Below are 72,089 nucleotides of genomic sequence, written 5' to 3' on the forward strand. Positions count from 1 at the left end.
CATCCCAAGATTGGTCCCCCAGGTCCTATCTGCATTTTGGGATTCCAAATCCCCCCGATGTTCACGTTTGGTGAGATGAATTAATCTTTTGAGAAATGTATAAAATGGGAGTTGGTCCTCTCATTTACATATAGAGAATATATATGAAATACACGATAGGTGAAGTTCAAGCATTCAAGTCTTGAATCATCCATCAAGTCTTCTTCTTCATGTGTCTTCTTTATTCATCCATTGGAGCAACATTTACAACATTCATTTGCAAGCATATGTATGTTAGGGTTTTCTCATGTTACATGCCATTTCATGGAACATTTCTGATTACATTCAAGAAGAAAAGCAACCATAATCAACAAATTATAGATCTACAAAGTATACATTTCCATTATTTACACTCAAGCATTTGCAATTACTTTCTTTCAAGGCTGATTCCTCAATCGGGTTTTGACTGAGGCAAACCCCTATCTACAAACCCTCTTCCCTTCTTTTATGTCTATAGGTTAAAGGTGTGTAGCTTTATTTTCATATCCAGACTCCATTTATAGAGGCAGAAGAACCCTTTTCATTTTGCAGATTTTGTGGAAGACTGTGTGCACTTTCAACACGGTCTTGATGAATTTTCTCCAAATTTGTAGGGCAGATCCATATTAGTCTAAATATATCAGATCTAAAGTTACAATGCGATCCAGAACCCGTAGCCCCTCATTTCACTCATTTTATCTCTCTCTCCTACATAGTCAACAAGTCAACTTTGTCATTTACAAAAGAGGGTAAATTACACTTCAACCCTTGCAATCCACTTGAAATTCACATCTCTGGATTTGGATCTAGTGGATTCAAGCCCCTCTTTTGAATGTAAAGTTCCTCCAAGGAAAAATTATCTTAGTGACTTCCTTTCTCTCTCCTAGGTGGGAAGTCACTAGGATCCAAGTTTCCACTTTACAGGACGTTTATTTGGTAGTGATATGGTGAATAAGTATATGATTGAATGGTTGTGAATATTCTTGGTAAACCTCTATGATATTGTAATAAGGTTCTTTCAAGAATACGTGGATATGATAGAATGAGTGTGCCAAACTTTTGTATGGATATATTGTGTATAGATGATTGCATGAATATATGGAATTTATCAAGAGTTATTATGGATGGGAAATATAGTTGGTATGGTATATTTTTGAAGGATTGATGGCCTTCTATTTGGTCTGAAAAATAGTATAACTACTTTTGGTCATTTCTCTGGTATCTGTCGTTACAAGCTAGGGTTGTTGTTGCACCAAAAGATTGACATGTCAATGCTTGATACAACCACTAGGCTTATACAATCCATAGGAGGCTATTAAATCATGTCATGAATCCCCATGAGGAACACTAGTCCATTGCCAACAATCACCTCCCAGCGTCACTCGTCGTAGCCTATGTGATTCAAACCTGTGGCCAACCTCTGATACCACTTGTTACAAGCTAGGGTTGTTGTTTCACCAAAAGATTGATATTTCAATGCTCGATACAACCACTAGACTTATAGAATCCGCAGGAGGCTGTTAAACCATGTAGCGAGTCATCACGAGGGATGCTAGACCACTGCTAACATATGTATCATGCTTTGGTAGTTGGTGATTGTAATGGATACATATTAGAAGAATTAATGTATTGTAGAGGAATTGAATTGAAAGAATGATAGTTTTATTTCTTCAAGTGGAAAGATGATTTTGTTGCAAGAGATATTCAATGTCTATATTCATGGATAATATTGTTTCAGGATGTTGAAGAGGAATGCATTACATTCCTCATCTTTCTAGTACTATATGATATTATGGATTTATGTTTCTTGATCCTTGACACTTTATTTTTCTTCCGTGATGGTTCACAAGTTCTATTTTTTGGTCCAAATTGAATGGTTGAGTAAAACAGATTGGTATAAACTAACTTATGTGTTTTTTGGTCTAAGAAGTTTTGTATAGACCTTTTTTGTAGATGTTTGGAAGGTGTTTAGACATGGTGTGAACTATACAATGTTTCCTTTAACTTCTCCATGTGTTGTATAGATTTATTTGTAGGTCAGTATTTGATGCAAAGGTGGGATTAACATTAATCAACATACAAGTAATACTTAAATGAACTCAAGGTACATTTCAATTACACCACTTGGATACATTTCTTATTTGGTCTATTTCACACGTGTCATCTAAAATTCAGCAAGGAAATATAATATTGGCCTGATCATGGACTCTCACTATGGATTTTTATGGTACACAATTCATCATTACATCAAACAACTCAACAACGTATTATTTTATTAAACCCTCATGACAACATTTATTGGTATTTTTTATGTTTATGCTGTGATTGTCATTGATGGACACACACTTGCATTGAGATCACTTTTATATGTATGAGTTAAAGCTCAACTGGCATGTGTTGCAACCGGTATGTTGTATTACAGTCTTTAGACTATTGGTGTTTTGCAGAATGTGTTTACCGGTCTGAAGCGGTATGTCGACCCCAAGAAGTTCATGGATCTCAAGTGGTACAAGGGATCAAAGCGGCAAAACACATTTTTACCAATCTTCATTTTTGTCAAACTGGCAACTGGTATTTTGTGTAAAATGGTAATACTCTGATGAGTTACCAATCGACATTCTGTAAAGAGCCATCAACCGACATTTTGTGATGAGTTACCATCCACTGATTGTTTGATGGTGCCCACACTTTGGCAGTGCTTTTTGTGTCGTGTTACCGAGTACGTCCAGGTTCATTGAACCTAGGGAATTGGATTGTAAACCTATTGGACCGACATGAAATCAGATTCCTTTATAAGGACATCATGTCTAAAGTTTTATGAAGTTGTTAGGGTTTTATGTTGTTGCTAGGGTTTAAGGTGGTTGATAAGTTTTTGTAAGGAAAAATACAAAAGAGAAGTTCAAGTCTAAAAACAGAGATAGAGAGTGAATGTGTTGAAGACTGAAATAATGCTAGAATGCATTAGCTATGAGCCATAGTGGATCTAACCAAACAATCTGTGCTATTTTCTGGATCAATCTCTTGTTGATTACTCACATCTTCGACAAGTCTGAAGCCCTTAACCGGGTAGGCTCAGAATAGCCTTTGTAAAATTCTCTAACAAGATGGTTCACATCTATGGATCTGAAATCCTCTAGCAAGGTCATCTTTGATCAGAGTTATCTCCTAATAGAGATGAGATTCCTAACAAGATCTGTTTTGGTAAAGAACATTGTATGACCTTAACCAATCTGACCTTAACCGGTCTGGTTCCTATCCTGCAGCTAGTTACTTGTGAGTTCCATCTCACCGTGGTTTTTCCCATTTGGGTTTCCATGTCAAAATCTCGTGTTATGGTGTTTGTACTTCTATGGGTGAATGCATTAGTTTCTATTTGGTTTACATGTGTGCTAATCGGTTTGTCTGCTAAACTATTTTATCAGTTTACTAGTAGTCTAGTAAAGTGTTTAAGTATAGTGATTTTTGGTATACAAATTCACCCCCCCTCTTAGTATTCATCAATTGGTGTCAGAGCCAACCTTTCTATAAGTCTAACCACTTGGAAAGAGATATGGGGGAATACACTATGAGGGAACTTACTCATTGGCTCACTCAGTCTGAGAAAGCCTATAATGAACTCATGGTAAAATATAAGGCCTCTCAGGCAAAAAGGAGAGAACATGCTGAAAAATTGATGGAGCTATCTGAAAATAGTTCTTCTGATGAAGCAGACATGGAAGCCCTAATTCATGAAGTTGAAAAGATGAATGAATCCAATTCCAACCTAAGAAAAGAGTTGGAAGGACCGACTATTCGAATGTGCTAAGAGTGTGAGAATCGGAGGAAAACTGAATATCTGGTAAAAGATAAAGAACATGAAATCTCTAAGATGAAGCAAGAGATCAGTGCCCTAACTGCTCAACTCCATGCGAGAAAAGTGGAAAAGGAAGACATGCAAGAAGAACTGAACATTGCCATCTTTGAGAATGAAAACCTGATGGAAACAAATGTTGCTATTTCCAAAGAACTCTCTGAGTCAAAGGAAATACTTGCTAAGTTCAACAAGAGTACTATTAAGGTAGAGCAAAAGCTTAAATCTACCAAACCTATCAAGAGTACTGATGGACTTGGTTTTTCTGGTCATGAGGAAGGTGAGGCCTCTGGTGCAAATGTTGAAGCATCAAAGAGGCAACTGACATTCAAAGGTAAAGGTAAGCAAAAGTTCAAACATGTTTTCTTTAACTGTCTTAAAGAGGGACATACTGCCAATGTATGTAGGAGTAAGGCTTACAATAATTTGCTTATTTTTTAAATGATAAGCCTAGATCCTAAAGATTCAATGGTAATTGTTATGCATGCAACAAGTTTGGGCATAGAGCAACTGAATGTAGGTCTATTATGAACAACACTGGAAGATACCCTTAAAGGACTCAAGGAGTTGGTCCGGAATCTTTTGTGAACTGAAACCCCAACTAGTCTAATACCTATAATCATTAGTCAGGTAGTAGTGGCTATCAACCGGCAATCAGATGGAGAGAAAACTATTAGATTTGTCATGGTCATGGTCACATAGCTGCAACATTCAGAAGAATGAATAGAAAAATGAACAATGGACATTGGAGAACACCTGGAATGATTTTCTATCACTGCAATAAACCAGGTCATTCAGCAAGATTCTGCAGAAATAGAAAGAGTATATTAGATGATACATTGGTCACTCCAGAAGGAAAAATTGATGTTGAAATTGTTCAAGCGGATATGGAAAAAACCTGGAAAAAGAAACCAGCAATGTTGCAAGAGGAACCGGTTTCTGCACCTAGTGTGGAAATCACGGAACCGAAAAACTAAGCTAGAGAAAAGCTTAGGGAGAGAAAATGGAGAAATGTTTCAAACCCCTGGTTTACACCGGTAAAAGACCTTAAGCGGTATGTGATACCTGTCATTTGGTGGAAGATCAAAAATGGTAAAAGGTAAATTAGGGTTTATGCCCTAATGATGGAGCATTAATGATGGTAGGTGAGGAATATGCTTAAAAGGAATTTTCAAATCATTTCTCACTATCATTTTTTGAGTGAAGAAGTTTTTCAAATGCAGAGCGTTGAAAAAGTGATTTGAGCTGTGATTCTGAGAAATTTGGAAACCTTGAAAGAGATTCAAAAGCAAATTGCAAACAGTCAAGAGAAGAAAGCAAAGCAGTGATTCTACAACCGATGGAGTGTGAGGTGAAGTAGAATCTGAAAGCCCTAAATTCACAATTTCTGAAAGGTATTTCTTGAGTTTTTAGTTTTAATCATGGCTTCCGCATCTCATACTAGCTCTAGTGCATCTGTCGATTCAGTAAGCTTCATTCAACACAAGTCTAAATACAATGCCCTGTCACAAGTTCCTGCTGGAGTAATAGTACAAGAGGGAATCTCCGATTATATAGATTGTAAGATTGAAGACCTAGGGTCTCTAGAAATCCACTGACAACTAGGTTTATATTATAGAAAAGATAAGAAGATCAAACCGGAGTACAACATCTTGGAGAAGAAGAAACTTCATAATGTGGTTTACATCCTAGAGGATTTCATAGATGATCATATTAGGATCATCCTGAGTAGAGTTCACGGTGAAAAGATGTACCTAGAGAGAATGCATGATATAACACCACAAGTTGTTCATGTCGTCATCAGTTTCTGCAACATCGGTGAAGTGCCAACTCTGAGGAAGATCATCAAAACTGAAATGACCAAGCTCATCAGTTTAGTGAGCGACTCATGAGGAATGACGGTTAATACCATCAAGGACAACCTTATGAAATATGTGTGCATGGTGATTGGATACTAGATGTTTCATGCCAACAGAATTAACTTTGTATCTGTTGCAATGGTAAATGCCTCTTATCGGATGATCAAGGAAGATGCCTCATTTGACCTATGCACCGGTATGCAAAGGCAATGCCTATTGAATCTTAAATCAATCAAATAGGATAATGCATTGAAGTTTAAGTTTGGTCAGCTATTGGTTGGATTATTTTTCTATTTTCAAAGTTACTTCCCAGGAGTGGGATATATTCGGTGTTCTGTGGACCAACCGGTTACCAAGCAAGTAGTTGGAACCGGCTACCCTAAAGTTTTGAACAGGTACTTTGATGAGTTCAGAGGCAAGATGAGCCTGAGGATGAGGATATCTGGTGACATAGTCAAGAAATATGAAGAGGACATCTGTTTTATCATCAAAGTGGATCAATGCATAATGGAGGCCATTGAGCCTAGAGAGGAAGAAGTGGAGCCTATGGGCTATGAGGTGATGAATGATATGCTAGATGGGTATGCCTCTACCCTTATTGCCTCACCTCTTAATCTGAAGAAGAAGAGAACCGACACCTATTTTGAAAGGGTTACACCGGTCACAGAACCAGTGACAAAGAAAGGAAAGGAAGTGCCTTTAGCATCGGCACTAGTTACTACAGCCAGTCACCAAGCAGTCATCAGCCAAGAAGAAGCTGGAAGCGGCACTCGCTAAAGTCTTTGAGAGGAAGGGGAAGACTAAAAACAACTCATAGGACTCAGAAGAAACAGTGTCTGAGGAACAACCCAAGAAGGTGAAATAGACAAGGAAAAAGACAGAATGAACCAGCATCCTCTGCACCAGTAAATATTGATATTTCCTCCTACAAACCTTTGACACATTGTCAAAGAACAATTAAAAATATTAGGAGAAAATTGTTAAATGATTTGGTAGACCATTTTGATGACTTTAATGATGGTGAGAAGGAAGAAGTAGAGCTAGAAATAATAAAGTACTTATGTGCTAATGACCGGTCACCCTCAGAAATTAGATCTAAGACACCAAATTCTTTGTATAAGTCCCTAGATAATAAATGGTGCATTTCCATAGAGAAAGAACAGGAAATCAGGGAGAAAGTTTTTGCTGAATACTTTCCCGACCTATCCAATTCAGAGTTATTTGATGTCCTCAACCAAAATAAAGAACACTTCTTCACCAGAAGAAGAAGACTCTGGTTGTTGGAAGGAAGAATTGATGATGTCAAAAAGGACACTCATCTGCATATGACAATAGTGGTTCATACGCATAAAGTGCTTCAAGCTAGCAAGAAGGCTGAGCAAGAACCGGCAATGATAGAACTGAATGAAGTGTTTGATGATGAAGGAAATCTAGTTGTTGAACCTATCAACACCATTTATGTCGATGCTCTGGAGGTAGAAGATGTTGCTTAGGGCACTCCATCTGAAGCAACAGGACAAGAGAAATAGGCTGAATAGGTTGAAAAGCAAGCAGAGGACAAATAGGAGGCAGCAAAGGAACATGCAGAGAAGAAGAAAAAGGAAGAAGATGAGGAAAAATGGAAAGAGGAGGAGAAGAGAAAAGAGGATGAGAAGAAAAGAAGAGAAGAGGATGAAGAGAAAAAGAAACAAGAAGATGAAAAGAAGAAGAAAGAAGAAGAGGATAAGGAAGAAGAGAAGAGAAAGGAAGTTGAGAAGAGAAAGGAAGTAGAGAAAAAGAAGGAAGAGGAAGAGAAGGAAGAGGAAAAGTGGAAGGAAGCAGAGAAAAGGAAGAAGGAAGATGAAGAGAAGGAAGAGGAAAAGAAGAAGGAAGCAGAGAAAAGGAAGAAGGAAGAGGAAGAGAAAGAAGAGGAGAAGTGGAAGGAAGTAGAAAAGAAGAAGGCAGAAGAGGATAAGGAAGAGAAAAAGAGAAGAGAAGTGGTGAAGAAGAAAATAGAGGAGGACAAGGAAGGAGAAGCAGAAAAGAGCATGCAGATGGAGACACCTAAGGCAACCAGTAGTCAAGCCAAACTGGCTGACCTCACTAGTCCTATTGACCTCCAATCTACAAGTGAAATGGAGCTACTGTAGAGCATCAAGGTTTCTCAAGAATGCCTTGAAGTGATACAGAGGAAAAAGGAGAAAGATGTGATCCAAGTGGCAGTGGACACTCTTACCAGTTTGATACCCGATACAAACCTTCTGAATACTGATTCATCACTGGCTCAACTAAAGCTCCTATGCACAATAGTGGATGATCAGGTGCAGAGCCTAGAAGAGGCAGCAGAGGAAAATGCCAAGAAAGAGCATCAAAAAGCTCTAAATATTTATCTGGTAAAGGACTTAAACGAGCTCCGGTCTGATCTACAAAAAGATCAAAAGGATATAAGGGATGCTCTAAATGAGGGGAATCTTCTACTCAGCAAGATTTTCCAACCCCATCTGTTCCGTGATGATGTGCTTGCACAGAAGAAAAAGATTCAATCTAATTTGCAATCATACATGAGGACCTTCAAGTCGCCATATGACTCCTTTACAGCTTATGGGTAAACCGTTCACCAGTTTCATATCCAGTCTGCTAAAATAGAGCATGAGATCAACACTCAGTCATGAGATTTGCAGGAGCTACAACTAGTTCTACTCCCACATCTGCAAATACTTTAGAAGTGTTATCTTAATCTTGATGCCTTAACAACAACATAGGAGATGAGCACAATAGATGCCATGGAAGAACAGGTCTCCCAGATGCAGACAGAGAAAGAAGTAGGCACCTCCCTACTTGAGTCCCGGTCTTTATCTATGAAACAATTCTTGCTGGACTTTAAATCTGTTTTTGACAAGTTTTATTCCTTATTGTCATAAACTCTTATTGTTTTAATACCAAATGAAAAGAGGGATTGTTCAGCTGTACTTTGTCATTGTTGGCAAAGGGGGAGAAGTATTCTGGTATTTAAAATTTTCATGTATGCTCTAAATATCTTAATGTCTATCTCTGTATGTAAATAGTTATACATTGTATTGTTAGCTAAAGGGATAGTGTATATGCTTAGGGGGAGCAATTTTGCTTATGGCATGATTTTGTTATAAAACACTTAGATGACAAAATTTTATTTTCCTAAGTGTTGCTATCAATGCCAAAGGGGGAGATTGTTGGTATTTTTTATGTTTATGCTATGATTGTCATTGATGGACACACACTTGCATTGAGATCACTTTTATACGTATGAGTTAAAGCTCAACTAACATATGTTGCAACCGGTATCTTGTATTACAGTCTTTAGACTATTGGTGTTTTGCAAAATGTGTTTACCGGTCTAAAGTGGTATTTCAACCCCAAGCGGTTTGCAGATCTCAAGTGGTATGAGGGATCAAAGAGACAAAACACATTTTTACCAGTCTTCATTTTTGTCAAACCCCCAACCGGTATTTTGTGTAAACCGGTAATACTCTAATGAGCTACAAACTGGCATTCTATAAAGAGCCATTAACCGGCATTTTGTGAAGAGTTACCATCCACCGATTGTTTGACGGTGCCGACACTCTGGCGGTGCTTTTTGTGTCGTGTTACCGAGTATGTCTAGGTTCATTGAACCTAGGGAATTGGATTGTAAACCTATTAGACTGACATGAAATCAGATTCCTTTATAAGGACATCATGTCTAAGGTTTTATGAAGTTGTTAGGGTTTTATGTTGTTGCTAGGGTTTAAGGTGGTTGATGAGTTTTTGTAAGGAAAAATACAAAAGAGAAGTTCAGGTCTGAAAAGAGAGACAAGGTGGTTCACATCTGTGGATCTAAAATCCTCTAGCAAGGTAGTCTTTGATCGGACTTATCTCCTAACAGAGATTGAGATTCCTAATAGGATCCGTTATGGTAAAGAACATTGTATAACCTTAACCGGTCTGGTTCCTATTCTGTAGATAGTTACTTGTGAGTTCCATCTCACTGTGGTTTTTCTCATTTGGATTTCCATGTCTAAATCTCTTGTGTTATGGTGTTTGTACTTTTGTGGGTGAATGCATTAGTTTCTATTTGGTTTACATGTGTGCTAACCAGTTTGTCTACTAAATTGTTTAACTGGTTTACTGGTAGTCTAGTCAAGTGTTTAAGTATAGTGATTTTTGGCATAATAATTCACCCCCCCCCCCCCCTCTTAGTATTCATCAACATTTACTATGAAAAGACACACAAAAACATCCATATATTTCCTAAATGATAAAATAACCAAAATTCATTTGTAGGATCCTTGTGCAGAAATGTAAAGAAGACTATCACCAAGTTTGATCCTTTTGGGATGAAGCAATACAAAGATATATTTTTCTTAATGCTTGTTGGAAACCCTAGTTTTATCACAGACTTGCTCTCACTAGAAATGTTATAACTAATTCAAAATTTAATGAAATTGGATCAGATCAAAAGAAATGAAACTAGAATAATTTATCCACCTTTTCCCATTTTTTAAAGACCATTATTATATCTTACAAATCCATACCATGCATTTCTTTCAGATTGTTACAAAAAAATCAGTCATTCATGACAGCCTGCACCAAAACTGACATATCTTACACAAAACATAATTAAATTTAATGTGACAAAAAGATTTGGAAACTAGAAAAAAAATATTTCCATCCATTTATTACATTCCTACATGTGAGGCCATCAACAATTGGTACAATGGCATGTTTCAGATTGCAAATTCTGAAAATTTCAGAAAACAATGTAAGGATGCTACAAAAATAAGTTCCTTCATTATTCCATCCTTCTCCAACCCTCTCCAAACTCCAAATTTGAGTTTGCAAATAAAATTTATACAATTTGCATCATATTAAACTACCCAAATAACCTATAACTACGCATAAACAACTTTTAATAAAATTTCAAAAAATTATCATCAAGTTATAAAAGTTGCCATGACAATTTTGACAACTTTGGAGCAACTTTTACAATTTTTATCCAAATGAATCAAAACATGACATAATGATCCAAAATGATCATGAATGGTCAAAAATAACCTTACAAATTTTAAACAAATAAAAAAAAAACTTATCTCTTGTAGTCATATTAGGTCCTAAGGGTGCTCCTGTGCTAGTAATGCATATACATGATAGATTTCTATAGGCCAACTTGATAGAGGTTATTTATGATCTTGTCGATAAAGAGGGTAGATTAATTGAGTTAAAATAGAGACAGTTTAATGTGATATGGATGTGATGTGTGACTAATATTAATGCAAGCTCAAGGTAGTAGGCAAAGATAAAACAAAGGTCTAGTTATGGTATAGTGTAGAAATAAAAGTTGGTTTAGATGAGTATCAAGTTGTCAATTGTTATTCACATATTGGTAGATGATATTGCCTTGTCGTTCAATCTCTTATTTTTATTCCATCTAAAATAGTTTTTTGTATCTTTCCCTGAATAAGTATTTTGCAGATGTACAAGTCATTTGTATCTTTCCCTAAGGTTTTGTGCGTTAATTTGCAAGTCTAGAGAAATGAGCTCCCTTCCCTATGGCCTAATTTTTTAAAACAAACCTCATACAAATATCGTGAGTGTAATTCTTACTGTGATTTTTCCTAGTTTGGGTTTTCTCCATAAAAATTTTAGTGTTATTGTGTTGATACGTTTCTTGTTTCTGTCATTTACTTTTATGCACATTTGAAGATTATAGTTGTGAAGGTTCACTATAATAAATGTGTTAATTTGATCAAGTTTTAGTATATACTAATGCAACCCCCCTGTCAGCATCTTGTAGTGTTTAACAATCCTCTATGGCCTCAACACAATAAAATAACTTGAAGAGGGTAAAAACCAGCAAGGTGAATTCAGGTGGTTAGTATGCAAACAAAAAACTAAAACATATTAAAAACATGGAACATAAATCAAACCACATGAAAACATAAAGAGAATGCTTATACCTTACAAACTTATACCGTCTCCCTTAGATTGAGCTTGGTGAAGTGAAGGCACCCCTTGATGATGCTCCACTTGATGTGATCCTTTGAGTGATTTGAATGTAGTTGTCTCTCCAATATTGTGCACAAATGGATGTGATGGATTAAGGATTGGAGGATGAAATGGCTAAGTATGGATGAGTACTAATTTTGGCATGGTAAGGAAGCAAGGATGGTTTCTTGGGCACAAACTAGAAGCATGTCTTTACTAAACTTGGAGATGAGATACAAGGGGATGGAGTCCTCAATTTATAGGAAGAGAGGAGGAGAAATGGAGGGCTAGGATTTACCTAAGATGGAGGGTCAGGATTCTTTGTGAGCCCACACAAGGCCTAAGAGGAGGTGTGGAGACCAAGAGATATGCCTTAAAGGTATTTATTGTCTCCACACTCCTCAAGGTTCATTGGGAAGACTTCCCAATGTGCCTTGGGGAGAACAAGGGATAGGATATTCCTTGAGGGATGGAAATGAAGAATTAAAAATTCTTCAAAAGGAATGCTCATGGGGATTGGAGGAATAAGGAGGAATTAAAAATTCCTTGGAGAATGGGATGCTTAGAGGAATGTGAGATTTTGAAAATCTCACATTCACCTAGGAAAAGTGCATTTAAGGAGAGTGGTTGGATGGAAGGGACAAGGAGTTGACTTTGTGGCTGATTAGCCACTAGCAACTCATTAGGAGAGGGATTAGAAGAAAGATTAGGTGGGATTAGGGTAGATAATATTTGTATGAGGATTTGAATAGGAGAGAGAATGACTGGAGGGAATTAAAAATTAGAAGAAAAATATTAAGTGAGTTTAGGGAGTTTCGAAATGAATTTATTAGGTTAATGATGGATTAGGAAAAAGGTGATTTGTAGGAATCACTTAGGTTAACAAATTAATTAAAATTAATTAGTTAAGAGGAGGAATTTGAGGAGATTTAATACTGAGGATTTTTAGAGGAATAAAAAAGGATTGATTTATTAAATAAATTAATCAATAGACTATAGTGACAATATTAATTATAGTTAATTAATATTGAGGAGGAATTAAAAATTGGCATAATTAATAAATTAATTATGTCGGGAACTTAAAATAATTAAATAATTATTTTTAAGTGTCTTCATAACTTAAAACTAAGAGCTCTCAAAGGGAAGAGTCAGATCATGATATCCAAACTAAGAAGATGCAAAATTATACATCCTTTGTCAATATAGCCAAGGATGTAAAAATCTCATTTCTATCTAAAGGTAAAAAATTTAAGAGCTTCACAAGATACTAAAAAAAAATGAAAAATACTCCCCATCTAATCAAATATTGTCTATGGCTCACTACACATTTCAACAATAACAACTTAGAACCAAAATATTGAAATAAAGAATATAGAACACATTATGTAACTACATAAAGCTGCCTTTAAAAGTGATGTTGTGTTATATGTGAAATCATGACCAATAACATTACCCAAACTCCACTAAAAGTGAACAGATATTCTCATGCACCATAATCTACTACTAAGATTCAAATGGACAACTATATCAAATACTCCAAAAAATCATTTTTCTTAGTATATTTGATATACCAATATAATAATGGTGATTAATAATAAGGAATGTCAAAATTGAATCCTCATTAAAAAATTTACAATATCTATACATATATAACATCTCAAAGGTGAAATACCTAGTCAATGCTCCAATCTAAAATAATCGAAAGATTCAAACCCAAATTAGTATCATGCAGAACAAAAATAATCAGATATGATTTTGAAGACACAAACACCAAAATCGATTTTAGATCTGATTTTCCAAACAAATCCACTTAGGAGTAAACATAGATCAATAATAACCTTCCAAGAAACCATATAAACCTCTAAAAGTCTTCATCCAAAACACCTTGAATAGACTTTTATCATAGATCTATGTACCACAGATCTTGGTAAACAAGTGAAATCTATACAACCATCAAGCTATAAATTTGAAATCCACTTAAACATCTATAAATTCATATCAAACATGTTATTTGAATCATAGAATAATTACATATCTACAAACCAACTGATAAAAAATAAGGGAACCTACAATCCAACATGTAAACCAAGTTATCCAATACATCAAAATGTATGAAACATATAAGCCCCACAACTCACAAAGGGGTCAATGACCTATCATCTAGTCCTTTTATGTAATTAAATGGCCTAAAACCAAGCCCAAAATAAGAACTCAAATTTGTAGTCCAAATACTTGGTATTTATCCATCTAACCAAGATATCAATACCTATTCAACATGAGCACCTTCTCATTGCACATGGCCACAAGGCAAAGAAAAAAATATACCAAACAAGAGGATACACAAATATTATCAAACAAGAGCTCTAGATCACCAAAACATAACCAACTCCATAAAGATTAACAATCATGAGATTCCAATTCGCAACATAGATCACATTGACAATATACATGGTTTACAAACTCACAGATTTGTAGTAAAAATTTAACTCATAGAACATGCATTGCAACCGCAAATTCCTTCCACAACCTTTGATTCATTTTGATAGATTCCCATCAAAATTTTAGGTTAAGAAAATAAAAATACTAATACCCAAAACTAGTTTAACCTTCACCTCCAATAGTAAATGTTGAGAAATATATATTTATAATACCGGCATAGGTTGTAAGTTCATTATCTGTCCAATAAACCAATGAAAAGAAGAGATACAAGGCTTGGAATACAAAATAAATACATGAAACTTATACATGTAAATATAAAAATTAATTTGCCTTAATATGGAAAAACCGTGCTTGAATCCTTATTCTTTATGATGCCAAAAATCAGCTTCATACACTTATTAACACTACTTTATGTGAAATTATCACAACACTAAACAAAGCATAACATCATTATAAGATATCAAAAAAAGGGCTCAAATTAGTTAAATAATAACATCCCATAGCAAATGATTTATTTGAAAAAACCCTTGAAAATAACTCCACCAAGAAGAGAGGTCAAGTATTCATTATCAACAATAAATGTGATTATAATGCATTCACTTTCATTCTCTTCTTTCAAACCAACATGGCATTATCTATGTATCTACGAACAACCTCCTTATTTATTGCATCGATCCTTGTTCTTTTTATATCATCTTGTTAGTATATATATTTATGTGTTGCTATCACATGGACAAACTATATTTAATTTGACTATCTACCAATGACTAGAATGGTATTATAAATTGTTGAGTGCGAATACACAACCTAGAGATAAATAAGACATTATCTAATATAAATAAATGATACTGCATGGACAAACATATTTTGTTCAATATTAGTCATAATAATAAAATATCTTCTTTAAATAAGATAATCAACCATTCTTTCACAATAAAATGTAGGAATAAATAAATAAAACTTGAATTGTAGAGCCTTCTATACTTCTATTTTAACATCAAAGTTCTCGATTTTCAATTTCCAGCCATACTTTTATAAAACAAATCTGGCTATAAAACGTATATAGTTTGACTTATATCAAGTTTTCTAATGCATTATATCCTTTTTGTTGTCATGAAACAATATTCAAGCATCTCTTCTAGATTTGTTTGTAGATCCAAGATGCTAAAATTGGATTTATTATTTAGACCTTTATGATCTAAAACCTTTTATGGTATATGGTTATTTTAGGTGATCATTTATAAATGCTAATTAGATTCAATCAAATTTAGCATTCTTTTAGAGTGGGGCTTTTGTTCACTAACTGAAAATATAGAACTTAACTTTTTTTAAGGAGCTTATATATATTTCTTTTTTCATTATATACTAAAATTTGTGATTTTTGTAATGGCTTTCTATAGATTCAAGTGCAAGATAACAAAAATGTCATTGAAGGTGATCTTTTGCAAATTCTTACTAAAAATTTGTAAGATGCTTATTATGCTATCCCTTGTGTGCCACTTTCCCTCTCTAGGAAGGGTCCTTCCCTCATTCCCCCTCTTCAATGACACCTACATGGCCATTGTCATATTAATTGGTCCAAACACCGTTTCCATGGATCTCTCAACTCCCCTTTTCATTGAGTTCATGTTTTGTCATAGTAGTCCCATGACTATCCTATTTCTTCTCAACCTCATGCTACGGGACTTCTAGGTTGCTTAATAGTTTTCCCTTCCCTTGGTTGAATCTTGGGATCTCTCCAATAAAAAATGATCTTCAATCAAAATATAGAAAAAGAAAAAGAAAAAGAAGGTGCCATAATGAGGCGGGAATCAACTTGAAGGCCAATACCTCCCATATGGTTGAAGGAATCCCTCATATCATGATTTGCCACCTCCTCACTTTAGCATAGCCCTTACAACTTAATAATTTAACCACATCAATATTTATATATAAAGTTTCATCTTAAGATTATTTAGGAAGTGAATCAATTCCATCGACTTTCTATACCATCTTAGAAATCAATATAAATGAATGTCCATTCATCAAAACTTAAAATTGTAAAAACATAAACCTATTCATAAACATATTTAATTCATTAACATTTTTACTAAAAATCAATTATTATTGTGGTGTGAAAATTTCTATTCCTCTCGAAAATAAGGTCAAATTAAATTATAAACAAATTCGATTGAATAAATATCTAATCAACTGTAAGTTCCATTGAAATACTAATCATAAAAAAACTATACAGTTTTAGAGTAAAAGCCCCGCATATTTGGAAAGGCGTGAACTGGGTCATTATCATATAATCTCATGTCACAAATGCTTCAACATAATCCCTGAAATCAGCGAATGGAAGCAGGATTATCACTGAAACGCGTCATTGGAAAAAGATTTGGTGAAGAATTTACAGGTAAACATCTTCAGATTTTTCTAAATTCAAAAGATGTGAAATGGGATCATTGGGTTTGTCAAAAGTGGAAAGATTTCATTGCAAAATGATCTGACAAACGTACATTTTAAAATATCTGAAAGATGCTTGCCGAGCCATCATAGTGGACAAAGAAGGCAGAAGAGTGATAAGATAGTGGAAGTACGGGTAAGGATTCATCCAATTTCCTGTTTGGGTTACAGTATCCAACAAGTCCATCACATTATTTTTAGAAGTATACTCTGATTAACTTGACCCACATGATAGGTTACTTTCTGTTCTTGGACAGTTCGACTTATCCAAATTCTGGACAGTGGGTCCCTAAAATAATGTCATACTTATATTCACTGCTCAATTTATTCATTCAAAACATGTTTCTTTCCTTTTTTATTTATTCAGTGGGTTCAACATGACAGCGTAGTGAACGCATTTGATTACTGCTTAGCAAGGAATTGGAGGGTGCCGCCATTCCTATTATAGACAAATCTGATTTGACCTTGTCATGTACAAATACATGATCTAGTGAAAAAAAGACATTTAGTCTCAATGTTTTATAATCTTTCTTTGATAGTTACGTGAAGTTTTCTTAACTTAAATATTTGGATAGACCAGTTTTAAAATTTTGATCAAATATGTACAAATGTTTATACGATTTATTTTATTTTGACGTATAATAGAATATTGGAAGTCTTCAAATAACAAATATAGTAATAAGTGATATGCATAATATCATTTTATAATGATTATTATAAAAGGAAGGGTAAACTGGAAATTTAATAGTTTAGGTTTGTATATACTACAAAGAATGTCACTATCAAACTAATCATATATGAAGACAAAATAAATAGTAGAAACCCTTTGCTATTATGTTTAAAATATGCATTGTATTGTTGGACCTTATTCTTTTTATGATCCATGGGAGGAAAAAGTTTCTCCAAGAATCCATTCATATATGTCACTCTATACACAATAAATGAATACAAACATGGCTGTTATTTCTATCAAAATGACAAGATTCAAGGGTTTTATATGTTCTTTCAAAATTACTTATATGAACTGTCAACAATAAATCATGAGTGACAATCTATCCATTTGATGAAGATAAAACAAAATTACTTATAATATAGTTGGCCCAATTTAATATTCTTCATAGTCAATCTACTTCCTCTAAATTTATATCAAGAAAGACCAAATACTAATAAATAGACCATTGAAGGCCTTAGAGTATTAGTTATAAAGGAAACAATCAAACCAGACCTTTTATTGCAAAATAATTACTACTACAATTTTTTCTCCTATTTAAGACTTTCAATGATTTGTTAAAAAGTTAGCTCTACTTTTTTATATATATATTGAAACAATGCAAGTTATAGAAAAGTTGTAGTTAAAAGCTAAAAAAATTTGACTGGCAACAAGATAGACTATATCTGATCAACATAGACCAACAAAGTGACAATCAACATGACATAACGATATTACAAATTTACCTTTGATCCATATAGACCAACAAAGTGACAATCAAAATGACAACAACAATACAACTTTACCTCTGATCTATATAGAACAACAACATGTAATATATAAAATAACAACAATAAAACTTAACATCTGATCCATATGGCCCAACAACAAACTTTAACAATAGAACAAAACTAGTATTCAATCTGCCCTCAACATAATATACCATAACAACAATAAATCTTGTAAGAGAGGTGATAGGTCCTTATTTTGTCAACTTTTTATAGGCTACATTATAGACTTTAGTTAATGTTTCATGGCATAAACATTACAAACTATAGTCATAGTGTGACTTATCATGTTAATCGGCCTTTACCCTAGCACTCTTAATATGTTTGATTTATCGATCTAATAAAATACATATATGCTTATGATCGTGAATGTTATAGATGTAAATGGTTGATTGTTATGATTCACAATGTTGTTTATATTAACCTATTGTGCAACACTTTATTCAAACCAAAAGCAATTATTCCTATAGCCAGAGATTGTGTCAGCTCCTATAGCCATAGGTAGAACCAACATTCATTCAATCAAATCCAATTATAGGTGCACAAATCTTTCCAAGGGCGGTAATTACATGTGGGAATTTTTCATTATGATCTAAGCTACTTGAGGATGTGACATTTAATAATCTATTAAACTAATTCGATTGGACATTTATGTCCTAATGGTCATTAGGAATTTTAGTCCTAATAGAGATCATTCTTAGATTATGGTTTCTTTATCCATTCAATAAATCTCTCCCTAGATTTTGGGATCAAATTGTAGCTAGTTAGACTAATATGTCATTGGTTTAATTGTATAAATAAGTTCATATACAACTTTTTGATTATTCTAGCAGCTCTATTTTGCAAGAAAGTATGTGAACCTATGACAAATTTAATACAATTCCTTCTTCAAATAGTTGTGTAATCCTATAACTTCATAGTGAGTACTCATCCAAGGGGGGCCACTTAAGGTAAAGTTACTCTTAGATTAGTCTGGTTTAGTTATATTTATTTCAAGTGTCTAATATTAAAGTATTTCTCTAGAATATCAATAGGCTAATAGTTCTATTGTTTATTGTTTCGGTGTAGTAGCCATAGCCGAACTAAAAAAGATGGTGCAAGTAAAGTTAATAACTATCTCAATTAGATAACAAATAATAGTTTCTTTGTCTTAATATCCTTAGATTGAATTATTGTAGTGTAATGTTTAGTTTAAATTTCACTTGTTCTTTCTTTGATATCTCAATTTCAGTAATAGTCAATTTCAGAAGTTGTTTTCCAACTCTTTCCTCCACTACTATTTTTGTAGTCAATATAAGATAGAAACACAAGATAGATTTGTAAAACATATATAGTGTTGTACCATTTCAAGTTACACAACCCGTGGTTGACAAGTCAATTCTTTAAGCCATGAAGGAATACTCAACATAGATTGATATCCTTGAGTTGTGAAGACCAATAATCTATCTTGAATCTCAAATAAAACTATAACACCCAATAAGAGGTCTTAAACTTCACCCCATTCCAACCTTCTTTTCATCGAGTATTTGAGTCACTTGTGATTTGATACATTGAATTTGAATTCAAAGCTATAAGTTCTTTTTAGCCCGACCTTGTAATTGAGAAAATAGTGAAGTGACACAATAGAAAATTTTAGAGGAAAGCCTTATAAAAACAAATTCATGGTGATCATTGTGTCTATTAAAGATAGCTTTACACCTACTCTTCCAAATGTGCAACAAAATAACATGTCTAACACCATCAAAAATAGGATTAGTATGTAAGCCATCCCCTAGAAGAGACTCTTTCCAACTTAATTTATTAACAAATATAGAAGGTAAGTCATTAAATACAACATTTCATTATCTTTTGGGAAATTGGTAGCTCCAAAAGATACGCCTTATGCTTTCTTTCTTATAACAAAATGGACAATTGATTGGTTGGACCATCATAAGTTTTAGCATGTCCATAATGGGCAATTTGCAATGTAGAATCTTCCAAGAAATCAATTGTACATTTGATCTAACTTTTGATTTCCAAATTTGAGTGCATAAGTTTTTTACCAAAAAAATTGATTGAATCTACAATTCCATTTCAAATTCGGTCTTGAGTTTAGATGCATATGAGGAATCATCTGCAAGTATACCTTCTTCAAAGTTAAAAATAAAAAAGGATATGATGACAATAATATCCAGTCTTTGAAGAAATTACATTGAATAGCTATACATAGTTTCATAAACAAGTCCATTGGCCCAAGGATTGAACAAAAATTAGGAGCACTTTATAAGTGATACTCAAGATGAATTGAGCCTTAAAAATGTTAAGAAAATTGTGTCTCAATCTTGCATATACATAAGGTTAGTATTTCTAGTAATTTTTCATTTGAACATGGATTTGTCCAAAGAAAATTCCAAAGTTTTAAATTGGCTAGATAAGCATGCTGGTAGATTTTGTTAGACTGTTTAGATAACCGGAAGACAACTGAGAGGGGGAGTGAATCAGTTGTCACAGATTACTAGAAGCATTAGCAATTTAAAGTTTAATATCGGAACCTAAAAAAACAATATCAGAATAGCAGTTAAACCAATTAAGCGTAAACAATAATCATAGAATAAAATCCATCCATAGAACACCAAGATTTGTACATGGAAAACCCAGTAAAGGGAAAAAAAAAATGGTGGGAAGCCTACCCACAGTCAGATAATACTTCTGCAATAAGTATGTGAATTACAATGAAGGGGCCTACACTTGCAGGAAGGCCAACAACCTATAGCACACTTCTCATCACAAAAGGAGCCTCACTGACTACATATAAATCTAGACTACAACATGGAGAAGTGTTGAACTACAAAAGATAGCATTTCCTATGCCTGAGTATAGTTCTGGTTAAGCTCAATATCGAAGGACTAAATCATCTTACACAAACCCAATTTGATGTCCAATGATCAACCAACTCCTCTGCCTAAATGATATTACATTATTCGCACATTACATTCCTTGAGCATGACCTCTTACATTAACCATGATGATCTACAATGAGATCTTACATCTATTTATACAAACCCTCCGCCATAAACAATCAAGTCAGCCACTAGAAAATAAACCAATTAGATAATTACAAACCATGTCGTCCTTAGACCAAAAACATAATAACAACACATAAGACATCCTAGAAATACAAAAATAGGTCCTATCCACACGTTACATTAATGTCGGTCCATAACCTAGATCAACCGGAACCAAGTATAGGTCCACACGCTTAAGCAATGATCTCCAAACACCAAGTCTCAAACATGATCACCAACAACATCCTGAAACTCCATCAAAATTTGTACCAACAATACTTATGTAATTCATCAAAGATCTCAACCAAAAACTCTTCCAGTGAAACCCTCGTCAGAACTAGAAACCAATCTTCTAAGCAGGCAGGATAACATCTAATCACCAGACCAAAACCAATTGATCAAGTATGAGTATAAGTATCATGAACAAGCAATTTCTATCACCAAATTATATCAAAGTCTACTGGACCATGTCGAATCCAAGTTAACCAAAAACCAGTCATCCTACCTAGACTAGAACGGGGCTGGTAAAGCATCCAAATGGCTAGTGTTGACATCACTGACAAAACATCAATACAACACAATCAATTCCACCAAATGGCCAACAATATCCCCCTTTGGCATTGATGACAACACTAGATGTGAAAAACATCTAAGTACAAAGAAATGCCAAATAAGTCTCCCCTTGTGGAAGACAACCAACAATCTCCTTTATATAGCTCTGAATACCAATATCTCTCCCTCTTTGACATTTATCATTTTCCTTCTTTATCTTTTTCACATCACTATCTCTCCCCCTTTGACATCAATGCCAGAAATATGAAAGAAATATCAAAGCAAAAACATAAGCCTCTGAATCTCAAAATTGACTACTCCCCTTGAGCAATAGCATTCCCCATCAGTGTTAGAATGAATAGTATATCTGATAATGCATGTCAGATTGATGCCAAACCACATCAATCAAGTCTCTACTAGAGGGGCAGAAACCCCTAATCTGTCTCTCAGGTACTCAAATGATTCCTTGGATAAAGTTTTAGTGAAAATATCTACAATCTATTCTTTAGTGTTCACATAAACCAATCTAACTTTATTTGCTTCCACCTTCTCCTTCAAAAATTTATACTTGATAAATATGTTCTTTGTCTTAGAATAAAATACCCAATTCTTTGATATATCAATAGTAGTAGAGTTATCACAGTGAATAACTACCGATGCATCACAATCCATCTTTATATCCTTCAACATTTGCTTCATCCATAAATATTATGTATAGTTAGTAGCAGCAACAACATACTTAGCTTCATCAATAGATAGAGAAGTACATGATTGTTTCTTGCTGATCCATGAAACCAACTTCTTTCCAAGAAAGAAAGCTCCACCAGAAGTACATTTTTGCGCATCAACATCTCTAGCCCAATTAGCATTTGTATATGCACATAAAGTAAAGTTATCATTCATAGGGTACCATAAGCCATATTCTGATGTACCTTGCAAGTATCTAAAAATCATTTTCACTACCATCTCATGATTTTCTCTAGGATCACTCTGAAATCTTGAAACAATACAAACAACATTTATAATCTCAGGCCTAGTTTGAGTCAAATAAAGCAAACCTTCAATCATAGATTTTTATCTTGTAGGATTTACCGGTACAAAAACATCTTTTCTTGTCAATTTCTCACTTGTTGCCATAAGTGTACTTACCAGTTTAGAATCTCCCATACCAAATTTCTTCAACAATTTCTTAGCATATTTAGTTTGACAGATAAAAATACCTTTGTCAGTCTAAGTAATATGCAAACCTAAGAAAAATTTCATCTCACCAATCATAGACATCTCAAATTCTTTCTCTGTATTCTTAGAAAATTCTATGCACAATTTATCTTCACCTCCAAAAATAATGGCATCAACAAATACTTCAACAATCAGTATATCATCATCAATGATTTTATAATATAAACTATTGTCAGCACTGCCCTTAGTAATACCAAGCTTCAAAATATATGTATCCAACCTTGCATACAAAGTTCTAGGTGCTTGTTTCAATCCATATAAAGCTTTCCTTAACCTGCAAACTATATCAGTATCATTTGATAGTGAAAAACCATCAGGTTGCTCAATATAAACTTCTTCATTAAGATAACCATTCAAGAATGCACATTTAACATCCATATGATAAACTTCGTAGTTTTTGTAAGCAGCATAGGCAAGAAATAATCTTATAGCTTAAATCCTAGCTACCGGTGTAAAAGTCTCTCCATAATCAATTCCTTCTTTCTAAGAATATCCTTTACAAACCAATCTAGCCTTATTCCTTATAACTTGACCACCCTCATTCAATTTATTCCTAAAAACCCATTTAGTTTCAATGCCATTTTTATTTTTAGGCCAAGGAACCAAAGTTCATGTGTTATTTTTCTCAATCTGATCTAATTCTTCTTCCATAGCTTTTAACCAAAATTCATCTTTACATGACTCAATTACTAATACCAGTTCAACTTGTGAAATTAAATATACCTTATTAGTTGTCAGTCTTCTTCTTGTCATCACTCCATCGCTCTTATCCCCAATGATTTGATCTTCAGAATGATTCAGTCTTGCATACCTAGGAGTCTTCTGACTCTCTATTCCTCTTCCCTGTTCTTCAGTTACTGTAGAATTCTCTTATGTTGTCGGAGTAACTGTTTGAACTCTCTATTTTGGTAAAGGTGCTACCGGTTTAGATATAATCATTTCCACTGTCGGTTCCTTCTCATAAACTCTGATTTGACTTTTGTTCAACTCATCTACTTTGACATTAGCACTCTCCACAACTCTCTACAATCTATTGTTATAACATCTATATGCTTTGCTTTCATTAGAATAACCAAGAAATATGCCTTTATCACATCTAGGATCAAATTTCCCAATAGTATCATCTCTCCAGATATAACATTTACTACCAAAAATTCTGAAATACTCAACTGTAGGTCTATTGCCAAACCATAATTCATAAGGTGTCTTACTGGTTTCCTCTTTGATATGTACTCTTTTGAATGTATAAACGACTGTACTTATTGCTTCTCTCTAGTAGATATGAGATAGATTAGCTTCTATCATCATTTTTCTAGCAACATCCAAGATAGTTATGTTCTTCCTTTCCACAACTCCATTCTACTGAGGTGTCCAGGGAGCAGAAAATTGTCGTATTATATCATGCTTGTCACAAAAGTTATTAAAGTCACTGGATGTGAATTATCCACCATGATCTGATCTCAAACATTTAATCTTCAATCCTGCCATAGTTTCCACTTTATCCTTAAAGATTTTAAACTTTTCAAATGCTTTAGATTTTTCTCTCAAAAAAGTAACCCACATCATTCTAGAATAATCATCAATGATTAGCATGAAATATCTATCACCATGAAAACTTTTAACTCTAGCAGGGCCACACAAATCAGTATGAATAAGGTCAAGAACATTATTTTATTTATCTTGTATACTCCTAAAAGAGGTTCTGACCTCTTTACCCATTTGACATTCTTTACATACTAGATTATAGGGCTTCATAATCTTAGGTATATCTCTAACAACCTTAGTTGAACTGATCTTCACAATGCAATCAAAATTCACATGACATAGCCTTTTATGCCATACCCAACTCTCATCAATCTGTGTAATCCAACATATCTTGTCACCAAAGTTCAAATGAAATATGTTACCTTTTGTCTATGTACTGGTTGCAATCTCCAAGCTAGATCTATTAATGATTTTGCATTTTCCATCCTTGAACTATAATTGAAATCCCTTATCTACCAATTGTCCTACACTCAAAAGATTATGCTTCAAACCTTCAACATAATAAACATTGTCATTATTGTTCTTACCATCCAATGATATAGTTCCTTTTCCTTTGATCATGCATGCCTTGTCATCTCCAAATGTAACTAGTCCACCATCAAATTCTTGCAAAGATAGAAGCTTCCCTTTATCTCTAGTCGTATGATGTGAACAACCATTGTCAATTACCCATTCATCCTTGTCCTCAATTTTAGCAGCAAGTGCCCTCTATTCAAGTACATTCTCTTCTAGTGTGGGATCATCTTCTTGATAGCCAAGAATACCCATTCCTTCCCATTGCTAGATCCACTAGCAAAGTCTTTTGTTGGTTCATCATCTAAGTCAGTAATGCCTTCCTCATCTGCTATGTAGCATAATTTGTCTTTGTTTTTCTTGAATCTATACTTGTTCTGATATCCAGGGTTAGGCTTAAATGATCTTTTAACTCTTTCTTCAAATCTTGAATTCCTTTCAGGACATCTAGATGCAAAATGACCAATCTATTACATGCAAAACATTTAAAAGGTGCTTTTCTTTCATACTTACTTCCTATCAGTCCTTTCAGTACTCTTCTAGAAAATAGTGCTTCAAGTTGCTCAAACTGATCATCCTCTCTCTTCATATCTTCTAATTCCTTTGCATATAAATATTTCCAGTCTTACTTACCAGTTGTAGATGTAGATGCATGAAAAGCAGGTTCAGTCTTCATAGCTCTAGAAGGTCCAAATTCCTCAAGCTCAAAAGCAGCTAGTTTCCCAACCAAAGTATCTTTGTTGACAGATGTATTATCCATTTTTCTCAATTCATTAATAGTAGTAGCCTTCATTTTGTAAGCCAATGGTAGGGCTCTCAGTACTTTAGAAACAATTTCATCTTCACTCGGTGTTCCACCACAACATTGAATTCCCATAGCAATCTCATTAACCCTTTCCATGAATGCAGTAATCCTTTCATCTTCTTCTATCTTCTGATTTTCATATCTCACCCAATAACCATCAAGTTTAGCAATATTCACTGTAGGGTCGCATTCATTAAGAGTCTACAACTTATCCTATATAGCCTTTCCAAATGATTTGCTAGTTGATCCCATTATTTTTTTATCAGAAAGTGCACACAAGAGGACTTCTATTTCTCTACAATCACTCTCAAGCTCCTTGTCCAAGTTAGATGTAGGAGGATTGCCAGATCTTGGATTAAAGGTTGTGACACCATTATGTGTGATCTCCCAAATCTCTTTGCCAAGACATCTCAGATGAGTCTCTATTCAAATCTTCTATACTATGTAATTTGTTCCATCAAGCCTCGGTATGTCCCTTCGAAAGATAACTCAAGAAGAACTGGATGAACTTGAACTATTAGTCACCATAGGATCTTCCTCAAGCAGTTAAGCTTTCTATAGAGAAGACCAAAGATCTGATACCAGTGGTTAGATAGTTTAGATACCCGGAAGACAACTGAGAGGGGGGCTGAATCAGTTGTCACAGATTACCAAAATCATTAGCAATTTAAACTTTAATATAGGAACCCAAAACAACAATACCAGAATAGCACTTAAACCAATTAAGGATAAACAATAATCATAGAATAAAAGCCATCACACAACACCAAGATTTGTACGTGGAAAACCTGATGAAGGGAAAAACCATGGTGGGAAGCCTACCCACAGTTAGATAATACTTCTGCAGTAAGTATGTGAATTACAATGAAGGGGCTTGCACTTGCAGGAGAGCCAATAGCCTAGAGCACACTGCTTATCACAAAAGGAGCCTCACTGACTACATATAAATCTAGACTAGAATCCAGAGAAGTGTTGAACTACAAAAGATAGCATCTCCTATGCCTGAGTACAGTTTTGGTTAAGCTCAATACCAGAGGACTAAATCATCTTACACAAACCCAATTCAATCTCCAATGATCGACCAACTCCTCTACTTGAATGATATTACATTATTCACACATTACATTCCTTGACCATAACTTCATACATTAACCATGATGATATACAATGAGATTTACATCTATTTATACTAACCCTCTACCATAAACAATCAGGTCGGCCACCAGACAATTAAGTGATTACATAATTACAAACCATGTTTTCCTTAGACCAAACACATAATAACAACACATAAGACATCCCAGAAATATAACAATAGGTCTTATCCACATGTTACATTAATGTCAGTCCATAACCTAGATCAACTGGGACCAAGTATAGGTCCACATGTTTTAGCAATGATCTCCAAACGCCAAGTCTCAGACATGATCCCCAACAACATCTTGAAACTCCATCAGAAGTTGTACCAATGCCACTTAAATGCAATTCATCAAAGATATCCACCAAAAAATCTTCCGGTGAAGCTCTTGCTGGAACCAAAAACCAATCTTGTAAGCAAGTAGGATAGCATCCAATAACTATACCAAAACCAACTAATCAAGTATGAGTATAAGTATCATGAACAAGCCAATTCCATCACCAGATTATATCGGAGTCTACTAGATCATGTTGGATCCAAGTTAACTAGAAACCACTCATCCTACTGGGACTAGAAGGGGGTCAGTAAAGCATCCAAACAGCTAGTGTTGACATCAATGACAAAACATCAATGCAACACATAATCAATTCCCCCAAATGGCCAACAAATTTTTGTTGTAAGATCATGTCTAGATTTGAAGATTTTAAAGTTTCCATTTTTTACAGTTGAGAATAAAAGTTATAAAGTCAATTTTGAGGGCCTTAGAGACACCTAAGTGGACCAAAAGTGTTTGTAAGTAGTGTAGTGGGTTTTGGATTGATAGACCATGTCACAAGATTTGTTCCACTTAAAACAATTCATCAATCAAATACCCAATTCAAAAAGTTGTAGCTTTTGAAAGTTTGGTCTCCAAAAATAGAAAATATAAAAATGTATTGGACACATATATGAGTTGTAAAAGTGAGTTACATGTGTTGGTGTGTGTACTAACACATCATAGGTCCTCTTGTATTAAAGATAAGATGGACACCACTCTTTGGTGGTTTTAGTCCATAATTTTATAATATCGTTTGATGGTTTTATGTTGTTGGCATTTGATGTTTCGGTGATGCTCCAGTGAATATTGGTAGTCTTTGATGATTGCAGATGATTAGGAGTTGCCATTGATGGAAACTCAACCTATTGATTTTATCCGGTATGAAGTTTTAGTTAACTGATAATTTGGACTATGTCTTCTTTGATCTGTTTGCTCGGTAAAGCTCAATGTACAGGTTTGAGAGCACTTTTCATTTTTGGTGAAGCAGATTTTGGTTTTTTTGATCAAGGTGATTAGTTAAGTATCAGAATCCCGTTATCATGAAAATATACCCTTTGATATTGATTTTATCACTTGTTTGAAGATTTGGTATCCGGTAGAGCAGCAAAGCAGAGTATTCTTCATGTTTGATGATCCAATGTGTGTCCAGATTGTTTAAGTTAATTCCAATGGTTGGAAGTGTGTTTGGGAGTTATGTGAGACCTATAGGAAGCATTTGATAATGTGTTTTGGGTTTGGTACAAATTTTTTGATAAGATTAAAGCCAACTTGCAACTACATGTTTCATGTTGCGTGTTATGCAACTTTTGGAAGCTGACTTGTGGGAGATTAATCTTGCTAATCGGATATATATAAGACTGATTTGAATAATGCATTATTAATGTGGTGTGATGTGGTAGAACATTTTAAAGAGATTGAGTGTAGTTTCACATGTGCATTTTAATTTTGGTTGATGTGGTGAGCAGTTGCAGAGAAGAGTAGAACAGATAAGCAGGATAGTGAAGTCAATCATTTTGTGCCTAATTGGAATTGATATTTGGTATCTAGTTAGATGTTATTTTCTAGTTCTTTGTGTATTATAATCAGTTTGTAATCTCTTGTAAGGTAGTGAGCCCTCCTCCGAGGTTGTAGCCCCATTTTGTAGCTTGAGTAGTGAACTCTAGGAAGTGTGCATGAATGCAAGTGCATTCTCCTCATGTAATATTGTTTTTCTACTAGAAATAGTGGAATATTATTTTGGGTTCAAATCCCACTGTGTTTTTTCCCATTTGGGTTTCCATGTAAAAAAATCTCAGTGTTATGATTTTGTGGTTGATTAATCTTGTGTTTCTACATATGCTTCTGGTGGTTTCAGAATAAGTCAGAAAAATTATTTGCTAGTAGATCACTGATTCACCTCCTCCCCCCCTCTCAGTGATCCTTGACTCCAATAATTGGTATTAGAGCCTAGTTCCTTTGAGGAAGCCTAACCACTTGAGGAAGGTCTGGGAGATTGAATTAATGGATTTAAGTTTTCAGAGATAGCTCTGTGTGTCTCTTGAGGATCTTGATGCATCAAGAAATGAGGTAAGATCCTTAAAGAGAAACTTGAATGCAACTAAAGACTTCATTAGTGATTTGAAAGACCAGGTCAACACTTCAAGAGACAAGAGGAAAGAGCTGATGGACAAGCTAAAGGATAAATAAGATCCAAGTATGGAAAATTAGGACAAAGATGATGAATGTGAGAAGCTTGCTAGAGAGAATGTTGTAATGAAGAATGACATGCAATCCATTGTGGTGAAGTTGACTAAGGAGATTGAAGATCAGAAGAATAATGAAGAAAGTCTGACTCAATCACTAAAAGATAGATCAAATGAATGCTTTAGGCTTACCTATGAGAATGATCAGTTGAAGCTCGAGTTGACATAATCAAGGAATAATGGTCAAGAACTTGAGAGACAATTTGTTTCCTTAAGAGACGAACTTGCTACTACAAATGAATATAAAGAAAAATTCAATGCTAGCTTAACAAGGCTTGATGAGATGCTAGAAAGTCAGAGACATAGAAAGGACATGTGAGGAAATGGATTTGAGAAGGGAGAATCCTACAGATTTGGACAAGGCAATGCAAAACCTAATCACAAGAAGAGAAAGAATCCTCCGGTAAGACAACCTAATGCTCATAAATTCAATGGTAGATGTTTTACTTGCAATAAATCTGGTCATATGGTGAATCAATGTAGAAGTAGGATGAATAATGAAATGAATAATGTGAACAATGGTCTGACCTTTACCAGTAAATGTTTCATATGCAATAATTTTGGTCACAAGTCAAACATGTGTAGAGCAGTAATGCTCAATTATTAGAACAAGAGATGTTATCCATGTGGGATGTTTGGACATATCTCTAACCAATACAAGATGAGACCAAATCAGATGAATTTTAGACCTATGCAGAAATTTTTTGTTTGTCGTACATGCAACAAGACTGGTCACATTGCAAAATATTGCAGAAGCAAGAATAATGGTCCAGTAAACAAAGGCAAATTAGATGAAAAAGGCAAAGTGAAGGTAGAATACATCAGAGACAAGCATGAGAAGATGTGAGTTAGAAAAGACAAGTCCAAGATACATAGTGGATCTACACCTGAATCCGGTGTAGGATCTTCATCCGGTAACTAGGGATTTTTAGCCTTAGGGGGAGATTTTCATGCAAATTCATAGAACCCCCTCTTTGGAGATCTGTAACCAATTCTGAAAGGTTGCAAAAAGTTTAAATCATGTATGCAGATGTTATCTGGAAGATTGGATGAAGATTTGAGGCTTCGGTAAGTGATTTCATCAGTATCATGGTAATTGGTTGAATCATTTACTACAATGCAGAATTAGGTTTTTTAGAGGTTAAAAAGGGCATTTCCAAGGTCTGTTTTTCACAACGTAACCAAGAGAATAGAGAAGTACAACTAAGTGAAACAATTTGACAATCTAAACCAAGCTTACATCCATCCAAAGGCAAATTCTTCCACCCGGTTGTGAATTAAGGTATTTATCTATTTCGTGAAGTTATCAATTTTAAACCCTAGCTTCAAATGACACTGATATCTAGAATTGCTACCCAATTGGTTGTTGAAATCAAGGATAGAGCTAGACCTATTTTCAAGAAACATTTTTTCAAGTCTATTGAAGATGATCTGGAAGGGGAATTTTCTTCGATACCCTATGGTGTCCTTCACAATGAGGATGTTAGGGCATATATCCATTGGGATCTTGAAGAGATTGGCAATGATGATATGATGACCATGTATAACAAACATTTGGCAGACAGTTTGGGAAACCTCAAACCAGAGTATAAGGTTCTTCAGGGCAAGGGTTTTTTATAGCTTGTCCATTTTCCATTATTTGATGAAGCGGAGTGGATCCGGTATACCCTCAATCGAGTCCATAATGCGTTTATATGGCTTGAAATGCCTCATAATATCACCAAACATGCAATTCAAGTTGTGACATGCCTCAATGAAACTGGTCAAGTACTTGGGCTAAGAAAAGGTATCTAATAACACAGTGATAGCCACTACTGGTTCCAAGCTCAACAACAAAGTAATGACTATCAGTGACATTTTAGAGCATGATGTGAAGTTTGCATCGATGCTGATTGATTACAATGTCTATCAGTCAAGTAGACAAAACTCTATCTCTGGAACTGCCATTTATACAACATATCAGATGCTCAAAAATGAAATGAGGTATGATCTGTGTACAATCCTCATGAATGAATTGATGAGTAATTTGAAGAAAATCAAGAAAGACAAAAAGCACACCTCTAAGTATGGGACTCTTCTTATTTGCTTGACCTTATATTTCCTAAATGAGATACTCAGTGTAAATGGAAAGGTCCAGTGGGCCTATGATAGACTGATGGAAATGTAAATCAAAGAGGGATTGTGGGGAATAGGAGATGCCACAAAGAGAATATCTATATTATGGAGTTATTTCAAAACCTCTCAGGCCTCCATGAAGAGTATAGAAAGAATCCATAAGGATATTGTGGAGAAGTATGAACAAACTATTTTCTTCATCGTTGACAAAGATCAATGTCAAATGGAAGATGTTGAGCCTAGGATAGTTTGGATCATGCCCTTGGGGTATGAAGTTGACTCTATCACACTTGAGGCATATTCTCAACACCTATTGAGCCAACCGGTGGATCCAAAAGAAGAGAGATTTGAAAATTTCAAGGAGAAAGACTTAAGCTTACATCATAAGTTCTTTGAACCAAACCGGAAGAGGAAGATCAAAAAGGAAGTAGAGGCAGTGGAAAAAAAGATGGGATTGAGAAAGGAAGCTGTGCAGAGGGAAATAGCTTAGAAATTCTAAGGGAGGAGGATGTACTCAAACCTTAACTGGTAAACCCTCCTATGCAGCCCAATGCTAAACCTAGTAAATTTGCACTTGTCTCCAGTTTGAAGAAACTAGTACCTCCACCAAATCCCAAGCTTACAGTATCTACTAGTGGAATGGATAAGAGGAAAAAGCAGAAGCCTTTTAGGGAGCATGTTGCAGAGGAAGAAAGTGAGTCAAATGAAAAAGTCTGAAAGGTTAAAAATATTGTAGCCTATGATCATGTAGTCTGGAAGCCATCTGGTGATGCTCCACCTCCAAAGAAGTCAAAGATTAAAGGTGAGCCATCTGGAAGGTCTAGATGGAGAAAAAAGAAAAAATCTAAGATTGATGAAGCCTTGGAATCTGGTAATGTTGAGATTATTCCTCCTAAGTCTTTATAAGTAATAAAGGATGAAATCATTAAGGATTTTAACCTAAATAGTCTTTCTTTATATTATGAAAATAGGGATGATAATGAGAGGAGAGAGTTAGAGGAAGTAGTTGTCATTATATGAATAACTTTAGTAGAGCCTTAATTGAATTATCATCTGAGTTACCAAAAGAATTGTCTGGTATTTTGGACATCTAAAGAAATACTTCCTACCAAAAAGATGATGAAATGCAGGAGTATGTTCTGGTTAATGCTTGTGTGGATATTTCTAGAGAAGAAATCAGTAAATTATTTAAGTTGGCCAAAGAAAAGTTCAGAAGTAAGAAAAGGGTCAACCGAATAATGATTGGTAAAATTGATAAAGTTGCTAATGAGACTGAGAAAATTATGAAAGAAGTTTTGCTTGAGTAGAAATATGAGATAAATCAACCTCAGGTTAGCACCAACCTGATAGAGGACATTCTTAAAGACACTTCAACTCCAAAAGTACATGCACAAGTCTTTGGTGATCAGATGGATCATCCATCTATTGAACAGGTTGAGCAAGAAGCAACACAAGATGCAAATCCAGTTGCAGATATCTCTAGTGATGCTACTCAGGACCCTCCTGAAATTGAAGTAATTGCAAAAATGATAACAAAGGAGATTGCCAAGATTTAAAAGAGTGTGAATGCAAAGGTTGAGAAGGAGACAAGTAATGAGCCATCAGAGAAACCTTCAGTAACCATGATTGCAGGACTTGCCATTATCAAAGGTAAGGAAATTGATGGAGAGGATGACTTTTCTCATGGTCCAATTTATTTGAGCACTCTTTCCCCTTTTCAAGATTTGAGACTTGCCACCCAAGCTCAAATTACTGCAAGCAAAGATCTGATGAAATCTCAGTAATAAGAAAATGAAGTTATTACTCTTACCACTGAGGTTTGGGAGAAATTATTACCCAATTTTTATCAAGATTCTAGTGCTTCTCCATTCAGAAAGCTTAAGAATTTATTAAATGCTATTAATACCAATTTTGTATCATTAGAAAAGGTTGCGGATGAATCTGTACATAAGAGGTTTAATGAGATGATATTGCAAGCAAATTTGAAGGAAGTAGAGAGGGATAAAGCGAGCCTAAAGTTAGCAATGAAGAGTGTAGAAGAGCTCTTGGATGGGGGCAGAAAAATCTTCAAATCATGTTTGTTTTTTCCCAAATTCACTGTAGACATTGATCGGAAAATAAGGGAACTTGAGGGTAAGTTAGATAGTATAGGACAATCTTTCACACCTCAATTAGCTTTCCCAAGTACCCTTGAAGCACAAATTTTGGATTATACTGCTAAAATAAAGGGTTTGAATCAAGACAAGGATATAATTTTGAGTAGAGTTGGTGAACTAAGGAGTTTGATAACTTCCCAAATGGATACCTTGCTGGGAGCATAACAAGATGCAATAAGTGCCTTGGCCAAACCTATTCCATCCGACCTTCTGAGTGTTGAGATTCATGCATTTATGTAAAGTTCTTTAGTAAATGTCTTTGATTGTTTCTTGAGAAGATGAACCAAGCATTTGAAGTCCTTAAAAGTGACTTACTCAGACATCTTTAAGCTTATGTAAATAAGTACATTCATTCATTCTTTTGTTCATAAGTATTAGTGGATTCCCACCCTTTTCCATTCATGCCAAAGGGGGAGAGAGAGAAGTGAAAAATGGAGTAATCAGTTTAGGGGGAGTTAGTATAGATTGAGTATACATAATTCAGATTTTTGTTGTTAGCACAATTTTGGGATACTTATCATTTTTCACTAGTTTTGCCATGAATGCCAAAGGGGGAGATTGTTGGAATTTGATGTTCCAGTGATGCTTTGGTGAAGATTGGTAGTCTCTAATGATTGTTGATGATTAAGAGTTTTCATTGATGGTAACTCAACCGATTGATTTTATCCTGTATGAAGTTTTGGTTAATCTATAATCTCGAGTACGTCTTCTGTGATCAGTTTGCTCGGTAATGCTCAATGTACAAGTTTGAGAGAACTTTTAATTTTGGATGAAGAAGATTTTTTTTTTTGTGATCAGGGTTGATTAGTTAAGTATCAGAATCCTATTATCATGCAAATCTACCCTCTAGTATTGATTTTGTCACTTGTTTCAAGATCCTGTATCCAATAGAGTAGCAAAGCATAACATTCTTCTTGTTTGATGATGCACTATGTGTCTAGATTGTTTGAGTTATTTCTTGTGGTTGTAATTGTGTTTGGGAGTTATCTAAGAGCTACAGGAAGCTTTTGATAATGTGTTTTAGGTCTGGTACTGATTCAGCCATAACCGGTAAAAACCCTTAAAAGAGTCAACCAACTTATGCACCAAGAGGGACACAATGAAAGAAATAAGAAAACATAACAAATTCACATAAATAGATCAGATTATAGCCTTATAACTTTTGGTAATCATCCGACAATCTTCATATTATCATCAAAGAACATTTGGTAGTTAATCGGTTGCATGTAGGCTTCAAGTCAAATACAATCCAACTAGGACTCTAATAATCAACCGGATCACAACATGTGAATCTTAATCCTTATTCTCAGTTCTACTTCCTCTGCATCCATAAATGATTACATAAAATCATATTTATACCCACCAAAACATTACATTCACCAATGTAGGAAAATGAAATGTGTAATTAGGTCAGCCATAAGATTTAAGAAATATTTTGGGAAAATAACAACCAAGTGATGTGGTTCAGTAGGAAGGTTGACCACATTCCAAAGAACATCAGACAAGACCCAAGATGGATCCACATGCCAAGAATCATGTCGGTAATGAAGGAAAACCAATCGGTAAGCACAAGAATTATCTTGGGAACCCAAAAATAGCCAATCGAAAGTGATAACTGATCAGAGAAGAACCCAAATGAGCTAGATATATGAAATCAATCGCATGAAACCGCCAAGAAACTGCAAACAAGGTCTTCCATGAAGAACAAGCAACCACCGATACATAATAGTAAGAATACTAAAACTGCATAAAGAACTTAACAAGAAAGGAAATGTTTTTGGTTGATGCAAGATTGCTCATCGGCTAGGGATGCTCCTGCATCACACAACCCAGGTAGAAAAATATTTTCCATGAGAGGAAACTCATGAATATCTAAAAGGATTTTTGATGAATATCTCATGCTCATTTTTGATCAAAATGTAGTGTCCACCCTTGATAGACTTATCTAGAATATATTTGATGATTTGGATGATGATTACTCATGTTCTTCAGTGACATATTATTGATGTTAGACACTATTGGACATATGCTATTTTCACTATCTATATGGATATTGGTACTATCATGATTGATCATGTGATTTGATGATATATATACTCAATGGATTCTATATGCTCACTATGTGATCAATTATTGATAGATTAGATTTATAATGCTTTTGATGATGATTATGATTACACTAACCCTACTTCATGATTACATTTGATGAGATGTTTATGAGATGTGTTTGACTATTGTTTGACTGTCTTCGTGATAGAGACAATTCCACATCACTCATTACGAGTGGGATGTGTTGTCATGATTCTCTATCACTTGCTTCTTCTATATATGTATATGTATATATGGTATTGTCATTTTGTGGTTGCAGGACTTTGTAGGTACCAAACTTCAACTCCACCTGGCTTCACAAGTTTGAGCATGTCCTTAGTTCCAATGGCTTATGTGGTTCAGAGATGGCATGAGTTTTCCCTCACATACTCTAGGTCTAAGTTGTTCATTGTGAATAGTCAACATCTTTGCATAATTTGCCATGTCAGTTAGTAAGCTTGGTCTTTTTGGTATTATGAGTTCGGTTTATGTTGGTTGATTTACTTGATTATGTTAGAGTAATTATGTGGTTCTTGGTGTGTGCTTTATATTTAGTAATGTTTATTTTAATGTATTTAATTTATTAGTTTTGAATATTTAATTATTTAGCATTTATATTTATTTAATAATTAACATTTATTTTTATTTTTTTTCAATAAAAGTGGGCAAGCCACTAAAATTTATTATTATATTTAATAATTTTAACAACAAGTTCAAAAGGCATACCGACAGGAAAGAACCCACAAGAAAACCTTTGGTTATCACCTTAAATAGAAACAAAAAACTAAACTACCCTTACAAAATAGCTATTACATATCCAGAAAACCCACCCAAACCCATACAATTGAACTATAGAAAGAGGTCCCATAAGATATATCTAGATACAAAGCCAACAAGCTACAAAATGAAGAGCTAGATATCAAAAAATATCTCCTCGATAAGATCATGCAGAAACACAAAGGAGCCCATATACTTTTACCAATTGGGGAGCATCAGCTGGTTACAAAATGTAGAGCTCGATATCTAAGAAAATCTCCTCAAGAAGATCATATAGATGCATCGAGGAGCCCATATGCTTTTACCAACTGGGGAGCAAAGAACCAAAATTATCCATATTTGCATCAAAAAACATACCACCTTCCAAGATATAGTAGTCAGACATGTAAAAACCAAGAGCTAGTTCCTTCAATAGGAGGATCATGAACTGCATCCAGAGGAGGAACATCCCTTAGAGGGAATTCCAACCGAGCAGGAGCAAAGAACAAGAAACTCAAAGAAAGTAACAAATACAAATCCTCAGAAAATGTAGATAGGAAAATGGAATGCATCAAAGAAATGTTAAACTAGCTCAACCACAAAAACTAGATTGCAATGATAAGAAATCCTAAAAACATTCAATAAAGGCATGAAGACGAAATACTAAAATAAAATGCAAACCAAAGCATGTATCTCCTTCATTGTTCCTCCATTGTCCTTTTTCTCCTTCAAATTATTATGTTTGTGGATCTCACCTACAAGTGCAAAAGCGTAGTATGAAAGTAAGATGACTAGAAAAATGGCAGCACAAGGATACTAGAAGCATGGTTTATTGATCTTGATTGAAGAAATTCATCCAATTTATAGAAAAATTGGAGAGAGGACAAGATTAGCATGAAGAGATTTGAATGGAAATTCAAATCATGAATGGTAAAATTATGACAAATTATGACAAGATTAAAATGCCATTCCCATGACAAAAGGGAAGAGAGAAAATAGCCTCCATGATGGAAGCATAAACATAGGAGAAAATTAGGGGAAAAATTAGAAAAAATTGAAGAAAATAGGAGAAATAGAAATTAGGAATTAGGAGAAATTAGTAAATTGGAAAATTGAGGAAAAAGATGAAATAGAAATTAGGTGAATTAATTAATAGGTTTTCATCCATTAATTAATTCATGAAAAAGACCTAGGACTAAATAAATAGATTTATTTAACCCACAAAGAAGAAGAAGAGGATTAAATGATCAAATCATAAAACCTTAGAAATAAGAGGACAAGGAATTAGGTCAAGACAACAAGAAATTAATGTAGGTTTGATCATGATTCTGATTGACAAAGGACCAATGTTGGTAAATGATTGAGATTGGTTGACAAAAATCAATGAGAAATTGACCAAGATTGACAAGGAGATCAAATTCATAGGGGCCAATTGATGAGGAACAATGACTAATTGATCCAAATTGACATGATTAAAAAGGACAAGGATCGATGACGAACCGATCACAAAATGACAAGATTGACCAGGACAAGGATCGATGACAAATCAATCACAAAATGACAAGATTGACAAGGACGAGGATCGATGACGAATTGATCGCAAGATGACAAGATTGACAAGAGGACAAGGATCGACCAAAATCATGACTAGAGATTGTTATCGACAAGACCAAATTTGAAAGTGAGAAAAATGAGGAATACAAAAGAAGGACTCGATGCTTGCAATTGATAAAGACCAAGTGCGCAACATAGAAGAAATGTTAATGCAACACAAGAACCCTAAAATAAGGCAATGCGCAAATGTTAAAGTATGACTCCGCAAGCGTTGACAATTTTTAGATGTCTACATTTTGCCCCTCTTTGAGACAATGCGATTCTAAGCATTTTTTCAAAGAACAATAATGAAAATGTCCCAGACAATAACAATAACATATGCATGCCCCCTTGAGGAATTGGCCAGAAAAATCCAGAAAAGAGGCCAATTGATCGATAAGAATAACAGAAGATGATAGGTTCGAACGGATCGCCAAGACTGATGGAAGAAATGTTAATAAGAAGAAATCAGATAGAGGACAGTTAGAGATGAAGGAAAACTTGCTTTCACATATGCACATAAGTAGGTGAGAACCTTTATTTGATATGGCAAAATGGATGTGGCGCAACATGAAAATGAAGGCCAGAGCGATAATGCAATCCCTTTGCGTAAGACAGACATGTTCGCAGACAAGGAATGGCTCAAAAATCCTAAGACAAACTTGCCCCAGAATGTTATGAAACACTCCACAAATAGAAGACAAAAAATAATAAAGGACCATGAGACATCCCAACCACTCTAAATCACATAGTGACATCATCGAGCAACATAGGAACATGGTCGAAGCCAAAAATAAATCAATAAAAAGATAAGACTCGCAAATTCAAACAAGTCAAACAAAAATTCTGATCGTCATTGTCCAAAGTGGAAAACAAGAATGATCATGTTGTCTAGTTCCAAGGAATGTGGTACCCCATCTAAGATAGGACATAGTCTGGTTTCGAGTATACCACACCCTGTATAAGACCCATGATAATAGTGACAAGGACAAATGATATTGATGTTGAGTGATTGACATGACAATTTTGATCAGTTTGAAAGCCTAGTTTGATTGAAAAGTTCATTTGTTAATGCATGATTTCATTAAAGCACAATGTTTGATTGATTGTCGTTGGATGTATGTTCAACGATCTATCTATGCACAAAGGGGACCATTTATTGACAAAATGCAAAATGCCAAGGGAATTGTTTTTGGATTTTGATGTTTTGAAATTTTTATGTTCATTTTTCAGGACTTTATTTGACTTTTTAGGGATTTTTTTAGGACATTATATGATTTTTAGGGATTTTTTCAGGACAATATTCAATTTATTTTTTGGATTATTTCAGGACATTATGTGATTTTTTTTTTGGATTATTTCAAGACATTATGTGATTTTTATGGATTTTTTTAGGACATTATTAGCTAAAAATGGACACATGATTTTTTTGATGTTTTTGAATGTTTTCAAGATTTTTTTTCAATTTTTTTATGTTTTTGCCCCCAGTGTCTAGCAAGGTAAGGAATATGACAGGTGAATAAATAGGTTTTCTGAAATGTTGATGGATAGAGGGAAGACAAAGGCCTTTTATTATGGAGACAACACGGATGCAATTTTCAAGGGCTATTGCGTGATGGGACAAGAGACTGGATATGACAATGTAAAGCAATGACATGGCATGAGGGACATGTCAAGAGGTTTTGAAACCATGTTTAAATTTTGCGTCCTTATTACAGACCAAGATCAAGGGATAGAAAAGGTGTATGGATAGTGATAAGATATGGATAGGATAAGAAAGACCAAGAATGGATAAGGGACATGGACTGAAGGTCGGGATTGGCTAAGGGATAGTGGCAGAAAGTTGCAATAAGCTAGGGAATATGGATGAAAGGTTGTAATAAGCAAATGGATAAATGACCAAAAGCTATGATAGAATAAAAGCTGCAAACAAGATGCATGATGCTCATGAAGATCCTCAGCCTTGTCAAGATCAAAGGTGGAAAGAGGAAATGGATAGGAGGGACAATAGGATATGAAGGGTAATGACAGGGGTTCGATAGGATAATGGAACAATGAAGGACAAAAGGATATGATAGGATAAAACTTGTCCCCAAGTACGGTATGCAAAAAGTTCATGATTATGCATGACGCCTATTTGCCAGGTTTTCATCATGGTACTTGCCCAAGGCCCCTGTTTGCTAGGTTTTCACCAGTGGACGAATTATTTTTGCTTTACTTTTTTCTTTTGTCTTTTTTTTTTCTCACTTTTTTTTTTCAATTTTGACTTTTTCAATAGAAGATGGACACATGATAGGGGATGGAAGAAGGACTCAAGCATCTTTTTTTTTTTTTTTGGATAGTAGCCTTAAAAAAATGGACCATGACCTTTAAAAGTATGCTCAAAGACATTGGTAGGATAAGGACATGGAAAATAAGATGAAACTAAGGTGAGGATTTATGCAAAGGATGGCATCAAAGGGATCAAAGGATGGAAAATATGCATTGGATAATGGATAGGGTATTGGAAGAATTGGGCTTGAGCAGATGGAAATGAAGGCAAGATCAACATTAGCACACACCTTGAGGGGTGATGGACTGATGGAGGAAGAGTGGGTTTTGGACATGGAGATTTTGATGAAGGAATAGCTAGGGATTTGCAGACATAAGGGCCCAAAATGGATGAAGAAGGTGATGGAGGAATAGAATTGAGAGATTTGGATAGAGGAATAAAAATTTTAGATGCCAATTTTGATGTTTCTTTAGGCTTTTGTGCTTCAAGGAGTTGCTTAGGGATCCACATGGTTTTTGACTTTTCATGCTTTTGTGGTTCATTGGAGTGCATTGCTTGCACAAGGGATTTAGGAACCCATATATATTTTGACTTTTGTTTTTGAGCAATGGGCCTTTGTGGCCTTTTGGATATTTCTTTTTCTTTATAGATCAATTTGTTCTTTGTTTTGACATGTCGGTTATATTGGACATGTTGATCCTTGAATACATGTGGATTTCTAGACTTATGACTTTTATACTTGGCATCCAAATTGCTTGGAGGGGGAAAGGAATGCATGGATGGATATGAATGAAATGGATTTCTTTTGGATGGATGAAATTTAATCAAGGATTTGTGCCTTTGCTGACCTTGCATAGAGGATGAAGGAATATAAGGACCTAAGATGGATGGAAAGTATGATGGGGAAGGGATATGTTTGGATTTTGAAGGGATGTTGGATTTAGTAGGGGTACCCACGTCTTGAGGAATTTCACTGAGGCCATGACCCTTAATATTTTCTTTAACATGAAGGGATTCTTTCTTATGAAGATCTACTCCTTTGCCTTTATGAATATCTTGACTTGTAGGATACTCTTTTCTTTGGGAAGAAAACACGAGTCCATTATGAGGTGGATATGATATGAGAGAAATAATGAGATCTTGAAGTGGATCGGATTGCACCAAAGTGGAAGAACCCATTATGCATGTCGAGGGTTCATGAACATCTTGCCCTGACACGTTAGAATCATGAGGGGGATTAGGATCATGAGGGGGACTAGGATTGTGTAGTGGACATGGTTCAATGGCAGGCTCTTCAAGAGATGGAATGGGAGAAATAATGGGATCATCAAAAGAAATGCGATCTTGGAGTGTATATGGAGCATTAAGACAAGGAGATGGAGGAACAAAAGGATCTTGTGGAGGATTTAAAGGAATAATTTTATCTTGACAAGGAGGAAGATCATTGGAATCCTCTTTAAAGTTGTTTTTCTTTGGAATTTTAATGGGATCATCGGAAAGGATGGAAGGGATATCTTGATCTTTCTTAGGAAGTGGAATGCCAATGGGATTTGAAAGGACATTTTTTTCATGAAATGGAAGGGGATCGTTTGGGATTGGATGGACTGGGATATCTTGATCTTTCTCGGGGAATGGAATGTCAATAGGACTTTGGATAGGATGGACAAGAATAGGGGAATCATCATAAGTGTTTGGGAAGATGGGGTCCTGGTCAACAATTGAATGGGATGATAAGGTTTCAAGATCTTGATCTTGATATTTTTTAAGACACATTTCTTCATGCTCTAGATTATCCTCTTGACATGGGGTTGGACTTTGGATATGCATGGGGGATTTTGACAAGGAATCAATGTTTTGGCATGAAGGAAATTCACTTTGAACATTTGTGATGGATTCTGGCAAGGAATCAATGCTTGAACATGAGGAAGAGGGACTTCGAATGGGGTCCTCTAAAACAGGTAATGGCAATAAAGTGCATGGTTGCATTGGGTCTAGTATTTCTGAAACATGACAAGGATGTGCATCATGAATTCAATTATCTTGGCAATCAATTATGGATATCACTTGGATAATTTCATCCTTGGGTGTATTGTTTTATGAGGACAATATGGAAGGTTCTTGTGAAACTTCTAAAGGTGTAGGGATAGATGCCATTGGAGAGTCAATTTGTTTGTGGGGGGATGAGGCATTGCTAGACATAAGTGTATTATTTTGATCTTCCTCAAAGAACTCACTTGGTAATTTCCTTAAGATCCTTGCAATAAGGCCACCTTTCTTTAGAGGTTTTGACATAGTTGAATCTATAATTTGAACTTGTTTTTGGTTTCATGTCATGTTTTGATATCGGACTTGGTTCAATTGTTCCGACATGTTTGAAACTTGGCATGGTGTGGGCTACAACCTTTGTTTTTGAATGTTTGGTTGTGGTTGTTCACATTGATATGTTGGTTGAACTTGTTGATATTCCACCATTAGTTGTGTTGGTTGTATATGTTGGACCATTGGTTGTGTCTGTTGGATATGTTGTTGATTTGAGATTTGATTGAATGAAATTTGACCAAATGAATTTTGATTTGGGACTTGATTGAAATTTGTGCTTATTTTTTCAAATTGTTTCATCATCTCTATTTGAGAGATGAGAGCTGGTATGTCTGATCGATCGATAAGAGCTTTTACATCAATTGGCTCAAATTTTGGGTTTGGACCTTGAAATTTTTTAAATGTTTTAGACATTTGTGATCTATTCTTCTCAATGTTTTTCACTTTTTGTTCCAAAATCTCCTTTTCTTGAGCTAGTTTCTCCTCTAGTTTTTGTATTTGGACATTTACATCATCATGATAAGTTTGATCCAAGTTCTAAGACATGTAAAGATTGGATTGACATGATTGATTTCTCAATTGTGATGACATGGCTTCGTAAGAAGGTTGAGACCTCATTTCAACAAACATATCACTATGCAATGCAACTAATGGGATTGACAAATGCAACCTAAAAGGATGACAATGCAGCTTAATGTTTTTGTACCTTTTGAATTTTTGGAGACAAACTTTTGAAATGCAAAGCTAAAGACATAACCTTGGGAAGTTGAAATGAAGTCAAGACCTTAAAGGACAAAGGACCAAATGACAATAGGACAAATTGACAATGTCTCACCTATATTCTTGGATACTAAGCTAGGTTTGAAAAAAATGATATTAATGAAAGGACAAATTTTAGACAAGGTCAAGACTCCTTAACAACAACTTAGGGTATCATCCAAAGTTTTGATTTTTTAAGTTTGACAAACCAAATTTTTGAGACTAAATGCAAGAAGGCAATGAGTATGACAATGACTTAGGATATGACATGAAAATGATCTAAGGATATGATAGGAAAAGATGAAGCCAAGACAAGATGACAATACAACGATAAGGATATGCAAAGACCAATGACTTGGAATATGCAAAATGCAACCTATGCAAGACCTAATTTTAGCATGACAAGGATAATGCATGAATGTCACCTAAATGGAAATCTAGCTTGGATATGACAATGAAATGCAAACTTACGGAAGTGATTTTGAACCTAAGTGCAAAATGAGGATGCTTGCAATAAAAAGGACTAAAATGAAGGGAGATGACAATATGCCCTAGGACCTAAGTTGGACTATGCAAAACCTAGCCTAAAGTGACATGAATTTTGAAACAAAGATATTCAATGTTTTGACAAGCCATGTTCAAATGTTGGATGAATACTTGGACAAATTTGGACTTTTGTTTGGATTTTGTTTTGAATTGAGGGTTGTTGATTTTGAAAACCCAAGTTGATTATGAGCACTTTTGAAAGTTAGTTTTTGATTTAACTTTTGACAATCACGGAAGACAAAATGTTTGTTTGACTTTGACTCAAGACAATCAAGCACATTCACAACAAATCCTATAGCTAGCAAGGGCAATATCTGTTGAATCCTCTAACCATAAAATACAACACTTAGATAGATAGCTAGACACTCGCACTGGCTCCCCCTTACAGTGCACTCACTTCTCAGGCATACCAAGCTTCGAGTTCAAGGGGCATCACTTCCCAAGAACTTGCTATCTCTAACTAAGAAGTACATCAGAGGTGTCTTCAGCATGTGTGTATCACAACACCTGAGCCAATAGATAGAAGGATTTTGGCCTCTAAAAATAAGAGATTCTAGTAAGGGCATTTGTTTGGGTGGGTATTGATCCGACAAATAAATCATCGCAATACCATTGTAGCACCTGTTTTCTACAACTTTCGTTGCATCCATAGTTATTTAGAGTGGTTTGGAAGAGCTTGGCTTTAGCTCGTCACCACTTTGGGTCATTCCCTCTCACCAATGCCTATGTGAAGTGCCAGGCAAATCGGGAGGCAGGCCCAATTCTAAGGGTTAAAACATGCAATCAAGCTAAAAACAAACAAAGCATGCATGGTGTTCATTAACCTTTAAGAAATTAAATATGCAACTACTTTAAAAAACACAAGCATGATGTTTTAGTGAAAGTCTTTGACCACATCCTGCATAAGATTTGTTAGTAGTTGTATTTTTAGTCTTCATCACACGTAACGCCTAGATGCTACACAGAGAATTAGTAGCAAGGAAAAACCAAAATGTAAAAAAAAAATAGAATGAAAACAAAGTAATTTGCAAGTAAAAATTCTGGTTTCACCTCTATTTCTAGCCTTACACAGGCACAGAATGTCTCAACATAGGTGCAGGATGTCTTGACACAGGCACAAAACTCTTTGACATAGGCACAAACCCATCTACATGGGCACAAAACTCTTTGACATAGGCACAAAACCCATCTACATAGGGATAGGATGTCTTGACACAAGAGCAGGATGTCTTGACACAGGCGCAGGAGTGTCCAGAAAGCTCTAAGTCACCCTGTTTCTTGAGTTTTTCACCTGCAAATCAGCTCAAAAGCACTCAAAAACATGGTTAAGGGGTTAGTTCATGTTGGGTTCACCAGAAAATGTAGATAGGAAAATGGAATGCATCAAAGCAATGTTAAACTAGCTCAACCACAAAAACTAGATTGCAATGATAAGAAATCCTAAAAACATTCAATAAAGGCATGAAGATGAAATACTAAAATAAAATGCAAACCAAAGCATATTTCTCCTTCATTGTTCCTCCATTGTCCTTCTTTCTCCTTCAAATTATTGTGTTTGTGGATCTCACCTATAAGTGCAAAAGCGTAGTATGAAAGCAAGATAACTAGAAAAATGGCAGCATAAGGATACTAGAAGCATGGTTTATTGATCTTGATTGAAGAAATTCATCCAATTTATAGACAAATTGGAGAGAGGAAAAGATTAGCATGAAGAGATTTGAATGGAAATTCAAATCATGAATGGCAAAATTATGACAAATTATGACAAGATTGACATGCAAGATTGATTGATTGACAAAATTATGACAAATTATGAGAAGATTAAAATGCCATTCCCATGACAAAAGGGAAGAGAGAAAATAGCCTCCATGATGGAACATAGGAGAAAATTAGGGGAAAAATTAGAAAAAATTGAAGAAAATAGGAGAAATAGAAATTAGGAATTAGGAGAAATTAGTAAATTGGAAAATTGAGGAAAAAGATGAAATAGAAATTAGGTGAATTAATTAATAGGTTTTCATCCATTAATTAATTCATGAAAAAGACCTAGGACTAAATAAATAGATTCATTTAACCCACCAAGAAGAAGAAAAGGATTAAATGATCAAATTATAAAACCCTAGAAATAAGAGGACAAGGAATTATGTCAAGACAACAAGAAATTAATGTAGGTTCGATCAAGATTGTGATTGACAAAGGACCAATGTTGATAAATGATTGAGATTGGTTGACAAAAATTAATGACAAATTGACCAAGATTGACAAGGAGATCAAATTGATAGGCACCAATTGACGAGGAACAATGACTAATCGATCCAAATTGACATGATTGAAAAGGACAAGGATCAATGACGAATTGATCGCAAAATAACAAGATTGACCAGGACAAGGATCGATGACGAATCGATCACAAAATGACAAGATTGACAAGGATGAGGATCAATGACGAATCGATCGCAAGATGACAAGATTGACAAGAGGACAAGGATCGACCAAAATCATGACTGGAGATTGTTATCAACAAGACCAAATTCGAAAGTGAGAAAAATGAGGAATGGAGAAGAAGGACTCGATGCTCGCAAATGATAAAGACCAAGTGCGGAACATAGAATAAATGTTAATGCGATGCAAGAACCCTAAAATAAGGCAACGTGCAAATGTTAAAGTATGACTCCGCAAGCGTTGACCATTTTTAGATGTCTACAAAAACAACCCAAGCTTTGCCCACAAACTAAGAATGAACCCGAAATAGAAGAAAATCTATAGAAGCTCATGTATAATCCATGGTATCACATATCAGCCCCATTCTTAATTCAAACAATAATTGACCATACTAGCCATTACCCAAGAGCTCATGGTGAGGAAGAAAACCACCATACTAAAAAGACCCCACATCAAAATGCTAATTATCCAAGGCAGAAAAAACCATATACCGAATACACAATGATGGAAATATGAATGTGGAAACTAGGAGGCAGACCAATTCAACATCAAGTAAAACATCATAACATTTGTAGAAGCAAACAAACCAAAAACATCATAACATCAAGTAAAACATCATAACATTTGTAGAAGCAAACATACCAAAAACCCATAGAACATGTGAAGAAAAAAGCAACCTTCCACAATCTAAATAAACAAAGTGAAAATGCATGGAAAAAATTAATAAATGGCTGGCATCAACTTACCACCATGTCGACAACAAATTTTTGATAAAATATCATTTACAAATTGCAACGATGTGATACTTCACACTGAATAACCACATTTAAAACCTAACTGTCATCAATGAAAGCTAAGTGGGAGAGAACGCAAACACCAACAAATGATTACAAACATCATAGAACAATGCCAATCCTACCACGACCGAACTCACACAAAAAGAACTTTAAGGTAGTACAAAAAGATCATCAAACAATAATAGCCCAAGTATATGCCGCATAATAAAATCTCACTCATGCCAATATCCCTTGAAATCTTGAAAAACAAATTTATATCACACATGCCACCACCCTTGAATGTATCATGATTACCCACACCCTCACCCTATGAATGACATCATATATGACAAATACATAAAATAAAAATATAATTTCTACTTCAAATACTAGACATGTACAAAGTCATCCATATAGTGAACATGAACATAAGCCTGACAAATCAAGGAGGGCGGGCAAACACCCAGAAGACATGCAAAGAATTTAAACATTTTGAACTCCTTCCCAAACTTTAGAAGGAATTTCATTAGAATCAACCAACTAGAAATGAGCCTTGCTATCAGTGGCTAGATTTGCCAGAAAATATGCCATTGTGTTAATTTCCCTATAACAATGACATATTAAGAAGGAATCAAAAGATTCTAACTTTTGTAAAATATGATCAAGAAAATACTGCAACTTTCAGCAACTCGATTTCTTCTTCATGACGCTTTGAATAATAACCATAGAAACAATCTCAATCACTATATTTTCTATCTTTAAAGAGATTGCCGTATCCAAACCAAAGGATAAAGCTTGATACTCTACATAATTATTAGTACTAAAACCAATATCATGACATTTAGCAAGGATGAGTTGCACATTATGATCAAAAATAGCCATCCCAACCCCTACCTTCCACTTGGCCAACAACCGCATCACAAATGAATTGTTTCTCTTGGAGACTAAGCCATGAAAAGGTAAGATCGAGAGGGATTCCCAGACCCTAGTAACCCTATTATCCCAATGGGAAAAGGAAGATTGGTTATCCAAGTTCTTATAAATATAAGACAAAACAATCTCTAAAATAGAGGCTTCTATTTTTTGTAAAACATCTGATACAGAAGAACTCACTTTTTTGAAAATCCTATTATTTTGTTCAAGCCAAATATTCCAGAGGACAATAGAGGGAGAAATAACCCAAAGGCATGCATAGAAAGAAGAGGGAAACATGAGAGGCCAAGAGCAATAGTGAGAAGCAAGATCCTTACCAATAACAAAAGATAAGCCCAATTTACTCAGCAACCAATTTTAACACTCGTAAGCAAAATCACAATGAAGAAATAGATGTGAAGAAGACTTGAGGTTCTTATTACATAGAACAAATGGAAAAACCACAGCAATGCCTAATCTATCCAACCTCATTCCTGTTAGAACTCTATCCTGGATGGCCAACCAAGCAAAGGCTCCAGCTTTAGGTAAACAAGCCAAGTGCCAGAACAACTTATAAGGCTAATAAGAACAATATTTAGCAGGTAAATGGGAGATATAACCATCCTTAACAGAATACTTACCAGAGGTATTCCCAGTCCAAATAAGTCCATCCTTATAATGTGAGAGAGTGACAAACCTTTCACTCAAAATATTATTAAACTTTTTTTCAAGTGCAGATCCACATCAAGGAAATCAATCGACTTCCATTTGGCCAATTTTAGAGGACCACTCTGAACAATATCAAAATAGTCCACCACAAACACACCCCAAAGAGAGGTGAGGAGTCCAATCAAGGGAGACCAATCTCTAATTCTAATCAAAGAGCAATGTCCATTCCATGATTCATCCCAAAACCTAGCTTTCCTTCCATTATGAACAACCCATGAGAGACGGGGAATAATAACTGCTCTACATTTACATAAGAAATTCCAAATGACAGAACTAGAAGGTAAATTAGAAAATTTGAAAATACTCTCTCTGGGACCATTATTTAGATATTTAGCAAACATAACCTGAGCCCATAGAGAGTTTGGCCTCTTATACAATTTCCAACCCAATTTAGCCCCTAAAGCTAAATTTTGATTCTCCAAATTACAAACACTAGTACCACCATAATCCTAAAGAAGGCAGATTTTATCCCAGGCAACCAAAGGAAGCCTCTTTTTGTCATCCTTATTGTTATTCCAAAGAAATGACCTTAGGGTATCTTGCAAGTTTACAATAATAGATTTAGGAGATTTTTTAATATCAACATTAAATAAATAGGGAAAAAATTCAAAATAGATCTAATTAATGTCAATTTACCAGCTAAAGACAACCATTTATGGTTCCAAGAGAGAATTCTTTTTGAAATGGCCGAAATAACATTATCCCAAAATTCAAACTTATCTTGCTTAACAAAAAAAGGAATCCCAAGATACATACATGGCAAGTTACCAATCTAAAAAATCCCAAAAGGAATGCAATCTCTTCTCCACAAGCAGTGAATCATTAAGAAAGAATTTTTTTGACTTATCAATATTGACTTTCTGACCAAAAAACAAAGCATACTCCTGAATTATTTCTGAAATTATCTTAGCCTCTAACAAAGAGGCATGACCAAACAACAAAGTATCATTATCAAAGAGACAATGAGAAATAATTTGAGGATAATTTTGAATCCTAATACCTCACCAAAGACCCCCTATCTAGCAGCCTTGATTGCCTAACTAAAGGATTCTGCAAGAAGGATAAACAAAAAAGGAGAAAGGGGATCTCCTTGCCTCAAACATATGGAAGAAGAAAATAAACCACAAGGAGAACCATCGAGAATTACTGAAAATCTTGCAGATGATATACATGAGTGAATCCATTTTACCCAAGCATAGGAAAATCCCAACCTCAACAGAATCTTACACAAAGCTTGCCATTCTACTTTGTCATAGGCCTTCATCATATCAAGCTTAAGAATCATGGTCAGAGACTTCTAGGAGGAGATAGAATGAAACACCTCATGTGCCACAATCGCTCCTTCTACAGTTTCCCTCCCTGGAACAAAACCCCCTTGTTCCAAGGAAATAATCTTAGGTAAAATATTCGTTAACCTTATAGAAATTACCTTAGTGAATATTTTATATAAGGTATTACATAGAGCAAGAGGCTAGAAGTCAACAAAAGACCTTACATCCTCTTTCTTAGGAATAATAGAAATCAAAGTAGTATTCAGTTCTTTCAAAATAGACCTATTCCGCCTACCCTCCTCAAGAGCTAGTAAAACATCATTTCCCACAAAATCCCAACATTTCTAAAAAAAAAAAGGTGTATAACCATCCAGACCAGGAGATTTATCAGGATTCATAGAAAAAACTGCCTGTTTAACTTCTTCTAGAGAAAGAGGTGTCATTAACTTCTTATTATCTTCCATCATTACTAGAGAAGGAACATGAGAATAAAAGTTACTGACATCTCTTACTTCTGATGACAAAAGGGTTTTAAAAAATCTAACAACCTCCTTAGAAATATCATCCTACTCGATCAATAATTGACCATGTTGATCCTGAATACAAGCAATCTTATTCCTACTCCTCTTCAACTTGGTGGAGGAATGAATTTTTTTTGTATTCCTATCCCCATCTGAAAGCCATAATTCCCTAGACTTTTGTCTCCAATAAATTTCTTCCCTAGCCAAAATCTCATCAAGTTGATATTTAAGAGACTTTAGCTTATCAAAAACCCTAGGAACCATCCCATGTTGAATCACATGATTATTTAAACATTCTATCATATCCTAAATTCTCTGTTTTTCTTCAAAAATATTCTTAAAATGAACTAAGTTCCATTCTTGAATATTCAACTTTAAAAAGCTGAGCTTTCTGACAATTTGAAACATTCTAGAACCCAAGACAAAAGGATCACACACCCACCATTTTTTAAGTAAAGGTAGAAAAGAGGGATCTCTAAACCACATAGGCTCAAACTTAAAGGGTGACTTGTGAAGAGGTATGTACTCTAGAATGGAGAAGGAGATTGGAAAGTGATCTGAACCTAGGTTAAGAAGAATAGAAGAAGATAAATCAACATCCGAATCAATTCAATTTTACGATAATAAGAACCTATCTAATCTTTCAGCTATTTGAGAAAAACTCCTTCTCATATTAGTCCATGTAAAAACTCCATTATGACTTTTACAATCGAAAAGACCCACATCAGACATGAAGGTCCCAAAATCATCCATAATGCTTTTGTTAGGGAGAATACCACCACTCTTCTCCCCTAAATCAGCAATAGTATTAAAATCTCCCCCAAAAAAAAAAAAATCCTTATCTCAAAGGAGAGGAGATCCTTCCAAACTCTCTCCACAACTTATGTTTATCTTGAATACCTGAGGGAGCATAAATATTAAAAAGCTAAAATTTAACACTAGAGCCCTTACTCTTGATGAAAGACAACATCCAATTAGTATCAAAAGAAACAAATTGTAGGTCAACATTATAACTATTCCACAAAAGAGCCAAACCACTTGAGGCCTTTGAAGAAGAAACATAAACATGCTTCCACCTTTTCCAAGAAGAAAAAATCACATCAACAGATTCTAAAGACAACTTAGTTTCCTGAAGCAAAATAACATCACCCTTAATTAAGTCAATTTGAGAATTAATTAAGCATCTCTTGTTAGGGGCGTTTAAGCTCCTATCATTCCAAGAAATGATCCTCATTGTCCTCGAGGGGAGGTAGAAGCTCCTCTCTTCCCAAAGGTTGGAGAAATTTTACTATCTCCAAAATAATTCTACAAATTCCTCTTAACAACCACCGACCTAGTAACTGGGGGGCTAGAAGATGAATTCTTAGCCCTTTTTGCCAATGTTTTAGAAATAAGACCTAACTTTTTATGTCTACCCAAAGAAAAAGAATGTTTTCCTAGCCTATTACCAGGAGATACAGATAGGGTCTTTTGAATACCTACATCAATCTCCGTTTGAGTTTTGAGGTTTTTCGGAGGTCTCCCTCTATGAGGAGAAACCACTGGAGATGACAAAAGCATACTTGATTGGACGATTGGTAATTTCTTTTTCAAATTAGGCAACACCATCTCTTCTAAAATCTCTTCAGAATCTTTAAAAGCTAACACCTCAAATGGATTCTTAGAAGAAGATAAAGGAAGAGACTTATTAATATTTCCCAAGTCACACTCAATAGAGTTAACAACCTACTCAGTTACATGCTCATCCAACAGGTGATCATGAGTATTCAGAAGCTCATTAACCTGAAGAACTACATTAACATCTGGGATGATGAGCAATTCATCTGAAAGAAAAATATTACCCCTCCTATCTTTATCCTTCACTAAATCTTGAATTCGTTGGAACAGATATTCCTCATTTGGAGAACCCATGAAAATGTTCGAGGAAGTTCCCTTATTAAAAGTTTCATTTTCAGACCAAAATCCCAACCCCAAATTATCATTTTTCATATTTGGGATGTTATCCAGAAACTCTGCAGAGTTAACATTACTATGCTTAATAGGAGATTACACACCATTAAAATTAAGAGAAGGCCTAGGATGTTCTAACATGTTAACATCAAGTTCTGGGAGAGAAGGAGACAAAGTTGTAGAATTCAATATATGCTCACAAGCTTTAGGACCAACATCTTTGCCCATAGCAGAATGATTTACAACTGTTTCTAGATTATTGGACTTACCTATTTTAAAATCCACAAATAGAGGTGCATCCACAATTAAAGAACACAAAGGGAGATTATTAGTCAGCTTATCAATCGGTTGCCACTAAATTCCATCATTATATTTGAGATTACAAGTCCTAGGGCAAACACAATCAGGGCTAACCAGAACACAAATTTTTACCAGAATCACCCCATCCACCATATCTGATTTAGAAGTTAAAAAAGTTCCAAGCTTGTCACCAATCATTTTCAAAACCTCTGGATCCATGAATTCAAATGGAAAATTAGGCAAACCAAACCATACCGGACATATTTTAGGCTTAGACCAATCTGGCACAAGAAAAGGTTTCCAAGCCAAAATAGAGATCACATTATTCCCAAACAAGTGATATTCAAATTTAAGAACCTCATCTCTAAACGAAGAAGATTCAAAACAATGATGAATGAATTGGTAGACAATAATCGAAAATAACACATACTCGGCCAACGTTTCTTCATTTTATGATGCAACTTAGACAAACATGTTTGATAACCCCAGAGATAGCAGTCAAATGCAAGATACTTGCTTTATTAGCAATGTAAGACCCAACAAGATCCAAACAAGGAATAGGAGCCCAAACCTAAGGTGAGAAACTAATGGCCGGATTAGGGCTAGTGACATTTTCACTTAGCTTATCCCCCTGTAGACGTAAATAAGGAGAATCCACCGATAAAACCTTATCTGCCTGTTTCGAAAATAGTTCCTCTACATTTTTTGAAGGAGCTAAAACCCCAACCCCCACCTTCTCACCCACCTTTGAGGACCTGAAAATCTTCGCAAGTGAAACTTTACCACCCATCTTAGCAGACCTTGTTCCCAGGTGACCCACAAAATAGTTCCGAAAAAACTTATGATTAAGAGCCTTTCCGTCGTAGCTGTGAAAATGCCCATGAAACCCCTACTAAAAGTGACTGTGAAAACCATGATGACCACCCTGGTTTGTGAAGTCTCTCAACCCCAACTAACCAAAACCAAAACCCTTCGGTTCCTTCCAATAGCCCCAAAAATACCTAGAGGATGGCCTAAAAAAGTTTACATTTTCCATCCGACCAGCCGTTACTGCCATATCCACCCAATTTCCCTTCCCAAAAACCCATTGCACAACATGTGGCGGGTCTTCCCAGCCCACATCTGCCCACGCACCAACACCTCCCTTATCACCCATAATGAGCGAGAAATTTGTAGATATTTATTTAATAATTAACGTTTATTTATTTTATGATTATTTAATATTTGGTAAGCTTTAATGTTGTTTAATATTTATTTTATATCTGCGATTTAATCTTTAATGGTATTTGATTATTTAATTATTTATTTGATATCTTATATTTATCTGGTTCTTTAATTTATTTTATTAGCTTTTGGTTTATTTTATTTTAATCCCCATTTGGATTATTTATTTATAGCTTATGTTTATTTAATAGTTTGACTTTTATTTCCTAAGTGGGGTGTATGAACACATTAAATTAAAATAACAATAAAACATTCTCACTTAGCTGGATAAGTATATTTTATATTTACTATACCTATCCTTTACTCTCATTGGTTAAATTCAAAATGGGAGAATAAATTATAATATATGGTGGGTTGGTAAAATATATTCCAAAATGGAATATTTTGATTGGCCAAGATTGAGGCTAGGGTTTTTTTTTATTATTGCTTTTTATTTTCATTCTCGTGATGGTTTTTGGGTTGGCTATTCTCTACAAATTTTTCCAGCAAGCATTCTTCCTTTGGTTTTGGATTTTTTTTACTCTTGGTTTTGGCTGGAGCTTGGTTGGATTTTGATTTGGCCTTGTGGGAGCTCTTCTTAAGCTTCATTCCATTACTTCAGGTTGCAGATTGGAGTTCTTTAGTTTTGCATTTTGATTTTAATGGTTTCTCTGTGTATGCATTGTGTCTCCAAGTGTTTTGGGCTTGGGTTGAAATATTATGTTATTCTATAGTTTTAATATTGTTAGAGATTAATAGTTGGGGAAGAAACTTTATGTTATAAGAATTTTCATATAGTTGTTGGAGAAATATACTTGGTTTTCCTATGCATGTCATCTCTTGGCTCTGTAAAATTCTTGTGAAAATCTCTGGTTGATATATCTTTTGTTTGTATGGGAGTTGAATGGATATTTTTCCCCTTTGTGAATCTTTTAGTTTATGAGTGTTTGGATTTGGTTTCATTGGTTTCTCTATGAGTTTTGTAGTGGTTTTGTATGTATTTTACCATGAAGAAATTTTGGCTGGATCTTGACTTATAGTCTAAATTTATTTACCTTGTTTATACCTATGTATTCCTTGTTTCTGGATGTCACCATTTATGTATTTTTTGAGGCCTTTCGTTATGTTTGGATTTTATTATTTTACATAAGATTTCTAAGTTTTCTATAAAATTTGTGTAAATGCACTATTTTTGTAAAAGTGTTGTTTAAATATGTAAAATCGTTGTTCTGTTTTGTGTTTGTGATGTTCTGCATAGCATAAGCGTTGTCTCAGAAGGCGTCAGCACGAATCTAAGAATGAATGAACAGTCTTAGGATATGTATGCACGATTCAAGAAATGTTTTGCGTTGTCCTATGAGATGAAAGCGTTGTTCTATTGGACAGAAGTGGTTTTCTATGGGATAAAAGTGATAAACTATTTGTGTTTTGTGTTTTCTCAATTTTGTTCATTTTTGAGGTATTATCCCGAGTTGATTGTTGTACTAGAGGCTTTATTTGAGGTCTCCTAATATTTTCTAGTTTTGGGTTTGATCAGTTTTGATGTATTTTGATGGTTTAAGTATATTTACATCTCTATGTCATTGTGGATGTTATGTATCTTCTTCCATGTTGATAAGCCATGGATTTTTGAGATGATTTTTTTTCCAGTATGCCAGGGGTATCCCCGCGACCCAATCCAGCAACCCAACCTGCCTTACCTTGGGCTTACTTTTAGTGTTTGATATGATTATTATATTGTTGTTTTGGACCAACAAGTGAGTGGGCCTTGGTGTGATGTTATCTTTTATTTGATGGAAGCATGTGATGGCTTGATATGCCTTTGTTTATTACTAGTCAAGAGGCTCATTTTTCTATATTGAGGTTGTTATAGTCTTGCATATGTTGTGAGAGTATGTGTGGAAGTTGTTGGCTACATTGAGTGTTATTTTCATGTGTTTGTTTTGGTTAGAGCCTCTTGTGATTTATTGTTGGGCCATGTTAGGAGGAGTGGGCTCCTTATGATGACCGGGGTCACAAGAGATAGGCTTGCATGAGGTTCCTTGTAAGGATGGATGAAGTCTAGACCCCGAGGGAACATAATTGATGGGTTGAGTAGCTAGATTATTTAATAAAGATGATAAATTGATTTGAGCCTCATGACTTAGTCCTAGGGAGGATGTTTTAGGATAAGCATGAGAATGCCATGAAGACGGTAAGCTAATCTCCCTTAGTCTCTCATAGGTTGAGATGGCTCCACATGTCCATCATGCTAGTGCCTTATGTTATTATGTTATGAGGATGGCATGTGATGACACTCCACTCCTATATGTGTTCCCCTTTATGATTTATGATAATGCTTATTGGATGCATTTATGTCTTGATGAGTTTTACGCCTCTAGGAGTTAATTCTTGTTGTATTGTGTGAGTTCTTGCTTGAGAGTCCTTGTGTGGTTAGTCTCTTTGGTTAGGGTTCCAACTTAGGTTTAGAATGTGTGTTAGTACCTTGTGTCATCTTCTAGCATGGAGGGTGGTTCCACATGGTCGAGAGGTTGGTGCTTTTTAGCCTTTGGGATGTTCTCTTGGATTCTGGTTCATGATGGACTATGGATGTACCTTGTAGCATATTTATGTAATGAATAAGATGGAATGTATGTAACGTAATACTCTTGTATATAGTAGATGGATTTTTTTAGTAGAAAGAGCTATGCTCATGATGTATTTGATGTACTTGTATTTGTAAGATGAATTGTAGTTGGAATAGAAATGGATTTTCATTATGGTTCAGTTGTATTATTTAATGGAATGTTAGGAAGCAAGTTAAAATGTAAATTAATCTTGAAAGAGAAATATTCATAGACAAGAGATGAATATGTTAGAAGATGTTAATTAGATCTAGTGAAGATGAATGATTCATATAGATGCAATGGTATTTGTAGACGTATAAAAATGACTATATTCCTAAATGAATATTAAATGTTCATTTTATTCTCATTCCTCTATTTTAGTTAAATCTAATTTAATTAAATCACTCACAATCTTCTACTTAATTAAATTAATTATTCAATTTATTTAGTTAAATTCACATGAGCCCTTTATGTCATTTAATTGAATAAATCATTTTATTTAATTAAATCCCTTCTCCTTACTTTTTAATTAAATTTACATTTGATTAATAGTTTACCCCAATTGAATAAATCTAATTTATTTAACTTCCCAACTTGCAACCAAATTGAAATAAAGCAATTTATTTTAATTAATCCTATTATCCCTCATCCACTTGCATTTTCCTACATCTCCCACTTGCATCCTAAATCCCCTTCCTAATTTCTTCTAGAGTCCATCTAATCCTAATAAATTAACCTAAACCCATCCATTATCCCTTTTCCCTAAATTTGAGGAGGTCACTTCTCAAATTTGGAGTAAAGTCTTCAAAAGGCATTAAAGCCTTTATGCCTTCAACAAGCTAACTTGTTGAATACCCCCGAATTTGGAAGGACTCTTACAAATTTGTCCCCAAAGTCTTCAAACCATTAATGGTTAACTAACCCTTAGTTGCATGGTTAGAGACTTTTGGACTAACTTAACCCTCATCTAACCCAGGGGGTCTCATCAAGCATTCATTGCTTTGACCATGGTTATCCCTTTAACCTTTGCACAAGAATTTATCCTTTGGGTAAAAGCTTTATCCATTGGATAACCCTAACCTAACCTTAACCCTTACCTCCTAAGGTAACCTTCATGTCTTCTCAAGCATTTAATGCTTCTTTTATTTCCTCTCAAGTAGTCTTATGTTGACAATTGTCACCATTTCATTGGTGAAAATTGTAAATATGGATTGATAACTTTCAATCCCGACCCCTGATTAACTCCTTCAATATTGACCATCCATTTCCCTATTCTCACTATAAATAGAGCTCTCATTCCTCCATTTTTAAGGATTCATGCAAGCTTTTAGTATCTCATTTATGCTCAAATTTATCAATACATCTAGCTTCTCTTTGTAATAGGAATTAATCTAATAAGCATTTTAGACTATTTCCTTTATCGTTAGCTTAAATAATTAACTAGTATATCATGTTAGGATAGTATTTCTACTAACCTTGTCATCTTATAATCTAGTTTACTTCATTTGTAAAATCATGCATAGATAGGATGCATTTCATGTTAAAATCAATCTAAAGCATCCCTCGTTCTTGCATTCGTCATCCCTAAGTCACTTTGTTCAGTGATCTGAGAGCAAAGGCATTGGCTTGAGGGACCTTGTGAGATAGAGAACCATGGAACCTGCCTTGGGAAGTTGAGTCATTCTTCATGACTCCATAACTTGCACCAAGAAGTCTTGTGGGTGTATGGACAAGTCTCTTTGAACAAATTTTTCACATTTTAACTTTCATTGACCCGCTTTTCCTGCACACATTTTTGGCGCCCACCATGGGGTTCTACCCCATTAATCAAATCGGTTTTTAAATATAATCACTTTTGCAGGTACACGGGAAACAAGAATCAACGTGTGGGGAACATCCCTTAGCGCATCTGGTTAATCTTCCAGCACATTCTGCTCACTGTTTAGCACATGGGACTCATTCCCCAGCACATGTAGACCATCACTTAGCGCATCAAATTTACTAACATTTTCCTGTAGGTCTCAGCTTTTTTAAACAATAGAGAAGCGCATTTCAAAAGCAGTTTAGTGCATCGAGTCTATCCGATAGTGCATCCTAGTCATCTTGTAGCACTTACAGTCCTTTCTATAGCACATCATAGACAAAAGGTGAAAATTAAAATTGTAACCAAGTTTAGATTTAGACTTGTTGAAGTCCACAAAAGCCTATATTTTTCTAACTACTTTGGTGGGTATTTTGCAGGATTTCTGACATCTTATTGTAGGGAGGAGCTTAGTGTTATTTTTTAGAATTATAAATAGTTTAAATTTTTACTAACTTATTTAAGTTAGTTAGAATTTAAAGTCTTTTTAATTCTTGTTAGATAAAATTAAACTCACCTTATTTGGGCTATAAAAAGAACCACAAAAACAATCTTTTCTTGCCTTTCTAGGAGAAAAGTTTTCAATTGGGCTCTAAAAAGAACAAAGCAATTTTTCCATTTTTGCAAACAAATGTGTTTAAAAATAACTTCACCATCCTTTGGTGCATAAAAGGATCCACTTAAAATTTTTGCAAAGTAAAAGAATCACACATGTCCAAAATCATTTGCAACTAAAGACAGAAGATCTTCCCCTCTTGATCAATTTCTTTTGTTGACCAAATATCAAATTTACTTTGTTGACCAGTTCTTTTTCATAGATCAGAAAATCATTGCCTTAAAAGGATAAAATAAACACCATGTTTTTGTGGAGCAACATCTCCATATAGATTTTAGCAAATCATTGCCTTGAAAGATAAAAGGAACCTTGTTTGCTTTGTCTCGAAAGTGGAAGGAATATGCTCTCCCCTTAACTAGGTGATCAAAAAGCTAGACCACTCTTACACTTTTAGTCATATTGCATTAAATCCTTTAGCAGACCTACCTTCCCAAGGGGTTAAAAAAATATTAAAGCCATTTGTGGCCAGTGTGAAGGGAACGACCTAAGTGGGAAATGACTTTGAAGCCAAGTGTTCCAACCCACTATAATCAAAAGTGGAAAGTGACAAAAGTCCTTTTCAACGGTTGCGTGCAGCGATTAGCCTTCCCCTAGTATCCTAGAGATATGTAAAGCCTTTGTTCTAAAGGTTGGGAAGCCTCCTGAGGGAGTTTATCACTAACAGCTGAATGGGAAGCCTGATTATGAACTTTAGCATAGAAACTTTGAGCCGAGTCAGTATCCAGACATTTGTAATATCATAGTGCAAGGGTGGGGAAGAATTTTCCCCCAAGATCACTCACCATATATCTCCCAAGATAACTACTCAATTGTGAAGCAATTCACTTTAGGTTAATTTATAGCAAAAGGAAAAAAAACAAGCGCCCCCTAGGGGGTGACACGGCTGTTTGAGCTGACAGAGTATCGAGACTAGTGGGCTATGATATTCTTATGACCCTTGAATAATGAGTCTGACTGAAGTACATGTTGTATCTAAACCTATCAAAACATTGAGAATTTGAACACATCCTCACAAAACATATACTCATTGTTTATATTAAGAAAAATGGTTGTCTCTTTGGTGTTGTGTCTTCATTTGTTGCTTCAAAAAATCATCTATCATCACTGAAAACTAAAAACAAAGTTCCAAAAATTGTAGAAAAACAACCAAGTCAAAATATCAGGGCAGTTTAGCACGTAAGAGAAACGTCTTAGCATGTAGAAACCATCTTTTAGTGCATTTGACATTTACCTTAGCGAATTAGGTCTTAATGTTAGTGCTTTGTGAAAATCCAAGACTAGCAGTTTAAAGTAGTGCCTTTTAAAAACAGTCTGGCACATTGAAGCATCAGCTTAGTGCATGGAGATCAAACTTTAGTGTTTAGAGATCAATAGTTAGCGTGTTGGTGGCCCATATTAGTGCATAACCTTTTGAACCAAGACAAACTCAGAGAAATCTAGTTAGCACGTCACAGGGGGTAGTGTAGTGCGTGGAGTCTTTTCTCTAACGCATTGAAAACTTTTTGTAGCGCATTATGTCTTTATTTTAGCGCATAGCCAAAACCAAGAAAATAGGGGGGCAAAACAGAGGCCATTTTTGAAAAATTTAAAAACAATTTCGGGAGCTTTCCTTCCTCAAACTGAACTTCATAAATAGAAAATCAAAACAAAGCATCAAAACCTATTCTCAAAGCAATTTTTCCATCAAACCAACTTGTCCAAAATCATAAAACTAGTCGCAAGATAACACATCTCTCCTATCAAAATCAGGAAACCTCAGCACAAGTATCAAATAGGTCCTTCAATCAAATGGATTTGTATCCCAAAACACACTTTGTCGTGAGGGGGCATCTAAACCTATATTTTGATAAAGTAAAACTTGAGTTTCCAAAACAAGCTAAACTAAATCCAAAACAAATCAAAGGAAATGAGTGATCACTTGTGCATGACTAATCCTCATATTCTGTGAAGAAAGAGCATTTATCATAACACTAAGTTGAAGAAACAACAACCTAGTTCTCTAAAACTTGCCAAACAGAATAAATTTTTATACATCACTCTCACCAACTCTTCAAATCTCATCGAACATTCCTTCGTCATATGCGCTTATATCTTCAAGACAAAACAAACGAATTTGACAAGGAACCATTGAGGAGTAGAGAATTCTATCAAAAGTCAGCATTCAGTCAATGCCTAAATCAAGGAGGAAAAATTGATCCGGCCTTCTTTCCCGAAGAGTGCATCACTTACAACATACCCCGATGTTAACCACCAACCCCTGAACAAAACATCAAAGAGGAGTTCATTCCTTTTGTCACAAAAAATCTTTTATTAGATGCCTGATGTTACTCGCTCTCAATGAAACAAACAAAGCAAAATGTAATCAGAGTCTAGCATAAATCAAATATTATCAAATCCTTTCGAGTGTACAAATCTAGAGGACATCAAAATTTCTAAGGAACTTCTCCAAGAATGCCAAGAAAACGCTTCATTTCAAAAACTTGTGGAAAGACTCATGGAAAACAACAAGGAAAAATATTTGCTCATGCTCATAAGAAAAGGAGTTAAACTTCCTAGAGACTTTGATACTGACATGTTTAGAACCAGGTCTTGACATTATGATTATCAAGAATGACAAAGAGACGAAGAAGCTCATGACCCTGAACAATACATACATGAGCAAAATCTGCCAGAACAGAACTTGCCTGAGCAAAATATCCCTGAGCAAAATATCCCTAAGTAGAACATCCCCGAGCAAAACATACCATTCCACACACCATTTCAGCTTAGAACAAATACAAGGGAAGAAATCTTCCCACAAAAAAATAATGCACCTTTGATTGCTCTCACTCAATAAATGCAAATGTTACAAAGACAAATGCAAGACATGCAACAAGGGACAACAGTACAGTACTCCTTAACTGAAATTTTTCCTTATCCTTTTGACAGACAATTAAACATGGTACCTTTTCCCCCAAACTCAGATATTCCCAAATTTGACAAATATGATGGGAAAAGTGATCCTCATGATCATGTTCAAGAATTTTGTACCATGAGTCTAGAATTCGCCCATGATGACATCTATTTGATCAGGTTATTCCCAAGAAGATTGGGAGGACAAACAATGGAATGGTTATCCAAAATCACACCTCCTATCAGATCATTCGATGAACTAGTCAACAAATTCATAACTCAATATTCCTATAACATTCAACATGCTATCACTATGCTAGATGTATGTAATACCAAGAAGAAAAACAATGAAACATTCATGGTATTCCTTCAATGTTGGAGATCTATGGTTTTGAGATATCATCAAGATGTTCTTGAAAACGGAAAGATGGAGATTTTCATCAACAACTTGAATAGTGAGATGAGTTACATACTCAAACTTCAATGCATACCATCTTTTGCCAAATTGATTGAAAATGGCATCCAAGTAGAAGAAGCATGTGTCAAGAAAGGAACATTAAAATTCTTCAAAGAAGGAACAAATTCATCCAACTACAACAACAACTTAGACAAATCCAGATTCTGGACCAAAAACAAAAACACTAGAAATGAAGGAGGAAATGATTCAAATGATCCAAAATCCAAGCAACCCATGCTAGTGTTATCAGGTAATCCTCAAGCAACAAACAATCCCAAAGGTGCTAACCCAAGCACTAACACTTATGCACCGAATACCAATCAAGATCAACTAAACACAAACATCACCAACAATATCCAAAACAATAATACCAGTCGAGGACCTAATCCAAACTCACAAGGTAATGCAAACAACTTTTCAAAATGCATTTACACACCACTAGGGCAATCGCTAGAGTCAACATTAAGAGAACTCCTGGAAAACAAAATTATCTCCTTACCAGCAATCAACAACTTTGAACCACAAATCAAACCACCCTAGTGGAATGACTCATACTTTTGTGATTTTCATTGCAACAAAGGTCATCAAACAAATGATTGCATGAGACTGAAAAAACATTGTTCAAGACATGAATGATAGAGACGATTTAACAGTCGATGGTCTCAAGACAAATGGTGAACATGGAGCCTTTAAAAATCCTCTTCCAAACTACAACAAGGATGGAGCTTCAACCTCAAATGATACACATGGAGCTCGTATCAATCACATATACAATAACACCATCAATCATATATCAGCTGAGGACAATCAAGTCAATATTATCACAATCAAAGACAATCATGAACATGAATCCGTCAATGTAACAACTAGAGCTCAAAAATATGTCTTGAAGGGGCATATGTCAACAACAAACACCATACCCAAAATTCAATATGATCTAGTCAGTCAATTGTGCAAAACTCTTGCTCAAATATCTATACTGGAGTTGATGAAACTTTCACTAAAACACAAAGACATCTTAGAACAAGTGTTATTGGAAACAAATGTACCTCAAGATCTGGATGCTGACAAATTCTAGGGCATGGTACCTCATATGACAAGGCCTCATAACCTCACTTTTTCTGAGCATGATAATATCTCATTGAGCCATCCACACAATACTCAACTCCACATTGAAGTCTTGGTCTACAAGCATCGAGTCAAAAGAGTATTAATAGATGGAGGAGTTGGACTCAATATTTGTACCTTGAAACTTATCTGTGCATTAGGCTTCTGTGAGCAATCTATTGATCCACACAAAAAGATCACTATCAAAGAATATGATGATGAAGAGAGATCATCCAAAGGAACAGTAATGTTGCCAATTCAAGTGGGACCAATACAAAAGGAAACTATGTGCCAAGTCTTAGACATAGACCTCACATACTATATCTTATTGGGTCAACCTTGGATACATGAAATGGAAGCAGTACCTTCTACTTATCATTCATGTGTTAAGTTCCCCTACAATGGGCAGGAGATTTCTATATCAGTAGATCATAATCCATTTCAACATTGTAATACTATGGGGGAAGCCCAAGACAGCTTGGTTCCACATAATAGAGAAAAACAAAGTTACTCAACACCAGATCTTCAGGAAGAGAAGTCTACATCACTATCTATGGATTTCAAGTAGAAAATGAAAATGAAAGAGCAAGGCATGGGAGGATACAATATCTTATTGGGTCAACCTTGGATACATGAAATGGAAGCAGTACCTTCTACTTATCATTCATGTGTTAAGTTCCCCTACAATGAGCAGGAGATTTCTATATCAGGAGATCATAATCCATTTCAACATTGTAATACTATGGGGGAAGCCCAAGACAGCTTGGTTCCACATAATAGAGAAAAACAAAGTTACTCAACACTAGATCTTCAGCAACAGAAGTCTACATCACTATCTATGGATTTCAAGTAGAAAATGAAAATCAAAGAGCAAGCCATGGGAGAATACTCTTTGGAACCCTTGTGTTTGGCCAACTTACCAGCATCACCTAAATCTCATGGATTACCTATAGTATCAACACATCAAGAAACCTAGCTCATCACCAAATTTGATGGCAAATTTATCCAACTAGGCACTCTAGCACATGAATCAGAGGAGAAAGACATCCTTAGTCGGTTGTACAAGGATGAGGAAGAAGATAGAGCAACTACTGTGGAGGTAGCTATACCAACACACCTATATAGAAAAGGCTACTTGATCATGCAACAAATGGGATACAAGGGCAAAGGACCTAATGGTAAATGTCAGGAAGGTGTCACAAAACCATTAGATCCTTCTTCACAATTTAGTAAAGACAAAAAAGGATTGGGCTATGAATACATTCTACTACTAAAGAAGACACCAAGCAAATACCAAAAACCTCAGTGAAAGCAAAGAAGAAATATAAGGAGGACTCCTAGTAGGAGGCACTATTTGAGTCAGTGGAGACTATATGCAAAGAACGTGAAAATCAAGAGCGAGAGCAATATCAAAGGAAGCCCATCAAACAAATGAAGAAAACATCTACTGTAGAAGCACATCATATTCAAGAACCAATATTCAAAAAAGAGGAATCATCTCCTGATAACATCATTCCTCCCCAAGGAGAGACAGTATATGAACAAATGCAATGAGTGGAAGTAGGATATGACAAAGAATCAGAGAAAACTATCAAACTTGTAGCAATCATCAAAAACTTGTTCTCACCCTACAACATACCAGTCCACAACACTGCCAAAATTTGGGATAATACCTCTAAGACTGATTCCAATGAATATGAATGGGACAGTTGTTCTAATGTTACTAAAGATATTTGTGCAAATGATAGTCATACACCCATCTCTCAAGAAGAAAATGGCATAGAATCTAGACCACTTGAATTTGGTCCACAAAATATCTATGACACCAAGGAAAATGAGCAACGAAATTACGAGGAAGTCTATACAGAAGATGATACCATCAAAGACCTTGACAAAATCCTTAACTTCTTTAACACCCAGGCCAACCACGATGATACCTCCATCCTGACACTTACAGCAGTTGAACATGATCCACCTAATGACTCCTTACCACTTGTCTTTCCTGACCTCATAGACTAGGACGAACCTGAAACTCATGATATGCTAATTTTCCCAAATGACGAATCCATTATCCATTACTTCTGTACCGTTAACCCGGAAACAGAATCTACCAGTAAACAAGGTAACAACATCTGCAATCAGGGGAGTGCCAAGTCTCTCAGTCACAAAAATGAACAAAATAAAGGATCTACTACTGAAAACTAGTGAATGGCAGCAATAGATCACAAAAAAGTAAAAATAAAGGATGCATCTAAGGGTGAAAACCTTTTTAAGGAACCTAAAGATGGGAGATTGGACACTCTTCCTTAGCATTAGCATGAGCTATCACCCATATTGATTGAGCCCACTCAATCAATCAACATTGGTACAACAAAAGCAGCCAAAAACATACACCTTGCAGAATCTTTGACAAAGGAAGAAAGATCAGAGTTTATCAATTTTTTTAAAGAAAAACAAATCAATTTTTCTTGGTCATATGCAGATATGCCTGGGATTGACCCACAATTAATCATGCATCATTTATCCACTACTCCAGGAGCTAAGCCAGTCAAGCAAAAACTACGAAAGATGAATCCACATGTGGCACTCATTGTTAAAGCTGAGCTAAAGATATTATTAGACGTCGGATTTATTCAACCTATTGACTGTGCTGAATGGATTTACAACATCGTACTAGTATCAAAACCAAATGGAAGCATCAAAATATGCACTAATTTTAGAGATGTCAACAAAGCCTGTCCAAAGGATGACTTTCCTTTGCCCAGTATTGACATAATTGTAGACCTCACAATAGGCCATGCAATGCTATCACTAATGGACGGTTTTTTAGGCTATAATCAAATCAAGATAGCCCTAGAGGATCAAGATAGAACAACATTTACATGTCCTTGGGGAACGTATTGTTGGAATGTCATGCCTTTTGGCTTAAAGAATGCAGGAGCAACTTATCAACGAGCAATGACAACAATCTTTCATGACATGATGCATACCTTCATGGAGGATTATGTGGATGATTTACTAGCTAAATCATTCACCAAGGCAGAACATTTAAGTATCTTAGAAAAGATTTTTGATAGATTGGAAAAGTTCCAAGTCAGGCTCAACCTTAAGAAGTGTGTCTTCAAGGCTACATCAGGGAAGTTACTAGGCTACATAGTTTTAGCTAAGGGTATTGAAGTGGATCCAACAAAGGTACAAGCCATTATGGAGATGTCACCACTAAAGAACATCAGCCAGCTCAGATCTCTACAAGGACGGCTCCAATCAATCAGGAGATTCATCGCTCAACTAGCAGATAAAAGTCTACCGTTCAATCATTTGCTACATAAAAATATACCATTCATATGGGAAGCCAAATGTGAAGAATCATTTTATCAAATCAAGCAGCATCTAATGAATCCACTAGTTCTAATAGCACCAATAGCAGGGAAGCCACTCATTTTCTACATTTCAACAACATATATATCACTGGGTGCATTATTAGCACAAGAGGATCAACAAGGAAAGGAATGAGCTATATATTACATCAGCGGGACATTGAACAGATATGAACTCAACTATATATTCATTGAGAAGGCTTGTCTAACAGTGGTATTTGCTTCTCAAAAGTTCTAGCACTACATGCTAGTGCACACAATCAAGCTCATAGAAAAAATTGATCCTCTCAAATATTTACTCAACAAAGCAACTCTTACAAGTATATTGGATAAATGGGTCATGATTCTCAGTGAATTTGATATCCACTACACAGAGTGACAAGCTATCAAGGGACAAGCAATTGTAGATCAACTAGCTGAAGCACCGTTACCTAGAAAACAACCTATGGAGATCAAATTTCTGGATAGGGATGTTCTTTCTATTTCCACCAAACAATGGACCCTATACTTTGATGGATCCTATACTCAACATGGCTCAGTTGCTGGCATTCTGTTCATCACTCCTGAAGGGCACACCATACCAAGATCATATAGGCTTATGTTTCCATGCACAAATAACATTGTTGAATATGAGGCACTAGTTATAGGCATCAAAATGGCCGTGGAATGGAGAATCATAGAATTAAAAGTCTGATTCACAACTAGTCATCAATCAAATAAAAAATGACTATTAGATGAATGACGATAAGCTGCTACCATACAAGCGAATGGTGGATGATTTTAAACAATATTTTGTACACATCACCTTCGAGCAAATACCAAGGTTGGAAAAAAGAGAAGCTGATGCAATGGCTACTATCACTTCACTACTGCAAATTCTAGAGCAACAAAATCATTATGAGTTTCTGGTAGAGAAACTATTCTCCCCAGCCTATGACCATTCTGATTCCCATGTTATCTATTCCTTGACCGGTTTTGACTCTCCATTATATGGACCGATATACAACTATCTTAAGAGAAATATCCTACCCATTGACCTATCCCAAAACCAAAAACGTAGCTTTATTTGACAAGCCACCTTTTATGCTCTCACTGCTGATACTTTGTACCATCGAGGTCTAGATGGTACTCTTCTTCGTTTCCTTGATCGTAATGAATCTAACTCTACTTTATAAGAGCTTCATGAAGGTATCTATGGCACACATTCAAGTGGTCCTACTCTTGCTAAAAAGCTTCTAAGAATGGGATATTATTGGCTGACAATGGAAAAAAACTTATCATTTTGCGAAGTGTCCAAAATGCCAAATTCATGGCAATCTTATACATTCACCAGCATAGGAACTGCAACCATTCACAACATCCTGACCCTTTTGATAGTGGGGACTGGACTTAGTCGGAAAAATTCATCCTTCATCTTCAAATGGACACAAGTTCATTATAACTACAATAGAATACTTTACCAAGTGGATTGAAGCGATCCCCATGACTACAGTAACTGGGAAACAAATAGCCTCTTTTATCCTTAATTATCTGATCTGTAGATATGGCATTCCAAGTTCCATCATCACAGATAATGGATGACATTTCAAAAACTAAAATGTGCGAGAACTATGTGAAAAATTCAGCATCCAACATCATTTCTCTACACCTCACTACCCATAGGGGAATGGTCAGGCAGAAGCATCCAACAAGAAAATATTAAAAATCCTAAAGAAAACAGTGAATGATGTCGGCAAAGATTGGCATGTACAACTCAATCCACCACTTTGGGCATATAGAACTAGCATCTGCACACCTATGGGAGCTACACCATATTCATTGGTATATAGATCAGAAGTAATTTTACCCCTGGAGGTAGAAATTCCATCTCTCAGAGTCTCTTTGAAAGGCCTAATTCTAGATGAAGAGTATCGAGTCAATCGACTGTAGGAGCTAGAACTTCTAGATGAAAGATGCCAACGTGGCTACACTCATCTCAAAGCATATCAATAATGCATGTGCAGAAGCTACAACAACAAGGTCATTCCCAGAATTTTTAAAATTAGTGACCTAATGCTCAAGGAAAATCCTAGAAATCAGCAAGATCAAGAAAAGAAAGCGAAATTTGAACCTAATTGGTTAGGTCCCTATGTCATCATATCAGCCTATGGATTAGGAACTTATCAGCTAACAACTTCAGAAGGAGATGTGCTCGACAAACCAACTAACAACATCCATCTAAAGAAATACTACACTTGAGCAATATAATGCATGAAAAAGTCAAAAAATCAAAAATATCAAAAAATCAAGAAAAAGAAAATAAAGAGGTGCAATAAAAGCAACTGGTGAAAACCTAGCAATAGGTGCTATTGTGAGAGGACAACTCCTCTATCTATCTTTTACTACCATGTCATTATATCCATAGTTAAGCATTATCAGCCATCGCCCAACATTTTTATCACAATATCTATCTAAGATATACTTAGCGTAGTCACTATCCTGGTTTTTCCACATATTCTTTCATCACATATCACCATGGCTTGGTAATCACTGTACATATCCACATTAAGAGGAACAGTTCGCTAGGGGTAGCATTGATCAAAACTTGCAGCAAATTCAAGAAATCAAAACTTGTAGCAAACTCAGAACATCGTATCCAGCAAACAAACTCAACAATCACAAAACCACACATTGATCACTTAACAGGATTCACAAAATATGATAGATGATTTTTTGAAGTATCAACTGTTTGCATCTTGCATAAATTTTTGACTATTTTGCACTTGAACTTTTTGAATTATTAGATCCTCCACATTTTCTCCACAAATGCTTCAAGCTAGAGAAAGTCATGAGGACTCCAATATTTTTTACTTTTCTGTCTGTGAGGCGATCATTTGTACTATGCAAATACTTGTCTCGAGACATGATTCAAAGCATATCACTGAAGACATGATTCCACTTTGTGCATACAAATGGTTTAATCTTGTCTATTTATATGCAATTAGCACTTAGGTCGTCCTGGTTCAATTATACCTTGATGCTTGTGCTATCTTACAAAATAAAAAATCATGTAAATTTTTCTCAGGTCATTATGGTTCAATTATACCATTATGCTTGTATAAATTTTTAACATATCCCAAACAAATCAAAGCTCAATGATGATACCTACAAAGAAAGAAAACCCATATGACTATACAAGGATGACCAATGCAGAATGAGGATGCTCAAATCAACTAGTTACATATCATTTTACAATTAGTTGCATATCATTTTACAATTAGTTGCATATCATTTTAATCTTGCATTAGTATCATCTCACAGCATATCATATCATACATCTCATTTTCAAGATACATCTCATAGCATACCATATCATACATCTCATTTTCAAGATACATCTCACAGCATATCATTATCATACATCTCATTTTCAAGATACATCTCACAGCATATCATTATCATACATCTCATTTTCAAGATACATCTCACAGCATATCATTATCATACATCTCATTTTCAAGATACATCTCATAAACATCATGCATTAACACATCATATTCATCACATATCAAATTACATACATCTAAGCATCACATCATCATCATAGAAAAATCAAAATCATATAGAAAGCATCAACCATCACACATCACATGAGGATCAAGGAAAATGGTGTCATATATATCTCAAAAATGATCAATGTATAAAATATGTCATGTCTGTGATAATACAACAAAATGATCAAAATACAATGGAGATAACGTCTCTCAGGTATGACTATCTCCTAGAGGAGATGGCCTCACTATAGATGTCCCAGCACCTGGATCTCTAGATGGATCCTGTCTAGGAGGCCCTGGCATGCCTCTGGTCTCTATCCTCGACCTAGTCTCTCAAGATCAAATGGATCTCGATGCTATGAAACTTAGCACTCGACACTCCCTAGGCACCACATTCTCATAATGCCTCTTGTATTACTCTGCCTCCTTGGCTCTCAAAGCCATCTCTCTCAAGATGTCTCTCATAAGGCCACCTATTGTCACTCTCTGCAAGCTCCTCTGTTTGACCCTGACGCTCTATCTCTGTATCCCACTCTATGGTAAGCTGAGTAATTTAACGCTGATGCGCCAACAACTATGTCTACAAATGCTGCACTGACAACTACAGAGATCTAATCTATGCGTCCTCCCAATGCGTCAGAGTTCGCATCTGCAGGGGTACCCCTTGTCCCTCTATCTATCCTCGGTGCTGGTGGAGGTAAAACATCTGACCTCCTCCTCTAGGCTAGTCATCTAAAATCATCATGCCCTCCAACCACACTACTCTCTCAACCCGTATCCCTTTGTCACCACTATCTCCACCCCTATCTCCTCCCCTCCCCTGATCCAATCTCGCCCTATCCCCTTGCCGACCTTGGCCACCTCCTCATGAGCCACTCCTCATCTCCCTAGCCTCTCGGGTTGATCATCCTCATCATCATCACAAGTGGAAATCATCTCCATTGGATCTGATATCCTAGCCACTGCATTCACTGCAAAGAGTGATGCAAACTCATCAGTCATCCCTGCATCCACTATCTCATGGGCATAGTCCCATCTCTGGCCGACTAAGTGAAAAAACTCCTCAACTGTCACCATGCTATCAATAATGGGTCCCCACTCTGGAACATCCTATCTCCATCGAGCATATAAATATGCTCCCTGTGGTATACCCTATTGTTGACCATACTGCTGCAACACCCGGCTATGCAGAAATATCTCAATAACAAAGGGCATCTGCCCTATCAGATATCTGGACATGTATACATAGGGAATCTCCATCCCATCCTCTGCCCATACCTCACAACCTGTATATGGTTGCCAGATGATCGTATCAATATCATCCAAAACTCTCCTCTAGTGCTCTAGTTTGCCCAGCTTACACTAGACAACTATCCCTCGATATCCATAGGCATATGCGCACCCAGTAGGCCTATCTCTATCTGCCAGTGGCTTGGCTATAGGAATATCC

Source organism: Cryptomeria japonica, chromosome 5, assembly GCF_030272615.1.
Source record: "Cryptomeria japonica chromosome 5, Sugi_1.0, whole genome shotgun sequence".
NCBI classification, from domain to species: domain Eukaryota; kingdom Viridiplantae; phylum Streptophyta; class Pinopsida; order Cupressales; family Cupressaceae; genus Cryptomeria; species Cryptomeria japonica.